Source organism: Amphiura filiformis, chromosome 9 (assembly GCF_039555335.1).
Source record: "Amphiura filiformis chromosome 9, Afil_fr2py, whole genome shotgun sequence".
In the NCBI taxonomy this organism is placed as follows: Eukaryota; Metazoa; Echinodermata; class Ophiuroidea; order Amphilepidida; family Amphiuridae; genus Amphiura; species Amphiura filiformis.
This window is the reverse complement of record NC_092636.1, coordinates 4,926,344-4,992,725: the sequence shown is the minus strand read 5'-3', so window position 1 is coordinate 4,992,725 and position 66,382 is coordinate 4,926,344. Positions and strand designations below refer to the sequence as shown.

Here is a 66,382-nt window from a genome sequence, read left to right as displayed (position 1 = left end):
TAGAAAACATCATGTCAAAAAATGAATTTCCTCACAATGCTTCATTTATCCAAAATGTTTGAATTTTTAATATATGGTGTGTGGCAAAGCAAAAAACATGCAAAATAATGTTCCAAAAAACATTGCCTACCACGCGTTATAGATGATGATGATTCAGTACGCAAAATAAATGTGAGGATTCATTACGCAAAATCCCGGGGCCGGTAAAACGGCTATAATTTGCCGCACGCTTAGAAAAAAAAATCGGCATTAGGCCCAATGCAAAGATATATTAACAAAAAATGTTAAAATGAAGAAGCTGACCAAAATTTAAAACGGCACTTATATAGCAGAGATTATTGGGAACATGAAGAAAAGAAAATAAGAAACAAAACAAAACAAAAACACAAAACAAAAACAAAAAAACAATGATGATTCAGTAGGCCTACGGCAAATACTTTTTGTCTCATATAAACCTGCCGTGATTGCTATTTTCGGTAGATAGTCAAAATAATAATCATTAAAAAAATTAATAAACATAAAGAAAAAATAGAGGCATCAATTATTTTCTTTGTAGGCCCTATATGCTATCTACAGAAGATAGCAAGTAAAGCAAAAAACATGCTAAATAATAATGTTACATAAAACATTGCCTAACACGCGATGATGATTCAGTACGCAAAATGTGAGGATTCGGTGCGCAAAATCCCAGGGCCGGTAAAACGGCTATAATTTGCCGCGCGCCTAGAAAAAAAATCGGCATTAGGCTGAATGTAAAGCTATAAAGAAATGTTTAAATGAAGAAGCTGACCAAAATTTAAAACGGCACTTATATAGCAGAGATTATTGGAAACATGAAGAAAAGAAAATAAGAAACAAAACAAAAAAGCAAAACAAAAACAAAACAAAAGCAAAAAACAATAATGATTCAGTACGCAAAAAATTACTTTTTGTCTCATATATAAACCCGCCGTGATTGTTATCTTCGGTAGACAGTCAAAATGATAATCATTAAAAAAATCATTAAACATAAAGGAAAAAATAGAGGTATGAATTTTTTTCTTTGTAGGCCCTAAATCCTATCTACAGAAGATAGCAAGCAAACCAAAAAACATGCAAAATAATGTTCCAAAAAACATTGCCTACCACGCGTTCTAGATGATGATGATTCAGTACGCAAAATGGGAGGATTCAGTGCGCAAAATCCCGGGGCCGGTAAAACGGCTATAATTTGCCGCGGCATTAGGCCGAATGTAAAGCTATAAACATGATAAAGAAATGTTAAAATGAAGAAGCTGACAAAAATTTAAAACGGCAGTTATATAGCAGAGATTATTGGGAACATGAAGAAAAGAAAATAAGAAACAAAACAAAAAAGTAAAACAAAAACAAAACAAAAACAAAAACAAAGCAAAACAAAAAACAAAAAAACGATGATGATTCAGTACGCAAAAAATTACTTTTTGTCTCATAATAAACCCGCCGTAATTGCAATGGGAGGATTCAGTACGCAAAATCCCGGGGCCGGTATAATCGGTAAAACGGCTATAATTTGCCGCGCGCCTAGAAAAAAAAATCGGCATTAGGCCGAATGTAAAGCTATAAAGAAATGTTAAAATGAAGAAGCTGACCAAAATTTAAAACGGCACTTATATAGCAGAGATTATTGGGAACATGAAGAAAAGAAATAAGAAAATAAGAAAAAAAAAGCAAAACAAAAACAAAGCAAAACAAAAAACAATGATGATTCAGTACGCAAAAAATTACTTTTTGTCTCATATAAACCCGCCGTGATTGCTATCTTCGGTATAGGCCCCCTAGAGTCAAAATGATAATCATTACAAAAATCATTAAACATAAAGAAAAAATAGAGGAATGAATTATTTTCTGAGAAGGCCCTAAATGCTATCTACAGAAGATAGCAAGTAAAGCAAAAAACAAAACAAAAACAAAACAAAAACAAAACAAAAACAAAAAAAAAAAAAAACAATGATGATTCAGTACGCAAAAAATTACTTTTTGGTCTCATATAAACCTGCCGTGATTGCTATCTTCGGTAGACAGTCAAAATGATAATCATTAAAAAAAAAATTAAACATAAAGAAAAAAATAGAGGCATCAATTATTTTCTTTGTAGGCCCTAAATGCTATCTACAGAAGATAGCAAGTAAAGCAAAAAACATGCTAAATAATAATGTTCCAAAAATCATTGCCTAACACGCGTTCTAGATGACGATGATTCAGTACGCAAAATGTGAGGATTCAGTGCGCAAAAAACCCGGGCCCGGTAAAACGGCTATAATTTGCCGCGCGCCTAGAAAAAAAATCGGCATTAGGCCGAATGCAAAGCTATAAAGAAATGTTGAAATATAGAATCTGGCCAAAATTTAGAACGGCACTTATATAGCAGAGATTATTGGGAACATGAAGAAAAAAAAATAAGAAGCAAAACAAAAAAGTAAAACAAAAACAAAATAAAAACAAAATTAAAAACAATGATGATTCAGTACGCAAAAAAATTGCTTTTTGTTTCATATAAACCCGCCGCCGTGATTGCTATCTCCGGTAGACAGTCAAAATGATAATCATTAAAAAAATCATTAAACATAAAGAACAAAATAGAGGTATGATTTTTTTCTTTGTAGGCCCTAAATACTATCTACAGAAGAAAGCAAGCAAAGCAAAAAACATGCAAAATAATGTTCCAAAAAACATTGCCTACCACGCGTTCTAGATGATGATGATTCAGTACGCAAAATGTGAGGATTCAGTATACGCAAAATCCCGCGGGGCCGGTAAAACGGCTATAATTTGCCGCGCGCCTAGAAAAAAACATCGGCATTAGGCCGAATGTAAAACTATAAAGAAATGTTAAAATGAAGAAGCTGACCAAATTTTTAAAACGCCACTTATATAGCAGAGATTATTGGGAACATGAAGAAAAGAAAATAACTTACAAAACAAAAAATTTAAAAAAACAAATTAAAAAAAACAAAAACAAAAAAAACAAAAACAAAAAAAACAAAAAAAAAAACAAATCAAAAACGAATGTAAAACTATAAAGAAATGTTAAAATGAAGAAGCTGACCAAATTTTTAAAACGCCACTTATATAGCAGAGATTATTGGGAACATGAAGAAAAGAAAATAAGAAACAAAACAAAAAAGTAAAACAAAAAACAAAACAAAAACAAAAACAAAACAAAACAAAACAAAACAAAACAAAACAAAACAAAACAAAACAAAAAAAACAAATAAAACAAAACAACAACAAAAACAAAAAAACAAAAACAAAAAAAAAAAACATTGATGATTCAGTACGCAAAAAACAACTTTTGTCTCATATAAACCTGCCGTGATTGCTATCTTCGGTAGACAGTCAAAATGATAATCATTAAAAAAATTATTAAACATAAAGAAAAAATGGAGGCATAAATTATTTTCTTTGTAGGCCCTAAATGCTATCTACAGAAGATAGCAAGTAAAGCAAAAAACATGCAAAATAATAATGTTACAAAAAACATTGCCTAACACGCGTTCTAGATGATGATGTTTCAGTACGCAAAATGTGAGGATTCAGTGCGCAAAATCCCGGGGCCGGAAAAATTGCTATCTTCGGTAGACAGGCAAAATGTTAATCATTAAAAAAAATCATTAAACATTAAGAAAAAAATTAATAGAGGTATGAATTTTTTTCTTTGTAGGCCCTAAATCCTATCTACAGAAGATAGCAAGCAAAGCAAAGAACATGCAAAATAACAATGTTCCAAAAACATTGCCTACCACGCGTTCTAGATGATGATGATTCAGTACGCAAAATGTGAGGATTCAGTGCGCAAAATCCCGGGCCGGTAAAATGGCTATAATTTGCCGCGCGTCTAGAAAAAAAAATTTGCATGAGGCCGAATGCAAAGCTAAAGAAATGTTAAAATGAAGAAGCTGACCAAAATTCAAAACGGCAATTATATAGCAGAGATTTTTGGGAACATGAAGAAAAGAAAATAAGAAACAATACAAAAAAGCAAAACAAAAACAAAACAAAACAAAACAAAAAACAATGATGATTCACTACGCAAAAATTACCTTTTGTCTCATATAAACATACCGTGATTGATATTTTCGGTAGACAGTCAAAATGATAATCATTACAAAAATCATTAAACATAAAGAAAAAATCGAGGTATGAATTATTTTCTTTGTAGACCCTAAATGCTATCTACAGAAGATAGCAAGCAAAGCATAAAACATGCAAAATAATAATGTTCCAAAAAACATTGCCTAACACGCGTTCTAGGCCTAGATGATGATGATGATTCAGTACGCAAAATGTGAGAATTCAGTACGTAAAATCCCGGGGCCGGTAAAACGGCTATAATTTGCCGCGCGCCTAGAAAAAAAATCGGCATTAGGCCGAATGCAAAGCTATAAAGAAATGTTAAAATGAAGAAGCTGACCAAAATTTAAAACGGCACTATAGCAGAGATTATTGGAAACATGAAGAAAAGAAAATAAGAAACAAAACAAAAAAGCAAATCAAAAACAAAACAAAAACAAAACAAAAAACAATGAGTGTGGAGACAGTGAGTGGTTCACTATTGGCCAAGGCGTTCGTCAAGGTCAAGGATGCATTCTGTCACTGTACCTTTTCAACATTATATGCAGAGTACATCATGAGGAGAGCATTTGTTGGTGTTACAGGTGTCAGTCGGAGGACGAAAGATAAACAACCTCAGATATGCTGACGACACCACCCTTATTGCAAAGTCATCAGATGAGCTTCAGGACCTCATAGACAGAGTAAAAGCAAACATGAGGAATTTGGGCTGCATCTCAATGTCAAGAAAACAAAGACAATGATCTGTGGAGGAGATGCAAATCAGCAAGTGAAGTTGAATGGAGAAGTTGTGGAACAAGTTGACCCTTCCACTTTCTGGGATCACATATAGACAATGCAGGGGACAGTTCACAGGAAATCTGGTTTTCCCGATTGCCTTGTATGGCTGTGAAACGTGGGCGATTGGAATGACAGATACGAAAAAGATCTTGGCTTTTGAAATGTGGTGCTGGCGGAAGATGCTGAGAATATCGTGGAAAGAACATAAGACCAATGAATTTGTAAGAAACCAAATTGGAGAGCATGCTTCCATGTGCCAAAAAAATAGATCGTTTCAAACTGGCGTATTTTGGCCACATTTCTAGAAGAGATGGTGACAACATTGAGAAGAAAATTATGCAAGGTCACGTAGAAGGCAGTCGTAGAAGAGGTAGACAGAAGCTTAGATGGACTGATGGAATTAAACAATTAACATGATTAACAGGCCTTTCTCTCGTCGCAGCCCAACGTCTGGCTCAAGACAGAAGCTGCTGGAATACCATCATCAACAGGGTCACAAAGGGTCAGTCATGACCCATAGCACCAGGACGACGACGGTTCTCGTAAAATTACGGGAAATTTAATACAGACGTCCGATAATTTACGGTCCTTTTTTACAGTGAAGTCTTTGATTTTGTGACTGTAAATATTGTCAAATTGCATGTTTTGACCCATTTCTCTCAAAGTGCAAAACTATTAAAATTTTACTTTTATTGTGCGTTAGAACTATCTAAGGAATGAAATTTCTGAAAATTGAGAGTAGATCTAGTTTTATTTCCTCACATCCCGTCACATTCAAGTCCCCCCCTGGAGTTCGGCAGGGTTTTGACGACTCTGGCGTGCCATAGGAGAGGAAGGGCCAAGTTGGTCATGGGCCAGACTGGTCATGGGCCAGACTGGTCATGGGCCAGACTGGTCATGGGCCAGACTGGTCATGGGCCAGACTGGTCATGGGCCAGACTGGTCATGGGCCAGACTGGTCATGGGCCAGACTGGTCATGGGCCAGACTGGTCATGGGCCGAGTATATAATTATGCATAGACTTTTATTGTGTCCTCAATAATTAGCAGCTATGTACCCACCTGTATGGGCATGTATTGCACCACCGGCACACGTTTCAATTCAGCGAATGGTAGGCCAACGTAATCTGCTGGTTGCCGAGTGCCGTGTCAAAGATCCAATGCAACAGCTTCGCCTCACTTCTACATAACATGGCAAACCGTGAACAGAGAATAAAAGCATTTTTAAAAATTTTTCAAAACGTCAGTAAAATCATAGATCATCGAAATATGTTTCGATTGTCTATGGTAAAATTGAAAAAACATTGAAGAAAAATATTGAAAAAACAGGGTAATTCAATGAGAGAATATACGAAATTTGGGCAAATGGGGTTTTTTTTTTTCAAAAGGGTGTCTTTTGGTGACAGTAAAACAAAACGGGGGTCATTGAGGTAAGAGGGAGTTCCGTAAAACAAAAAAGGGGGTCATAATTTGGGTGAGAGGGTGATGAAAAATGGGGGTCAATGTGGACCACACATCCCCGTCAACCATTTTTAGCAGGCCTATGTGCTCCCCTCCGCGTATCTTATTATGTTATAGGCCTATATGCTCAGTGGCGTATAACTACTCCCTATTCAGAAAAATACAGCACTAATTTTTTGGAATTAAAAAATATCCTGTTTTGCCAAATGAAACATAGCTAAATCCTAATCTTTTCGTTAGTCCTAACTGGCAATAAAAGCATTATTTTAATATTTTTGAAATTTGAGGTAAAATGGTCCAAAAACATGCAATTTTGCATGTTTTCTTACAATTTCAGTGACAAAATTATTGTAAGACTTGGCACAAGTCTTAAGCATTCAAAATCTTGAGTATAGGCTAAGAGTTAGATCATAATTTTAATATTATATGTTATTTTTGCTAATTGGTTATGAAAAAGATTGAAAATGTGTTTTCCAAAAATTAGAATGCATAACTTGAAATTGGTCTTTGTTCAAGTCTTTGGGCCTGATTGTCACAGAGTACAAAAAAGGCCGAAAACACCCTAAAATGCATGTTTTGGCCCTTATTTCCAAAAAATATTAAAATTTGACTTTTATTGCCAGTTAGGACTACCTTAAGGATTGGGATTATTAGCTGTTTCATTTGGCAAAACTGTATATTTTTTAATCCAAACAAATTAGTTCTGTATTTTTTGGAATGGGGATAGGCTTGGTAGCGCCCGGGCAAGAAACAAAATTGGTGCCCCTACCCCCCCCACCCAAGAATATCTTAGACGCGGGCAGTGGCGTAGCTAGGAGTTGTGGCGCCCAGGGCTAAGGATACATAATGCCCCCCCCCCCGCCCATTCTTGAAAAAATTAATTTTGGTTACTAGAAGTTGAATCGCTTTGAATTGATTTTGTGTTGAGAAGCGCGCGAAAATTTTGACTTTCATCGCTTGGAGGGGCTAGTCTTATGCCCCCCTCTGGAGTGTTAAGGGGTGTGGCGACTATAGGAGAGGAAGAGTTAAGAGCCAAGTTGGTCATGGGCCAAACTGGTCATGGGCCAAACTGGTCATGGACCGAGTTTTATTGCGTCCTCAATTTAATATTAACCTTTGCACCATTCATTGCACCACAGGCACACATTTCAATGCAGCGAATGGTAGGCCTATAATAATCTGCTGGTTGCCGGTTGCTACTTCCGCGTCCATATGTCAAAGATCCAGTGCAACAGTACAGTGGTGCAACAGCTTCGCCTCACTTCTACATAACATGGCAAACCGTGAACAGAGAATAAAGGCTGTACGGGATAAAATTGGTCTCATTCCTGACTTTCCCAAACCAGGAATATTATTCAGGTAAAACATCATAGGCCTATCTATCCCGATCCGCTATCCCCCGTGATAGTGGAACTATAGGGTCTTTCGGTGAGAGCCTATCTCTAAGTAAAACACCAAACAAAAAAGGGGGGGGGATTTTCTAACAAAAGGGGGTCTTCGTGAGACTGGGAAACATTTTAGGTCAAAATAAATTACAAACGTTGATACAAACTTAAGGCTTCAGTAAAACAAAAAGGATCATAATTTGGGTGAGAGGGCGATGAATGGGGGTTTTGTGAAGCACACATCCCGTCAACCATTTTTAATGTGTGCCCCCGCGCGTCAAAAATGGATTCCTAAACCTGAGTGATGCTGTTTGCCCAAAATTCGACACTTTCCAGTGGTTTTATTAAGTTGTGGCACTCTCAAATGAATCATCCAGGTCATCAGAGTGGGACAACCGCATCCCTGATTAATCCATATCATAGGCGTAGATCGGGGGGGGGGATTTTGCCAGGGGGTAGTCCATACAATCATCCCCAGGCCCGTAGCGTAGTGTGGGGTGTTGATTTTGAAAAAGTGGACTTTTTTCCAAGGGGGGAAATTCTGAGAAAAGTGGACTTCCTTCCCCTTTTTTGACCAAAAAAAGCTTAAAAAATCAAAATTGTTGGCTCGCTATGCTCGCATATTCTTAAAATTTTGGACTTTTTGTATACTATTGCAAATTTGGGGGGTGCCTACGGGCCTGCCCCCGGTCCCCAATGTTGATGGCTGTAGGTGTGAAGTTCTCAAATTAACCCCATATTTGCCTATTTTAGCCCACAAAGTGCAAATTTTTGCTGTGGCCAAATGGGACTGGGTTCACTATACTTCAAGAAAGTTTTTCCAACCTCAGATGTCAAAAAGAATTCTATGCCACTGATCCATATGGCCGAGTCTCACAGAGTCAAAGTGTCACAAATTGTGGACCAGTGTAACATTAAGTTCGGAGGCGGGGTGGGGTCCGTAATGTGTAAAAATGGATGAGGCCGGCCTGAAATTAAAGGATCATTAAATGATTTGCTCATCCGGACGACGCCGCGGCGCCGGTCCTAAAAATCATTAAAATTCAGATTTTGGTACCTTTATCATTGTCATAGATGGACTAGGGTGACCGAGCCATCAGTCAAAATTACATGTTTTGGCCCATTTTGCCTAACATTGCAAAACTACTGATATTGAAATTTGACATTGATTGCCTGCTCATATGGCATCAAGGACAGGTAAAAATTCATCTTGCAAGATGCATGTTAAAGAATTGAAGTTACTGTTACCAACCAATGTGCAAAGCACAAGCCAACGTAGATGACAGCAAAATAAAAAATGAGGTTTTTGGGCGAGACAGAATTGAAAAAATGGGGGTCAATGTGGCCACACATCCCGTCCTGATATGCATCATTATTATAGTCATGTACACATGTACACCAAAAATATTTGAAATTTGGGCCATAATCGGGCTTTTTTATGATTTTTTTTTGAAAAATCAGCATTTTTTGACCATTTTTGGTGAAAATTTCTCAAAGTTGGTCGAAATTTTAAAAAAAATGAAAAAACGGGTCCTAGATATTTTGATCTAGTTTTTAAAAATTAATAAAAAAACAAATTTGGCCCAAGAATTTTTTTGTTACGGTGCACAAAAAAGAAGTGGGCCAAAAACCGTTATTTTTGGGATTTGGGGCCGAAAATGGCATTTTGGCCCAAATTTGACCTCACAGATGAATTATATCAAGTCTTTGCCATTCTAAGTGTGTATACTTTTATATACTTTAAACCAACAATTTTGAAGTTATGAGGCCCGAAAGTTTCCATAATTGCAGGGTTCAGACCAACCTTAAAGTGGCATTTTGTGATCTACAGATCCCCCACTTTTCACAAAAAAAGTTGAGATTTTTTGTACCACTGAAATCCTCTGGTTTCATGTTTGTGTACAGAAAAGTTCGTGCAAATTAATTGGTTTAGCAAAAATATCGTCAAATTTGTATGGCCTATGAGACAGTGTAAATACATATAATCATGCATACTATAGCGAATTTAAAATCAGAACTCAACAGAAATTTTTGCAATAAGTATTTTTCGTGGATATATCTGCTGAAAATGTGATAAAGAGAGGATGCTAGGATCACGAAATACTCCTTTAAAGATGTTTCATTTATTATCCAGGGACATTTTCCCACTCTTCAAAGATCCAGCACTATTGAATGACCTGATCCTTCTACTCGTAGAACACATTAAAGAAAGGCATGAGAAGGTGGATGTCATAGTGGGTAAGTACAGTTATATAAAGTTATAGGACTCCAGAGAGATTGCCATTAGGCGGAGGCGCCATATTTAGCGTTAGCTTTGGAAATCTAATTATTTTCTTTATTTTTCACCGGGGTGGAAATAATCTAATTATTTTCTTTATTTTTCACCGGGGTGGAAATAAAGAAAATAATTAAACATTAAATACAGCTCCTCCCCCTAATGCTACTGAGCAGTAAGAGACAAATACCAGTGGCGTAGGTTTCTTTTTGACATGGGGGGGAATTCTTGAAGTATAGTGAAATTAGCACCATTTGGTGACTTGAAATATGGTGCAAAAATGGAATAAATTTGCGCGAAGGACAAAAAATTTGAAACTGTGAAGACTCTCATTCATCTGGGTATGTTGAAATTAAGATTTAATTTAAATCTGGTCAACCAGACATACCTATTTTGACAGACGAACCGACGTTGCGACTGAAACCTTCAGCTGGGTTGTGATGCAAATGACCTTGAGTACCGGACACTTCCGGTATTGATGACAATCAACGAAAAAAAATTGCACTTTTGGGGCTAAAAAAAAGGAGGTTAATTTGGTCAGAAATCCACATACAGCCGTCAACATTGAGGGGGATGATTGTATGGACCACCCCCTGGCAAAATATTAGGGGATTTATCCTCCCAGGGGCGTAGCCAGCTTTCTTGGTCAGGGGGGCAAAATAAAATTTTGGGGGCACAGACGAAAAAGATTGCAGGTGCATCATACAATACATAGAGACTGTATGTCTTCGAGGTTCCCGAAAAAGGCCTTATTGTGATGATGTGCGCGCGTAGCGCGAAAAAAAATGGTATTTTACACTATTTTCGCCCATTATCCGGCTAAAAAGGGCTTTATTGTTACAATGTGCTTGTGGCAGTAGCGCTGGAAAAATTTTGTATTTTACACTATTTTGGCCCTGAATTTTGCTAGAAAAGGGCTCCTTGCCCTTTTCTTTTCCTTTGCCCTCCTGATTTTCTCTTTCATTTTTTGTCAGAGGGGCACTTTTTCTTTCATTTTTTTTTGTCAGGGGGCACTCTGCCCCCTGCCCCCTGCTGGCTACGCTACTGCTCCCCCATCCCCCGGATCTACACCTATGACAAATACTACACACACTTTTGCACCCACCTGGCAATCTCTATTTGATAAATAATGATCATAAATATCAAATGACTGTTCTTATCCAGGACTTGAAGCCAGAGGATTTCTATTTGGACCAATGATAGCACAACACCTGAATGCAGCATTTGTTCCTATACGAAAGAAAGGCAAACTTCCTGGAGAATGTGTGAAAGTAGAGTACACTTTAGATTATGGAACTGTGAGTATTTATTCATGGCAGATTTCAAATACTAGTAACCTTTATCAAAGTTTTCATAGTAAAAATTCCAAGAAAAAACTCACGTTTTCCATACAGTTTCGGCAATCCTATCTGTTGCCTTTCTCAATGGTATATGCCAATAGATCCCTTGTTGGATGGTATGACGTCATCGGAAGATGATGACGCCCTCAGGATCAGTCATTGGATCCGGAGAAAATCACGACCAAGCATGAAAGAGAGCCTAATGAACGGCGACGAGGGGGCCTTCCAACTGAGTCACGTCTATGACCAATTGATCCTGAGGGCGTCATCATCTTCCGATGACGTCATACCACATCCAACAAGGGATCTATTGGCATATACCATTGAGAAAGGCAACAGATAGGATTGCCGAAACTGTATGGAAAACGTGAGTTTTTTCTTGGAATTTTTACTATGAAAACTTTGATATCTGATAACTGTATTCCTGATGAATCTCTTCAATATACTAGTAACATTTTTTTTTTAAAGCAGTGAATTGTATGCAGTGCACTGTGCACAGGGAGTCAGGTGGTGGCACCAGAACATTTTCGGGGGGCATTTGGGGGGGAAAATATTGAATTGGGGTGGGGGCAAAATCAACAAATTTTGTGCAAAATTGCTGCAAAATGTGGAAATTTTCATAATTTTGGGTTTTTACTGGAGGACACAGGGGGAAAGAGTTCTGACTGTGGGAATTTATTTAAAAGTGGACTTTCTGTGAAAATTTTGGGTGATCTTGGACCAATTTTAGAGGGATTTGGGGTGGGTATTTTGGGCAGATTTGAGGGTATTTTTTTGGACCTTGGGAGATGGGCATCTTCCTTCCTAGCCCCCTCCCCTCTGGCTACAAGCCTGGGCGATAAAGTAAAAATTTCCAAAAATGTGGATTTGTTTGGACTCAAAGTGGAATGTTTCCTTATTTCTACTTGACTGGGGTTGGGATAAGGCGTACCAGTTCCCATATGTCCCCTTCTTTGGTACCATCACTGGTTCTCCCTATTTCACCCCCTGGGATTATACCCCAGTAATAATCTCCAATAATTATTCACATGTATACATTCTGTGCATTTGTAGGATGTGTTTGAAGCCCAGAAGAATGCAGTTCAACCTGGGGAAAAAGTCATTATTGTAGACGACCTTATTGCAACAGGTGGTTAGTATCCTATGTATTGTAATGTTGGTGTGTGCAGGGCGGGGTGTGTGAGTGGATAAGACCTGTAAAATGTCATTAGGTTTCACTGCTTGAACATAATTGATCATGTCTCACCTCCTTTTTCAACCAAATTGACAGTAATAACTCTTATAGTAAGAAATCAACATTTAACCACTAATTGCCTCAGGCAAAACTCACTTCCTGGGAATTAAATACCACATAAGGTTATTTTTATGTAACTCATTGACCCATGTGTGTCATATTCTGCCTCTAGCTATAATGACATCCTTGTGATCTGGTCAATTCATTGACAAATACTAACCTCGGGAAGGAATTCAATTTTTGATCAATTCTCTTCAGGAAGTGAAACGTAATGTGGACTTTTCCCCATTGCATTCCAATGGAGTAAGCCCATTCTCTTTCTGTTTTCTAAATTTAAGTTTTGTTCAGCTTTCTCAAAAAAGCAGTAAAAATCAGAAAAAATCCTGTGATATTTTCATCTTGTGTCTCCAGTGCAATTAATATTGCACCGTCAACACGATGGCTCATGGCTCAATTTCTACTCCCAGTCTATGAATTTTGCCTGTTTTCCGTATCACAGAGAACTTGAGATTTTACCATGGACAACACAATCCGCTGACATCCACACCCTTTTTTTAGCATCATTTGAGGTAAAATTAGTAAAGAGGGTGGATTTTCACGAAAGTTTGACTTTATTCATCCTAGAGTGATAAAACTTGGTGCAATTTATTTTCAGTATGTATCAATTTGAAGGTCATTTCAAGGGAAGTCATCAGAGGTAAAATTACTAAAGATCAAAAGATGGCTGGATTTCCACAAAAGTTAGATTAATTACCAATTTATCTGTCATATTGTGTTGAAATTTGGAGAGAATAAATAACAATGTTTGAAAAGTTGAAGGATATTTCAAGGTCATAAGGGGTCATCTATGGTCAATTCTTAGTCAGTGGGAGTGGTCTAGTTCGTAGACACATTTTTGATTGGACAATCGCAAGATTTCGGTGCCGTTTATCAGGCCGTAGACGCGACCCCACGCCATCATGCGCCTTGATAATGCCTTACACGCTTGTAGAGGTGCGCGTATGTATTGCGCTGTAATGCGTAGGCTAGTGCGGAATACGCGACGCGCTAGCAGTACGCGCAACAGAATATGTGAAGTTGTAAACAAGTTTCGTTCATTTTATAATGAGGGGAGTTTTCATGACGGTAACTTAGTTTTTGCTTTAAAAAATTGTTTACAGTTATTAAAATAATATTTAACTGACTAAGAATGAGAATAAGCGATAGGAATTTTTATTTTGCCTATCCTCTACCTATGATAGATGACAGGCAGGTCCAATATTTTTTATCGTAGTGGATACCGGCTGTGCCGGCATCCACTACTCAAAATATTGGACCTGCCTGTCGTCTATCACACGGTAGAGGATAGGCAAAATAAAAATTCCTATCGTTTATTCTCTAAATAAGCAGACTGTTGGATTTTCATGAAACTTTGTGACTATGAACAGTATAAAAGGCAAATTTTGTCAAGGTCATTTCAAGGGTATCTGAGGTCAAATAAGTATAGATTGATGGATTTTCATGAAATTGAAAGCCATTATTTGACTAAATCATATTCTTGTATTTTCTTGACATTCGGTGGACATATCAATCTTTGGCTACACCGAGACACCCAGGGGTACTTTAATTAGAACCACCAGTGGTCACATGACTAACAATAAATAAACCAGTGGCTCCAAAGGCTTCTGCACCCAAGCCACATGCTACCACAAATAGTCGTATATATACTTTGTTTCTTTTTGTTATGGCATTTGCCAAGAAGGATTTAAAATGAACTTTGATCACATTTCTATATTTTATTTCTTATCACCAAATAGGTACAATGGATGCAGCATGTCAATTAATCTCAGGAATGGGTGGCGACATCCTGGAGTGCCTTGCAGTTATTGCAGGAGTAGAAAAACTCAAGAAACCATTTTTTGCCTTAATACGATTTTAAAGCGAATAGGTTATTTCTATTATTAAATTTATTATGAAATTATCAATGGACGACAGAGGACCACGTTTTAGTAATAAGGGGCTATCATTTTCTTCGGAAGGGGGTCCCAAATTTTCCAAAAGTCGGCATCAATAAAACTGTGCGGTCTTGCCTCCCTATTTCGGCAACAAAAATTTCATGATCCCCAACACTGATACACCTTACCCGCTAAACAGGCTAAAATTGTTTTGAAATCAGTCTTTTTGAATAAAATAAACACACTATCTGTGGTCATCTTGTGACTCCCTTCATTTTGGTAATCATTAATTTTATGACCCCCTATTTTTCTCTCCAAAAATTTATGAAACCCCCTCCCCCCCACTGCATTTGGGACCCTTCCTTCCGAAGAAAATGATCGCCCCGTAATTACCACAGTGAGTGTTATAATAGCCTTGAATCAATTTCAACAAAGTAGGCCAGCGACCCGCAGGCCATTTAAAAAAGGGTTGCGAACAAAACCCTTACGGAAAAAAAAAAATTATGAAGCCAGCATTATAAACATAAACATAAAAATTTAACAACCACACCTATAAATTGCGTTTTCTAAAGCTGCATCATGTATGTGAATTCAAAATTTTCTCATGCTATTCGTAATTTAGCAGTAAGGACCTTTTGCACATGTTGAAGTAATTTCAGGTAAGCTGGATGACTCAAAAAAACTTTGGCCTCACCCATCCTCCACCCCTGGATATTTTTGCTAGTGTATACCACTATAATAGTTTGCAGGTCACAACAACAAAATTTATGTTATCTAAATATAATAACAATGCTTAACCGGACGTTGCACACAGCGATGAATGGGCTCAGGCTATGCTTCCGATCTCTTTTGGTATTCTTGTCTCAGGGTATACTAATATTATGTAGAATGTAATCATTATCTGATAGTGATAACATCACAATTTTGGGTTTGAGTTTTTTTAAAATTTATTAGGCAGGTTTAAGGGATGGGGTATGAACGTTTGGACAGTATTTATTGTGGGACATAAGAGCACATCGGACATATCGAATTGCATTCTGAATACGAAGAATGTCCTTCTGATATCAAATAATTTGGATTTTTGAAATTGCAATGTAATACACATTTTATGGCAAATTATTAAAATTTATATTTTGATATTTAACAGTACTCAAGTAAACTTTATAAATCTGATGATTTATACTTAAAGTGTATGTAGGTGGATGATCACTTTGAAAATTTTGACCTTTCAGATTGAAGATATGGATTTTTTCCCAAAACACCAAAAAAAATTAGGTCTTTTTGAGAAAAAAATCCATATCTTCAATATGAAAGGTCAAAATTTTCAATTGATCGTCGGCTTTTCCTCATGTCATAAGATTTATAAAATTTACTTCGAGGACTGTTATATCAAAAATGTGAAAAATATCAAATTTTAATAATTTGTCATAAATTTCAAAAAATGAAAGTTATTTGATATCAGAAAGACATTCTTTGTATTCAGAATGCAATTCGATATGTCTGATGTGCTCTAATGTCCCACAATAAATACTGTCCAAACGTTCATTCCAGATCCCTATACACATCACTCTCCTAAGGAAGAGTTAAGGAAAGCTACAAGGAGAGTAATTTAGATTGAACATTATGTTTTGTTCTCTAATTTTGGTGAGTTATATATTCCTCTCCATACAACATCTACAGATGATCTATTGCTCTTCAGTCTAAGGAGAACCATTGGAAGCAATGACCCTCACTCTCCTTAAAAACAAACTCTGCAATCCAGTCCATTTACAACAACAAACTAACATATTGCACCATATTTATCAGCAATTCCATACAAAATTGACAAGATAAACTGTACTGTAAACGTTTGTCACACTCTGTTATTCCATATCACAGGTGCCAATGTCACAAGTTTGTTCCACATCAATGACGTAGAAAAACATAGATCGCTGAGCTTGAGCTGGTACGTTGCCGTTTCATTGACAATCACACACTGAGTAAGCCATTACGAAATGAAGGGACCTAATAAAATCAGCATCAAATGCAATTAAAATGGGAACTGAATTAATCTAGCATGTATGGTTCAATAAAATTAAATAAAGTACATGTTTTAGCATATTCAACTTTACTGTGTATAATTGTTTAATCAAATAAATGCTGAATGATAAAGGGAAGCACGCTCCTAAATCTAGTTCATTCGCCCGTTGCTATGCAGCGAATGGCGACTGAAGGCGAAATTTGGAAAAGTGGTAGAGTTGTTTAGCGTGGCAACCAGTGTTCGAATTTAGGAAAAATAAATGGTTGTCCCACGGACAACCAGATTACAATTTCTGGTTGTCCGTCTAAGTTTTTGGTTGTCCGTAGGCCTACAAATGTGACTTTTGGCTAGATTTATGGTTGTCCGGCGGACAACCGAATCAGTATTTTTGGTTGTCCGGTCGACCCTGATTTGGTAAAACGATCTAACTTGAAATTGGGACATTTTGAGATAAATCCATATCATGGGTATTGTGAGGGCGCTCTTTCCATTGGTGACATCCTAAAATCACCAACATGCCACCAAATAATGAGATTTTTATATTTTTTAAGACATTAGATTTGTTTAATAATTTATTTTATTCAAAAAGAAAAACGTCAAGTGTTCAAACTTTAAAGCTCTTTTTCTCGAAAGAGCAATTTTAATTTCAAGTTAGATCATTTTACCAAATCAGGGCCGCGGTGACTTTTTTAGTTGTCCCGGGCAACCAAAATTTCGAACGCTGGTGGCAACACTGATGAAATATCAGATTCAGGCGTGCTTGCCATTATTATTCAGCAATTTTTTGATAAAAACGATGGTATACTGGGAAATTTAATGTGTTCTAAATGAATGATTTGTTCAACTTTGTGTATCTATACACAAAATAGTAGATCTCTTGGCTATTTGGTATGATTAATGCTGCTTTTATAACAGTGTGTTATTTCATAGTGGGCAATTCAGGGTTTGATTTATAACGAACCGGCAACAAGCAGTCTTGAGCAGACGACTCATCTTTTCGGGGAGCAGGGCGCTCTATCCATTTCTACCTTGTTGTTCCACATCCAACTGAAGCGTGATCCATTAAGACATTCCATTTGAAATCCATACACCCACTACAGAAGACTTGACCTTAATCTTTCACACAGGGAGTATGTCTTTCAAATTGAGCCGGGAAATTGAGTTACCTGAATGAGCGACTCCATTTGAAGTCTACACCCCCTGTGTGAAAGATTAAAGTCATGTCTTCCATAGGGGGTGTATGGATTTCAACTGGAATAGCCTACGATTCCTTCATGCAGTCGTATCCCTCTTCCTCACATTGCCGCCAAATTTCCTTTTCTTCTTAAATCCTTCATTACTGTCCGCACTAGAATTCCCAGATAAAGAAGTCACTGTCTTCTCTTTAAATTTCAACTTTTCCCTTGGTTCATACTGGGCTGCTCGAGGCACGTATTCTTGATACACCCGCCTGTTTTCTGGTAGTTCAAGATCTACAGGTTCTCTGTGGGAAAAGAGGTGAACAAAATTGTAACTTAGAAATGATAAAAGTAGGCATCATATGTGACGTGTCATGTCAAAAGGAGACACTTTTGGGCAGGTTATCAATTTTGAGGTTTTTACATGACGTAAATAAAGAGATATTTTGCTCCACAGTGCCGTTTTCCCAAATGAAGTCGGACATTCCTAAGCAAAGATATTGAGTTCTTAAGTTATGGTATTATAAAATTGGAAATTGAGATATCGGCCTTTAAAAATATTATTGACAATGTTGAGAGTAAGAATTACCTTGAAAAATGTCTCAAAAAATACAAGATGCCAGTTATATTCCGGTCTGAAACTATCAGACAATATTGTAAACATATAATAACATCACTAATTTGTAACAAACCCAAATTGTAAAAAAATCACCCCCGGGCAGATATTTGGCTATTTCTCCATTGACGATCCTGCCCAAAAGTGTCTCCTTTTGACATGACACGTCACATATGCTATAGGAAAATATGTTGATTCTTTTTCATCGTAGAACTTTTCCACAGAGTACACGTAGAGTATACAGGGTAGGACGTAGACACCCACACGTGTTATTGCACAAATGTGAGTGGTCAGTTCTGAAAAAGTTGCAGCTGCACCATCCACCTCGTGTTGCTACCCACCAAGTAGATGTTGTATCGCGAGTTCCATGATGAACACGTAATTAGCAAATTTTTCTATAGCAAAATAGAGTCAGAGATGTAGTTGTACTATTGGGATGTGCCTGCACAATCTGGGCTATTCCAGTTGAAATCCTTCACCCCCTATGGAAGACATGACCTTAATCTCTCCCACACAGGGCATTTGAATTTCAAATGGGATTACCCGAATGGGTAATTCCATTTGAAATCTTCACTCCCTGTGTGGGAGATTAAGGTCATGTCTTCCATAGGGGGTGTGTGGATTTCAACTGGAATAGCCCATTGTGTTATTTTTGACATCCAAACCTGCAAACCATTCTTCCTATTACTAGCCAGAGTACAGAAATCAAATGAAGAAACACTGAGAGAGAGCAAATAATCATTCATGCTCATCATTAAAAAAAAACACTTGGACCTACACCTCTTTTATCCCAACATAAAAATATTTTTCAAACATTAACTGATTTTGCACACTCTAAATGACCAGACTGCTTGCATGTATAATTCCATAGACAGGAGACATTAAAGAGTGGTTCTGCTGATTTGTATCATGTACCTACCCTTCTTGTCACCTCTCATTGTGATACTCTTTGCTTATATAATTTTATTTTTTTAAATTTTTATCTTAAATGAAACAAAATGGCGTGTTGATGTTTTGTAAATATGGACTGAAGTGTAAATAATGTAAATATGGACTGGGGTGTACATATGGAATGTGATGTAATGTAAGTCATTATTTCATTCATGTTAATGCTGAGCATTGAGCAAAGCTAGCCTAGGCTTTGTTTATTACAATTGAATTTGTAATAATATTTAGTATCTTTGTGGTGTAATCCAGCAAAATCAGTCTGAAGTCAGACATATTCAATTTTCAGATTCTTATAGGATTGTAAACAGCATTTGCAAAGCTACATTTTGCATAAAACCCCATTGAATATAGACAACCAGTTCAAAAGATATGAGCAGTTTAAAAATTTCCAAAACAATAGGAAACAAAAGGAAATACTTCCATTGTTTGGCTTTATGTCAAAATCAAATATTTCTGACTTCAGACTGGTTTTGCTTGATCACATCACATTTGTGATAACATCTGTGCATCAGTTTTTTTCATTAGCCCAATCAGTATACTTAATTTCTCTAGTATAATCGGTATATTTTTGCTATATTTTATATTGTTAGTGACTTTGTCCATGTTCAAAAATAAATAATTGTTACTGAATAACCAAAATGAAATCATAGCGTACTCATATTCAACTGTCTCCCATGATCCATATGCAGCGTTTGATTTCCTCTTTTCTGGTCTCCTATCTGCAAATTCTTCTGATTTATCTTCCTCCGATGTCTTGCTTTCTTTGTCTTCCTCTTTGTCTTCATCGTCTGTGCTTGCCTCTGATTTCTGAAGGGGAAAAATAAAGAGGAAAACAATATGTGTACAATGATGTTAAAACAATGAAAATCAAACTAAGATACTTAGCTATTCCATTTGAAAAACAACCTCCCCCTGGAAGAATTTTGGAATTCCAACAAGATTCAACAGTTTTAGGTACTGCAGATCAAATAATTTTCATTCGTAGAAAGTGGAATAATGTGTGAAATGTATTATAATTCCAAACAATATTTTCTAATATCAGGCCAAATTGTGTCAAATTGCCCTGGGTTTGTTCAATTTTTCAACGCTTTCAACAGAAATTTAACATAAATCTACAAACATGTCCAGCTGGATGGAACAAAAGGGGCAAATGGAATTGAGTCAACAAGGGGGTGTGTGGATTTTAAATAGAATAGCCCAATTGGGCAACAGTCTCGCTATTGGGCTATTCCAGTTGAAATCCATACACCTCCTATAGAAGACATGACCTTAATCTCCCACACAGGGGGTGAAAATTTCAAATGAAATCAACCATTCAGGTAAACCCATTTGAAATTCACACTCCCTGTGTGGGAGATTAAGATCATGTCTTTCATAAGGGGTGTATGGATTTCAACTGGCATAGCCAAGTATAATCCACAGTTCAACCCCAGAACTTTTTAATAATCCTACTTACAGTTTCTGTATTTGCCGTGTTTGTATCTTGCTGATCCGAATATGAACTTACGCCATCAAAGTCTGGTGGTTTTTCCCACTTTGACTCTGAAAAAAAGGTTGTGAAATGCTCCACTATTATTATTATGTATTCCAAATTAAAATAAAGTGAAGAAACATGATACTATTTCAAAGTGAATCTTTGTTTATATTATTTTGATCACACTTGTTGACATCGAGTATTACTTCTTGAGAGAAATGTAAAAATAATGTGCACCAGCTGAGATGTTGATGGAGGGGAGTGTATTGGACACACGGTTGTTTGATGTGATCATTTATTAGTTTTTCAAACAAAACATCATGTACAACCCAATTTTAGGCTCAAACAGCAAATAGCGATATCATGCTAATGTATACAGATGATTTTGAGTCATTCGCAACTTTAATTTCCTCTCTTTTACAAAATTTTTCACCTATACAGCATTTTCAAAAGCTTTTTTGGATATAAAATGTGTCTATTTCTGACAAAATTGGTGGCGCCATTTATTTACTGGAAATTACTCTGTCAAGCTCTTAACACAAATAATTCCTTTTATTTTTTGATGAAATATGTTTATAAAATTTCCTTGTTGCTTGTTTCACCTATTCCATCTGCTTTAATGGCAGTATTGACCACTTACCCCTTGTAAATTAAGAAATATGATTTAGGATAAATAGCACCACCTATAGTTTGCATTTAGTTAAGGGGTACTACACTTGTGGTAAATTTAGACTATTTTTGCATTTTTCTCAAAAATAATAACACACTGGTAATAAAGTTATGTATATTATTGGGGCAAGGAATCCAATTACTACACTGAAATTTCAGTGACTCAAGACAAGTGGTTCAGCATATATGATAGAAAACAAGGTACATCCTATCGGTACCTTATTTCTTATCATAAATAACAAACCGCTTGTCTTGGGTCATTGAAATTCCAGTGTAGTAATTGATTCCTTGCCCCTATAATATACATAACTTTTGTTACCACTGTGTTATTAGTTTTTGAGAAAATGCAAAAATAGACAACAAATTTATCGAGGGGTGTAGTACCCCCTTAATAAGGAAGCCAATTCTATATACATCAAACAACTGTGATATATATCGACAATCATCAACATTCAGCACAAGTACATTCTTTAAGTTGTCCAATTTCTCAAGCAACTCCCTTTAAGTAATACAGAGGTCTTTTAATTTTTTTAATAAAAAATACATTCAAAATGTTTGAAAAAAGAAGCAACTATAAGTGCATCCACCTCCAATGTGTTGAAAAGTTGAAAGTGTTGCACATAGTACATGCAAAGTGCATGTGAATGCAATATCAACATGCACATATTTGGGGGGGCTTGGGGGGCATGAGCCCCCTGGGTAAAAGCAGGGGGCGGCCAAAACGAAGGGGCGGCGGAAGAAGGGGCAGCAAAATGAAGGGGCGGCAGAAGAAGAAGGGGCGGCAAAAAGAATTAGTAATTAAAGAAAAAAGGGCGGAAAAACTTGAAAACGTATAAAAAATTGTACTATACATCAAAATTTGTTTCTTTTAGGGCGCTAGCGCCTATAATCCTTTTTTTTTTTTTTTTCCTCTTCACTTTTTCAAACCACCAAAAAAAATTAGGTCAACCTTTTCGGGCTGTTGAGGCAAAATTGTATTTTCTTCAGCCCCCCGGGGTAGGAGCGGCCACGGTACGCCACAGATCAATACACTCTGCATATTTCTCTAACAGCTTTTCTGATTTTCTCTCATCATGAGTTCAAGATTGGACCTGTCACTTGTCATAACAGACTGATTTTTGTTTGTTTGTTACATCCTTATTCCTGAAATTAAAACTAGCGATCACTAGGCTATTCCAGTTGAAATCCATACCCCCTATGGAACACATAACCTTAATCTCCCACACAGGGGGTGTAGATTTCAAATGGAGTCACCCATTCTGGTAACTACATTTGAAATTCACACTCTCTGTGTTGAAATATTAATGACATGTCTTCCATAGGGGTGTATGGATTTCAACTGAATACAAAAAGTAAAACTATCTTTTTTCTCCCCCATCTGTGTTTAAAAAAACTATAGTTGGGCAGGGAAAACACTTTTTTACAGACAAAAAAGATGAGTGGACTAGCAGGTTTTTAGGGTGGGCCAGGATTCAATTCAAGCCAATTTTGAATAAAAATTATGGCATGCCAACATTTTTAAGACTCTACAGCCTTTTACCTTGTGTTACGCTATTCCAATAATACACATGTCCCTCAGGTGTTGTCCCCTCATACCACACTGGACCTTGCTCTTGCTGCTCTGTACTACTCCCTGAAGCTGCATTATGGTCGGTTTCACTTTGCTCTGCTTTCTTTGCATCTATTGAGAAAGAGAGAAAAAAATTATAAATCCAAAGTACGATCAGTTTCTATCTATCTGCTTCAGCTTGGCTGTACTGGTAGAATCTATATTATACAACCTATTCCCTCTTCATACAGGATTCTCCAGCCATCTTGTTGCAAGGCTGCGTGGTAGGCTATAATAGGCATGGAGCTTTACTGGATAACATTATGTGATGTAATCAAGCTAAATGAGTCTGATTGCGATCAAAATCAATTTCAGTTTCATTACATGGCCCATTCCCAGAAACTCATCATAATTAGACTTGCAGTTCTAGTGATATGGTCATTTTAGTGTTGCTCAGAACAATAACATACAATTTAACAAAGGAAGTTGAATACTATTCTTCCCAACATTGAACTATACATATAACAAATTCAGATACATGTCAAATAACCTGCTTCTTTTCATTGTCTTGTGAAATTAGCACACTCTGCTCATAACACCATCTATATGACATTTAACATCATAATTATGGCCCTGGTCAAATATAGTCCAATAATATTCTAAATATGTCTCCCTGGGACCTAAAACCTTAAAAATCAAGCACCTGATTGAAGTTCAGCATTTGTTTGACACCTTCAGACAACAGCTTAGTTTTTTTCACTCACCGGCTTCAGCCTGTGCTGCAGCTTTAGCCTGTACAGCTTTATATTTGGCAGACAAAACTGGATCATTGTCAATATCCTGTTGGAACTTCTTCAGTGCATCCTGTAATTATATAGATAGAAAAAATGTGACAAAAAATGTTTCTATTTGGTGAAACATTACAAGACCTCAAGTCCAATACTCAGTGGCACAAGTATGCAATACTGTATATTGTGCATACTATAAGCAACAAACTCAAAAAAAAGAAAGATTGCAGCTAATTTACCATCTGAAATCTACAGATATGGAGAATATTTTTTGAAGTTTTGGAATGATTTTAGATTCACTTTATCTGGAGGAAAAAACATTAAACTCAACCAACAGAGCCACTACAAGTCTGGCATATTTCATTACATAAAGTTTTAAAACATACTGTATAGTGGAATATTTTTGCTGGGTTAATTTTTTGTCATGCGGCTGTCTGTTCAACCGTGAAAAGCGCGAAAAATTAAACCCCTGCAACATTAAACCTCCTCTATTTACAGGTTCAACTTTTCAACTTCTGCTTTGCAAATTGATTTAATTTCAGATGGTACTACACCTCCTGATAAATTTTGTGACTAATTTTGCATTTTGCAAAAATAACTACACACTGGTAACAAAAGTTATATAAACATCTCAAAAAAAGTAACTAACCCCCCTTAAATAATGGCCATTATACAGAAACGGGTGTTGGAAGCAGAATTTATTTCTGCACATTTTGACACCTTGCTTGTAGCAATTGTCTAAATATTGAAGTACATTTAAAGCTGCAGTAAATTTTATTGACTTGTATTCAGTATAATGGAAGGAAATCTGTGTAATGTTATCTGAATGTTTTTGTATTGTTGTAATTGCAACTTTTAAATCTGGACCCTACTACATTAAATTGACCAGTGTTTTATTGTTTTCTGGGCTATCGTATCAAATGAAGTGTCAAAATGCGCAAAAATAAATTCTGCTTCCAACAAATTTTACAGATTTGTAATAAAATAGTCTGTTTTGGAATAATGGCCATTGAGATATTTATTATAGGGGCAAGGAATCCAATTACTTCACTGAAATTTCAGTGATTCAAGACAAGTGGTTCATTATGTTAAGAAATGAGGTACATTCTAGAGGTACCTCTTTTCTTATCATAATCATCCTTAATCATAACATACCACTTGTCTTGAGTCACTGAAATTCCAGTGTAGTAACTGAATTCTTTGCCCCTATAATATACATAACGTTTGTTTAATACCAGTGTGTTATTATTGTTTGAGAAAAATGCAAAAATAGTCACAAATTTATCAAGGGGTGTAGTACCACCTTAATAGACTGATATCTGTGATTCTGCATATGAAAAACCAAACTTGGTAAACTTCCAATCGGTAATTGTGAGGCCTAGGGTTCAATTCCTGCTGAGTCCTGGTTTATTCACTCTCTCAATTCACTGTGATGATATTAGATTGCCTGTGCCCCATAAAGTCAACTAGAATTATGTGGTTCTGGTTGGTAACTAAGGTGTGTAAAAAACAAAGGTTTGTGAATATAAATAATATGCAAATAAGTTCATTAATATTCATAAATATTCAAATAACATGACACAAAACTATACAGCACATCAGGCTACCACATACTATCACAATGCCAAGTTTGAATTTGATTAATTATTATGTTTTAGCTGCAGAGTGGATTAATGAAAATGTAGGCAAAATATGCAAATGAGCTCATTAATATTCATAAATATTCAAATAACATGACACAACTATTACAGCACATCAGGTTTGACTGTTTTCCTGCCAAGCAACATATAATCACCTCTTCCATTTTCTTGAGTGTTTCAGCGAGTGCCTCCTGCTGTTTATATTTCTCCTGGCCTTGCTTTCGTAGCTCTGCAATCTTTTTTTTTTTTTTTTTCTTTATGTCGTTTTCCTCTCTCATGAAAGTCTATACTCTGAAAGAAAGAAAAAGAAAAATGTTTCCATGCTTTAAAGTCAAATCAAAACTTTTAAATTAGAGCTTTATTTCCTGCTGAAGCTAAACCAATCAATGAAATGTGTACCATTATACTGGGGATGTGCTGCAAATAAGGGTAGCATTTTCGGCCTTGTGGTATATAATTGGTCCCTTTTTCTTGCAAATTTTGGTATAAGGATGGGTCCTTTTTTTTCAAAATTTTCTCAATTTTTTTTGGAAAATAGCCCAATTTTGCCTCCTTGTAGCTAAAAATAGTTGGGAAAAGTTGTAAAAATTAAGACAATTTGTGTTAAATTTGGCTGAAAATTTTGGTATATCGATGGTCCATATTTCTTGAAAAATGGGTATTGATGGGTCCACTTTCAAGTTCTCAGCAGCACACCCCTACCCAAACCAAACTCGAGTACCCCCAGACCAATTTAAATGTATGTCACAGTCCCTGGGGGCCCCTGTCCCCACCAAGTAAGTGACCACATAACAGGTTATAAGTGATTCAAATCTGGGTCCTGATGAGGCTGCTTTAGTTGCCGAAAAACAGGATGTCCCTCACAGTCACATTCATACTTGAGACTATGTGGGCAAACGCAGTCAAGTGTAATTATGCAAACTGCAAGTCCCAGCAGGCGATATACCAAGTCTTGGCCCTGAGTCTGCCCTATTTAAATATTGAGAAATAGCATGCCCCTCATATATCCCTCAAAATGTTAGTATCCTTACAGTGTTAGTGAAAGGAAATTTGATACAATTTGATGTAGGAAGTATTGATTTGGGTACTAGGTCCCAACGTAACAGTATTTCCCCCTTCTGTATTTGGGCCTCATACAATAGTCCAAAGTATTAATTAATTTAGTCAAATTCCTTTCAACTCTGTAAAACCGATATCTTGACTTAGAGATGGAATTTGCCCTACTTTAATTAAAAGAAAATTAATTAATTAATTTCCTGATCCTGGAACCTCTGTATTCCAAAGGGAGAGTCCTAGCCAGGGTTCAAGCGTTTTAATGTGTCATTGCGCCCTGGACGCAAAAAAAATTTTAAAACGGGTAAATATGGACGCACTGAATTTCTAAATCCAAGAGGTTAGGGAGTCCAAAAAATCTCAACTGGACGCATCCAAATCGCAGCCTGATTTACTGTGTAGAAATAAAAATCCTCCCCATTTAACAATGTTAACTGTTTATTTACATAAATGTGTCATTAATTTTCAAAACCGGCCACAAAAAGTCGTTGTTTTTCGGAAAATCCAAGGCTGGGCGCCGGTCAATTTTCAGTTCATATTGTTGCCGGTCATTATTTTAGCCTTCCAAAACTTTCAGAAAGTCCGGCATTCTAGGCCCCAAATTGCATAATATTCACATCATTTTTCAAACAACTGAAGCCCTAAAATGGTGAAATATGGACTAATTTACAATAATTAATAACACAGTAATACTGATTTGTGAAGTAGAATTTACAGTAACTTCAGCCCTGTTGGCCGTATCGCGAACTTTATGAGATCGAGTCCACCATCTTGGATTTTATGTAAATACAAATATACTGCCCTCTATCAGGCAGTATAGGCAGCAGGCGGTAGGCATCGAATATATATAGATAATATAAATTGAAATAAAATAATTAAATTAAATTAAATTAAATTAAATTAAATTAAATAATTTAATTTAATTTAATTTAAATCAAAAACTCACTTTTTTGGTACTTTCAATTTTTTTTTCTTTCAATTTTTAAAGATTTTGGAGTTTTGGACCCTTTGTTTTTAGGTTTGGACGCCCTGTTTTCAGACTAAAGGTGGGGTTAAGGGGTCCAAATAGCTTCCACTGGACCCCCTGTTTTAACCAGGCACCGCTAACCCTGGTCCTAGCCACTAGGGTACAGAGGGATGTGTTGCCAAGGCTGCATTTTTTGTAATCTATTTTACACCCTATTATTATGAGCTAGGATATGAGTATTCAATAGACCAGGGTGGCTATGTTGCATGAATTATAAATTCAATATTAATCTAATTTGGATTCTTGAGACTAACATATGAAGCTGCTAGTGCTACCCCCTTTATTCCTCAAGTCTTTCGTACGCATGGGATGGTAACCTGACCTGACCATGAACTCAATCTATTTCATTCTCCCCAAGACCATCCCACTTCTTACAGGTTTGTTATCTGCTATCCAGCAATCGCAGAAATCGCAGTGTTTACGTGGTTGAGATTTCCAATAGTCCGCCATGGTTGATCATTGATATTTTGATGTCCTGTAAATGGAATATATATTCAAATGAGAACAAAATGATACAGGTTAAAAAAACCATTTAACAAACTGAAACTGGCTATTCATACAACCGTTACAATTGTGAATAAGATTACAGTACTTTTCCAGGCCTTGTCTTTTGAGGCGAGTGAGAGTGATCACTCGCCATCACTCACCTAAAATGAAGCTGAGGAGGACTTTTTATCACTCGCCTACATTTGGTGTAATATTAATACAAGTGATTAAAATCACTCGCCTACAGCTCAGCCTGGCAAGTTTTGAGGAAAGTGATTTGTCACTCGCCAGCATTTTCAAAACACAAGGCCCGCTTTTCTACACAATGCATTGTAAAGTCAGGTATTGAAAGGTCAGGTTGTAATTGACCCTAAAGTTGCAAATATCTGCCATATAGGTGACCCCGGAGTGACGTCACAAGCCGTTGACAACAAATCCGATTCAGAAGTCAAATTTGTAGTTTTCTGTGGTTTGTCCCTTTTCAAATCGGCCAAAATACTACCATTTCTATAACTTCTCGACATGGGGCCTCCAGCCAACAACAAAAATAAAGACTCTCCTCTACATGTCCATGTGTTCAGCTTCACATAAAATGCAATTTTCACCAAGTATTTTACCGAAATCGGCCGAGAAATTTGCTCGATTCGAGGTCAAAACAGAATGTAAACAACTGAATGAGCTCTGCTACAAGTCTTCACCTAGTCGCTCAGCTGCACGATCAATTGTGGGTTGAAAAGCGTAAGTGTAGCCGACTGTAGCGTCATGTAAAATAAGTACCCGGATGACCGGGGTGACCTATAGAAGCATTACGCCCACTGCGTTCATGCCATTCTATATCAATACACAGTGACAGTGATATGAGTTAAATTATATTTTCCGCCTTATAAGCCGAACAAAGGAGTATTTAGTGATCCTAGCATCCTCTTTTTATGACTTTTTCAGTAGATCTCCATGAAAAAGGCCTATTCCCAAAATTTCAGTTGATTCCGATTTTGCGTAACTTGCGAGTTATGCATGATTAATTGATTATGTGTATTACACTGCTCCATACCATATTATAGACAATGTGTTGTAATTTCGTTCTGGTATACCAGAACGAAATTCAAATTTCATGATATCTTTGCTAAATGAATTAATCTGCAAGAATTTTTTTGTACATAAACATTATGTAGTCAGAGGTTTCCAGTGGTCAATATAAAAATCTCAACTATTTTTGAGAAAAGTGGGGATGATGCTGTGTGGATCACGAAATGCCTTAAAGTACAGGGCATGCTAGCAGCTGGCATGGGCCAGCCTAATGGCTGGAAAACTTCACCCTATAAAGACCAAACTATTCTACTAGAATCTTCAATCTAGATATCAAAGAAAGTCTAACATTCTACAAGTACAAATCTACAATCTACGTGTGGACATGGTGGAAGACATTTGATATACATTGAAGAACGGCATGAAATCAAATTGAACATGAGTCATGATGATGTTGAAATTGAAAGGCTAATAAAAGTCTTTATTTTAACCAACAACTGTAGGGCTATGTTTATAGCAAGTTTGGATAGGTCACTTTCTGCTGCTTAATTCTGATCCCAAGAATACAAACTACAGTAAGCTTACCAAAATAATCGCGATCACCAAACCTGTTTACAAATTGTGCGGCTGCTAAACCTTTAACTTTTGCCGGTTTTCGTATATGGAACCACTAAGCACAGAAAGGGTGGCTAAATTCAATAAACCGGGAACCTAATATACACTCAATTAACCAGCTGATACCGATTTTGTCTAAAAGGCAACTTTTCATTGGTTATTTTATCTGAGCAAATTAATCAACTTAAGAAAAAATGCATTTTATTTTTGTTTTAAATGTTGTTCATTTTACTTTTCTTGATTTATTATTAGAAAAAGTAACACATTCTGTCTCTTATTATGCTGTCAAATTAAATATATTAATTTTCTTGGCAAAAAGCATGGACGATGTACAACCAATGGTGGCCTTTCTTCTTTGCATAATTTCCCTTTGCACCTGCGCACATCAATAATGATGTTGATATTTACTTCACCCACTGGCCGTCGAAGTGTGAGGAAATTTTCACCATGTAGTGGCAACTTTAGTTGCAGTTTTTGGCACTGATTAGCCTTGTTGAACTAAGACAAGCTGAGGAAAAAATGGTGAGTATTATAACCCATCAAATAACCCGTTTTAGGGATCGATTCTTGCTTTGAACAGTATTTAAATTTTGCCGAAACATGATGGACCCGAACTTGAAAAGTTTGCACGATCGCTCTCAATTACCATCACAATGACGTTGCACGTACGCTAAGATTTCACGATTTTACCCATTTAAAGTGGGATTTCCCCTCTGTAAATTGCATCATTTGCAAAAGCATGAATATAATCATTTAAGTAACTCTTTTTAATGGAAGAGTATAACGTGGCACCCGATTCTAACTTTTAAAGTCCAATGTCTGTGCATGCAGTATTTTTTTCTTGAGTCATCTCAGCTTGCATGCTTGAAGATCAAGTTGAATCAATGTCTCAGACTTCATGACTTGAGACTTTTATGAAAAAAAATCTGAACAATTGATTTATTTTAAGAGATTTTAATCCAGCCAAAAAAAAAGAATTATCAATCAACTTCAACAACAGTCTCTTTGATTGAGAGCAGTTAAACTTTGGAATAATCTTCCTGTTAGATTGAGTCAAGTTGAAAAACACTTTGAAAATGTAGACACAGCTGCTGGAATGCCCGGTGTCACGGTCATTGTCATGAGTCTATGTAGGTATACCAGGCAAACTTTAGTCATGGAAGAAAGAGATAAGAAGGAACCACAACGAACGCATTCACTTTGTCCACTCCCTTTACCGACATTTAGTTGACATTGTTATTCATGAGGATTTACTTTGATCAATACCCGCGTTAAATAGGTGATTGGTATTGTATTCCATGTATTTGCATGTCTTCTGGAGCGTGTGTGAAGGATGATTTGAACTAATGACCTTCCGTGCAAGCACCCTATAGGATTTTCTCTGGTGACGTGATGGCCTACATCTTTTTCTTCCATTTTGCCCAATTTTTCCGAACTTTGATGATTTTTTTCTCAGAGTTGGCAGTCTTTGGCACTAAAACGAGTTAGTTAGTTACGATTATACACATATAAACTATTAAATTAAACAGGTTTTATGTACCGGACTCAACCGGAACATTGTGCATTATTTAAGAACATTTTACATCTATTTTTCATCGAAAAAAGTCACCAAAATCTTACGTTATTTGCTAAAGATGAAACTCAGCAAAAAAACGGCCGATTTTGATTACCTTTTCGATGTTTTATAGGCCATTTTCTACACAACACGATCAAGAAAACAGGTTGACTGTAGATCCCAAAACAAAGCTACTATACATGTTCAGAGCATCAGTGAAATTCCATAATCTTACTTCTGGGTAGCGTTTGTTTGTTCGTGGATGGGTTTGTTATACATTTTTCCAGTAATGATTTCGCCAAGCATCGATCGCGGTAAATGGATTATACATGAAAGGAAGTACCATTGATAGCTTTTCTTTTCATGCGTCAATAGATAAGCGGATTAAAACTTGGCCGATCGAAGTCGTTGTGGTTCCTTCTCATCTCTTTCTTCCATGCTTTAGTTAAGGGGGTACTACACCCCTGCCAAAAATTTTGCTTATTTTTGCATTTTTCTCATAAATTATAGCGCACTGGTGACAAGTAAGATGTATATTATATGGGCAAGGTCTACAACTACTGCACTGGAAATTTTATCTCAACACAGGCAACAGTTACAGTCAAAAATGAGGGAAAACCAATATTTGATCAATAAATCAATAACTACTTGCCTTGAGTTGCTGAATTTTCAGTGCAGTAGTAGTCCTTGCCCCTTTAATATACATATCTTACTTGTCACCAATATGCTATAATTTTTGAGAAAAATGCAAAAATAGGCACAAAATTGGCCAGGGGTGTAGTACCCCCTTAACACATTTGCTAGTCAGCGAAATTCGCCAAGACCTGGGACCAAACACAATACATATTTACATAGAAATTTCAATTTTTTTCAAGAACAGGTCGGTCAAGGAAACCTACATAAATATGTTTTCTATACTTCACTTGACCCAAATATGTGATTTTTTATTATGGTGATGAGACACTCACACATGGAATTTTAGAGGGATTTTGATAGCAGTTCCATTAAAAAAAGCTGCTATCATCATGAGACTAAGATCTAGAAACACCCCCGTAATGCTGTTTTGGGAAATTTTGCTAGCAGAATGTTTTTGATGAAAGTCGATCTTTGAAAAGATGTAACTTTGCCACGGAAAGTGCTATATGACAAAAAAAGGTTTTCAGTTTTGGCTTTCTACAAGGGTTTTAATTTGATATATAAAATGATGCAGTTTGATGGCAAATTTAAATTCACCTGGCATACCTAGTCTATGTCATGTGTCCCGCTATGTGTACGCATGATCGTTCCCAATTTCGAGAAAAAGGGGCTATTTTTAAACTATGTTCGACTAGTGATGTGGTCGACATGCCTTATGTCGACATAATGTCGACGTCGGCACGTATGCCGACATGTCGACATCAAAAAATCATGTCGACAAAAAAATTTTTTTTTTTTTTTTTTTTTTTTAGTTTTCAAAAAATAATTTTGGCCAGAAAAGCAAGTTATAGGCCCAAACTGACTTGTTATTCAAGGTTGGAAACCAGAGAAATACTGCTACTAAAAAAAAAAAAAAAATGCCAATTTTTTTACAAAGTTGATGAACTTGTACATTTTGATTACCTTTGCTTCTATTGAACAGTCAGGGACACATTGAATTAGTATGCATTGCTAGCTGTTCAATAGAAACAAAAGTAATTAAAATGTACAACTTTTTACAACTTTGTAAAAAAAAATTGGCATTTTTTTTTTTTTTTTTGAGTAGCAGTATTTCTCTGGTTTCCAACCTTTAATAACAAGTCAGTTTGGGCCTATAACTTGCTTTTCTGACCAAAAATATTTTTTGAAAATTTAAATTTTTTTTTTTTTTTTTTTTTTAGAATTTTTTTTATGTCGACACACTGTCGACGTCGGTATACGAATTATATCGACATGTCGACAATAAAAAAACGGTGCCGACCACATCACTATGTTCGACATTGTTCAATTGTTAAATTAAAAAATAGGGTTGTTTTGACGACTGTGTACTTGAAATTAAAAAATAGCGTATATTTTTGTGAATCTGAGAATGTTGAAATCCCAAGAAATCTTACCATTTCTTGCTCAATTTACTCCCGGATTTCAAGTTTTGTAAACTTTTGTGCCTTCCTAATATTCAGCAACTCACTCAGTTTGTTTCTGGGTTTGTTTCAACCGATTACATCCCTAGGGACTTCCCAGTTTGGCCGCTGTGTTCTTTGGTGTGTGTTCTTGAAATGTTAAAAAAGGGTGCTTTTGTAAAAGTGTACTTGAAATGCAAAAAATAGGGGTAATTTTCAAGGCTAATTTGTACCCGTTTTTGTGTAAAATAGGGGTAACAAATGCTGAAAATGTTCTTGAAACCGCGCAAAATAGGGGGGTATTTTTGACTTTGGGAATGATCATGCGTTACGCCTTTGCATAGGCAGTGACAACATACCGGGCTGGAATGAAAGCAAAGTGTGATGTGAATTTGGAATTGCCTTTCATGCTTGTCTGACTTGGTACTGTCCAACACTCACAATAATGATGCAAAAGAATGTCAACTGGATATGTTTTGGTAGCCCCAGGTTCTTGCCGCACATGTACATGTATGTGAAACTTTATCAGCAGTTTTATTAGTGTGGCAATTACATTTAGTGTAAGTCCTAAACAATGTTAACCAGGATGTTAACTTCTACACTGTATTACTAGCCATAAGGCCAAGTTAATTTAATAATATGTATCGTCCCCTCCTCACCGAGTTTTGGAGATTTTCAGATATTTTTTTTTTCTTATTTGCTCCCTTACATTGTTTCTGAAATTGTTGTGAAGCAAAAACATACTTTTACAGAAGTTCTTGGTTATACATCATAAATGCATTGCAAACACTTTCTTCAAGCTAGGGGGTAAGGTTTTGGGGAATTAACATAAAATATTTGGGGCCTGACCGTTTTTTATGATATTAACGTTGACAAAGCCTTTGCAATTACAATTTTACATGGAAATGAAAGGTCAATTTGTAACAAATTAAATAATAATACGGGCCTCCCTCACCAATAAGCAATTAGTTTTTAACCAATGAGGTGGAGCGTTTTAGCTGCGTTGGACTTGTCTCTGTTATGTTAGTGTTTTTAGTACAAACCTAATTTAACAATACAAAATATTGATATAGGCCTAGTGTTATAAAATAGTCCAAAAACAAATCAGCAGTTAATGAAGAAGTGATTTCCGATATACTGTCAGTAGCAATTAGAAAAATTTATTATTTTTAAGATTTTTGTTTATTAATACACATGTCTAGGGAAATTGAAATTACAAACTAGAAACAACAGTAAATTTTACTTCGTGAACTGACAGTTGAATCATCCCCGATCAATGGAAAAATGGGAGCAATTTTAGTGATGAAATATCGACACAATTGCACTTGAAATGCGAAGTACTACTGAGAATTATGTTGGGAACGTGTATAGTAACAAATTGGTAGGTCATGTTATGTGGAAAGTGGTATTTGAGGGTATGCTTATTGAAGCAGTCAGTGGCCTATTGTATTAAGTATACTGTGTTATTTACATGTTTATTTACAAACTACGGTACATTCAGATATGAAAGGACACTAGCTACGAATGCGAGGGCATCCGTGAGCAAATTCGTAGCTAGTGTTTCTCGAGCAAGACTGATGTGAAGTTTATTACCCAGGTAATTCATAGCCATCACAATTCAACTCCTTAAAAGGGCATTTCGTGATCCACAGCCTCATCCCCCCACTTTTCTCAAAAAAAGTTGAGATTTTTATATCACTGGAAACCTCTGGCTACATAATGTTTATGTACAAAACTTTTCTTGCAGATTAATTCGTTTAGCAAAGATATCGTGAAATTTGAACGCATTGTCTATGGAGCAGTGTAATACACATAATCATGCATAACTCGCGAACGCAAAATCGGTTTTAACTGTAATTTTGGGAATAGTTTTTTTTCGTGGATATCTAATGAAAAATGGCATAAATAGAGGATGCTAGGATCACGAAATACTCCTTTAATTTACAAAATAACAAAATTTTATTCACTGCAAATTCTCTGTGGATCAGATAATGCAGAATTGGATTCCGACGCACTTACAGTGTCGCACAGACAGGTTGTAAATTTATGGCCATCCATTTAGGCCTATGTAATTACGCTCCATTGAACAAGTATGTACACATAACTAATCTGTACATGTATGTATGTCAGGTTGTTATATAGTACAGCAGTGGATGTCCTCAAATTAGTTTCAGATTTCATTAAGGGGGTACTACACCCCTGCCCAATTTTATGCCTATTTTTGCATTTTTCTCAACAATTTATAGCGCATTGGTGACAAGTAAGATGTGTATATTATAGGGGCAAGGACTACAACTACTGCAATGGACATTTTATTTCAGCACAGACAACAATTGTGGAGTTACAGTCAAAAATGAGGGAAAACCAATATTTGATCAATAAATCAATAACTACTTGCTTTGAGTTGCTGAATTTTCAGTGCATTAGTTGTAGTCCTTGCCCCTATAATGTACATATCTTACTTGTCACCAATGCGCTATAATATTTGAGAAAAATGTAAAAATAGGCACAAAATTGGCCATGGGTGTAGTACCCCCTTAACTATAACTTGCTGATGATGGCATTATCAATGATCTTATGAGCAACACCAGCCTTTCCTTGCTGTATATTTTCTTATAAGACTGAAGGATTGTACCTGTACATGAAGAGGCGGTCCTTGACGAGACAAGATTTTCTCTTCATCTCTCATCTCACGGTCTGACTCACTTCCTCCTCATGTCCAATCTCTTTGGCTGCCAGATTTCTAGGCTTTGTTATGCATCAATTTGTTTCTTTGTACAATGTATAGAGTGATTACAAACCAAGGAAGATTTTTTCCTGGTATTTATTGGAATATTTTGTTCTAGTATCTGTTTTCATCTTTTCCTCATCTCAACATGTCCCATTGCACTGCTGAACTTCAAAATGTTTGCAGATAGTACATGTAGTCATCACAGGCTAAATTTTGTGTTTGATTTTGTTCACTCTTGAGTCTTGCATCCCCCATTGAGCTGTCCAAACTTAACTGGAGTGGCATAGATTTCTTTTTGACATGGGGGGGATGGAGTTGGAAAAAATTCTTGAAGTATAGTCAATCCAGCACCTTTTGGCGACAGAATAAGTTTATGGTACCATTGCGCGCGAAGCGTGCAAAAAATTTTGCTATTTTGAAGCTAAACTGATCAAATATGGTGTAAAAGTAGAAGATATGCGCGCAAAGTGCACAAAAATTTGTACTTTTGGGGCTAAAATGGGCAAATATGAGGTAAATTTGGTCAGAAACCCATTATCAGGCATTCACATTGGGGGGGATGATTGTCAGGACCATCCCCCTGGCAAAGTCACACTCTACAATACATTTAGTCCTAGTAATCTGGTATGACTGTTTCATGAAGATAGTCATCAGGACTCCTCATAGTTATTTCATACAACTAGACAATTAAAATTTACCTTGAATGCAGCTGTATCGAAAATTGACTGTTTTCAATTGATGGTTTTCTTTATTGATGCTATTGTTGCAATGACAAGCTGTATACAACTGATGTTTTCTGCTGCTTAGCAAAGTTGTCAGATCTTTAAAAAAGTGGTGCAAATTGCTTCTCATCTCTGTTTATGGTTTTGCCCCGCTTCTTTATGGTGCGCCAGTTCCGTAATCCATCTTCTGTATCTGTTTCTCCCGTTGCCTATGATCCTAGCCTCCTCACAGTCAATAACATTAAATATTGATTTCTACGGGAATTCTACCGCATCATCCACGTGATCTGGGACAAAAGCCTAGTTTAAACCTGCATTTAGCTTGTGAACACACAGCACAAAAGTGTTCCAATTATGAAGTCGTCTCATTGGCTCTGTTAGAGAAACATATATGTAGGCTTAGAGACAAAACGCAATCTCGCATTTCACGCCGTGAATCTCGCTTTTTAGTGCTTTTCTCGCTTTTAAAACTTTCATTTCTACCACGAAAATCTATTTCTGTGGCGCATGGTTGCAGAATTCGACAACCATTACAACTGACATGACTGATAAGCTTTAAGTTTGACCCGATTTTCCAGCCTGATTTTGCAAAAACGATCCATTTTCTGGCAAATCCAAGCAACATTACAAGTGATATTCTTTATTTACTACACAAATCATTCAGTATATTGACCTTTTAAGCTGATTTATGAGGAAATATTTGTGTATTTTTGGTCACTCGCCGGCGTCAGTTATGCTCAAGCAATGCAATGGTTAAATTCAGAAATAGAGGGCAGTATTTTATTTATTTTATTGATTAATTGATTTTTTGATTTTTGCCAATTTGGGGCATAAATCTTGCTTTTTCTCGCATTTTGCTGTTGCCATCTCGCATTTTTGGTCAAAAAATTGTGTTTTTTCTCTAAGCCTACATATATGCATTTCAGTTGAAGTAATTTTGGAGCCTTTCTTGCTCCATTCATCTTGCTTTTAAAAGTTCATACATACATGTAGTTTGATGGTAGGCCTATATAATAGAAAGACGAATTTAAATATTTATGCATAAAATGTTAATAATCATTCTCATTTTGTTTGTTTTTCTGGTTTCTTCCATACAGGATCCCAGGTCAAGTGAGCCGGGTAAGCTTTCTCCCATACATAAGTAATAAAAAAAATACCTGAAGTTCTTGACCAATTTGTTAGTCTATTTTAAGTCTATTGGGTAAATTCTTGGAAATAGATTTAAAGGTGTGTGCATACATGTATGTTAGAATTAGAAAACAACCAAAGGTCATCCAAGGTCAAAGTTCATCATTGAGATCAAACTGAAATTAGCTTTGATTTTACTAACCTAGTGGAAGTATTCATGAGGATGAAGAGAATAGTTGATGACTGAAATTTTAGATATATGTTCACTTGTAACAACTTGCACAAGTCAAAGTCATTTTTATATTGCACAAGCAGTGTTGTAACAATGCTTTAGTGCAAAGGACAGGCTAAAGATAGTCTCAAGGGTTAGATGTTTCAGCTCAAACGTCACATTTCCAGTTGTGAATACTCAATTCAGACGAGGGCACAGCAACACCTGTGCTCCTATGAACAGAACCTTTTTTTGCGCCAAACCTGTAAAGTCTTATAATTTTGATGTTTCAGACTGGGACTCCATGGATGAGGATGAAGGGTTGGCTCCAAGGTTGTTTGGGCGGCAGAAATCACTGGTAGATGAAGGCATGAAAGGCGTTGCTGACCCTCTGCTGAGCCAGGAGCCGGCTAGTGTGCTCCCATCATATGCCAGCCTTATGGATACAGATGTGGTGAGTATAGTGTCTCTCTTTCTTGGATGATAAAGTTGCATGAGTTACATGTATTACAGTATACACCAGGCACAAAAAGAAACTCGTCAGTTATATTCATCCTTGCTGTTCAATAACTGGATAATTTTGGAATATTCTGAAATATACATTTTGTTAATTGGACTTTGCTTTCTCATTTTGACACCCTGTTAGTGAAAAGCGAACAAGAATTGACCAAGATATGCGCCTCCAAAGCCTCAAACCCCAAAATCAAAAGTTGCATTTTCAACGATTTTCAATGGGAACGCATCGTTGTATTGGACACAAGCACCACGGTCCAATCAATAAAGCACACAGTGTAACAGGCACAATTGAATCGTTAAAATTGCAACTTTTCATTTTGAGGTTTGAGAGTTTGATCAATTCTTTCTCAATGTTCACTAACAGGGTGTCAAATGAGAAAGAAAGGTCCAATTAACAAAATGTATATTTCAGAATAATCCAAAATTATCAAGTTATTGAACAGCAAGGATGAATATAACTGACGAGTTTCTTTTTTGTGCCTGGTGTATTTTAATTGCACCCAAGGCCAAGAAAAATGTGTTTGCCCTCCACGACCAACCAAAAAAAAACACAAACATCTCGGCGCTTTTTTTTTTTATTTGTTTTTCTTTTCTTTTTTGACACTTTTGTACATTTTTTGACACTTTTGTACATTTTTAGTTCCGACGACCTTACAATCAACTTAAAATACATCAAGTGCAAGGCTGCAAATAAATTGACTACGGGCCTTGTTTTGCTCCCATTACTTGCCCATTGAGATGATAACTCTGAGAATTATGACGTACAAATTGCATCCTTTTCTTTTCTTTTTTCAGGGCCAAGATTTCTCGGAAGACAAACTCATGAATTCGGGCAACTTGTACAGTCTGTACCTGCTGAATTCCGACTCAACGGTGGACGACTTTAGCTTAACAAATGGTTTTGCATCACCTCTGATACCAGAAGACCAAGGAGTACGGATCAAAAAGGAAATATCGGATGACGAGGAGGAGATCGATGTGGAGAATGACACTTGCAAGAATGAGGCAGCAGCCGTATCTCCTAGGAAGAGAAAAGCTTCATCAGTTTCCAGTCCACCGCAGGAAAATGGACAGAAGCCATCTGATGCCTTATTTGAAGGGATGCCCTTTTACGAGCTTCAAGGCAAAGAATTTGGTGAGTTCTGCTGGGATACAAGTCTAATTTAAAATTATACTTCAACACTACTTGATTATTACTTACCGGGAGCACTTTTTAGGAACTTCTTGTCGTCAGCAGATGTTGTTAGCTGTGATGTTTCCTTGGAAACGACTAGAGACCAACCGTTTCCTTGGAAACGACTAGAGACCAACCTTATCAGATGACGTCACACTAGGTGATGTCATCGAAGTTGAAAAATTCCTTCCCCTGTCTTGCTGGGCTAACAACATCAGGATGTCAGAGCTAAGTTCAGCTAACAGCATCAGCTGATGACGAGGAAGTTCCTTGGTAAGCGAAACAAACAAGTAGTGTTGAAGTATAATTTTAAATTACTATCATTTTATTACCACAATCTTTGCAATTCTATATATTCATTCTGTTTTTTTCTAGTTCATTATTTTCAAGTAGCAGTGAAACAAACAAAACATAATTTAATAATTTTTCTCCTTTATCCATGTCCAGGTCCTTGCGCTTACTGTAACATGTGGCGTACAATCCGCTACATGTCTTACTGCGGTCGCTACCCATTCTGTAGTGTAAACTGCACCAAAAAGTTTACGGTGTACAAACGTGAGCAAGGCGAGCTGCTGGAGAAGGTCCATGAAGATGACAAGCCAGTCATGAAACTGAAGGTAAGGAAGCAAGCATTTAAAGCCACATTCAGAGAGATTTTCAAGAGAATTGTTTAATGAAGACCCGATCACCCCAAGTTCTGAATACAACCGATCGCCAATAGTTTCTTTTTGAATCAGCTGATCCTGATTCCGATCTGTACTACACAAAAACTAACCATGATAACATGTCCTACAATCTCTCAGGCGGCGAGTGGCATGATGGTCGGAGAGAGCCGGCAAAACCGCTCAGCTGTATGGCATTTTCCGTACACTCAGTTAGTTTTGTTGGGTTCATTATCGAACCCCAACAGTTTTAGCTTGTATTTATATTATTTATTTACATAGGCCTGTTTGTTTCTGATATTTTAAGCGTTTTAAAATTTCAAAATAATCCCATTCAATTACACGGTTGACAACGGAAATGTACTGAATTTAGAGAATGCACTGCGTTCACCACCTGCAATCTCTGAGAAATTAATTATGATGCCCTCTATAGTCGGCAATAATATTTTATCAAGTTTTATTCACCCGGATGAGCACCATTTTTAAATGGAAATAGTGATCGTTCTCAGTGATTTGTTAATGGCTAAAACATGGAAACCACCTACTTAGGCCAAGAAAAAAAAATTGTTTGCTTGCCCTCAATTGAATTTTAACAATTGGGTCGGTCGGTCGGAATTTCTTTCTTTTTTTTTCTTTTTTTTTTTAATTACTAGCAAACTCTACTGTTTGTATTAATTAAGGCTCAAAATATGACAAATCAGACAATTTTGGTGTCAAAATGAATCAACTAACATTACAAAACAACTAAAATGTTGAACACAAGCTCTAAAATACTTTTTTCTTTTCTTCAGAATGCAAAAATTTGAAAAGAAAACAAAAACTTCTTCAGGAATTTCCAAAATAGGGTCGGTATTCTTTTGTACAGTAAATAGAAAAAAAACTTCTTTCTGATTTCCAAAATTAGGGTCGGTCGGTTGAGGGCAAGCAAACATTTTTTTTTGGCCTTAGCTGTGATAAACACCTCAGAAATCAACTTTTGCGGTAAAAGCTGGTGTGCAGGTTTGAAGCATAAACACTGCTTTGTATCAAAATAATTAACTGGTTTACTAAATTGGTAAATGAGAGGGTTTTTATCAATTCCAATTCACAACCGATAAGCTTAAAATCGGGCAGATTGGGCAGCTACTGATTGTTCTGTTCTCCACTAGAATTGTGTGCAAACTGCTCCGTGAATTGGAGCAATAAGTACACATTGTAGAATTGCAAACATAGTGGTAATAAAATGATAGTAATTTAAAATACCTTGGTGCGATTATATCAGATGAGGGGTCAAAACCTGAAGTGCTTTCCAGGATTGCTCAAACAACCAGTGCCATGGCAAAATTAAAGCCATTATGGAATGACAAGAACATCTCACTGGGATCAAAAATCAAACTAATGCGCACCCTCGCCATATCCATCTTCCTGTAGTACCCCCTTAAAACTTGTGTGAAATGTTCACCTGTTTTCTGATCATTTCCTTTGTTTCAGGTACCCACTTTATTTGAGGAGCACAAACCTCGACCTCTATTTCCCCCAACTCATAAGCTGTCAGAAAATGGCAGCAAATCACCTTGCAACGGTATCCATGGTAACGTCAAAGCAGATTCATCACTGAACTTTGATTGGCCGTCATATATAGAGGAACAGGATACAGAAGCTGCATCAGTGAAGTGCTTTCATCATGTGAGTAACAAATGTTTATGTTATGAGAAACACTTTCTTTTAAACCTTGAACTCATGATACTTTACGTAGTTTATTAGTTGAATATGTTTAAAGCCACCATTATATGATTTCGATCAAAATTTAATTTTGTATTTTATAGTTTTGCATAGCAATAGATACAGCCCAGTGGTTAATCCATTTCTTTTGTTAATGCGCATATTGTATTGTGGGAAGGAATTGTGGTTCAAATTGACTTCTGAAATACACCCAGGATCCATGCATGGCTTAGATTTATGACTTGGTAAAAGGAGTGGGAATCAATCTCAAAATAGTGTTAACTTTTCAGATATAACCGATTCATCGAACTCTCAACATTTTGTCCATGCTATTTGCTACACTGTTATGGCAGTGTATTTGCAGTCCTCAACATTCGCTCACCTTTTATGATGCCATACTAATTAGTATGAATATTGAGGGGCATAGCAGTTAGCAAATAAAAATTATATCAGTTGAATGCGTACATGTTTTGCATGAATAAGTAAAAGTTTATAGATGGGTTGACCTCAATGTTTATCAAAAGGCAAGGGACTGGTATATCGATATGCTTGAGTGAACCTCATGTAACCACTACACTGTTCAATAACCTTATTGTGATGTAGCGGGAGGTTTAAAAACACGAGCCCTGAACAAAGTATGATGCGCGCACATACTGCCAGGCAAAAAATAATGGAAATTGTGATGATGCGTACGTATACTGCCAACTGTCAACTCATCTATAGGAAGCATTAATTCACTAAACAATGCTATTGTCTTTGATCAGGCTGCATTATCAAAGGAGTGGAAAGCTAATTTGATTGGTGCGTTAGTTGAGGTTCAGAACAGAGAACCAGGTGACCCAAAGGATAGTTTCTGGGTTGCAAGAATCATCAAAGTTGCAGGTAAGTACACTGAAATATTTAGGCCAAATAATAAAAAGAATTCTTGTCCGCTCCGCTTCCTTATTCTGATATTGTCTTTTGATTTTTCCTTTGTTTATTTCGGGAAAATTTTTTTGTCAAAATGTTTCAGAAGTTAACATATTGGAAATAGAAGTAAAAAAAAAAAAAAGCGCAGTGATTTATAGTGCGCTACGCACAGGCACAACGCCTAGACGTTGATCCACAAGCCTCAGCACACTTTACAGATCAAGCAGTAATGTGCATCTTTTTGCTTTATATTGCTTGTAAGTTGTTGCTCACATTTGATTTTGTTGAGTATCCCCTGTACACAGACTTTCAACAATTCATGCAGGTCAGTTGTCAATCTATTTAATTTTGTATTTATTTTTGTGTTTTCGTATATGAATTTATGCTATGTAACAGGAAAGGAAAGCACTCTGTGTTTGGACCTACAAGTCTATTTTTCTTTCCTGAATTACCATTTTCTTACTTATATGTTGTATTATTACTATTATATGTTTGTATTTTGGTAATTCAAATAAATATTATTATTTTTATAAGCATTCTGAACATGGTTTGTGCTAATCGACCCCTTAAAACCATGAAATAAAATATTTTACAAGGGCCTCCTCCACTTCAAGTTACACAACTGATGATAATAAAAAGGTGTGATTTCACATCAATTGTCTAAAATGGGCCTAGGCTCATCCTTTCTCTTTTCAAAATCAAAAAACCCCTATGAGGAACTAGTTTGTTTTTTACTTAGCCTTATCACAAATGTCAAAATGACTAGTATGTAGAAGAGAACTGGTGAATGATAAATACAAATATATAAATAGAGAGGGCGGCCTATCTGCTGTGTCCTAGCAGGACATCAGTCAATATGAGACATTAAATATTAAATGCGAGGATCCAGAGGATACATGCCTGAGAAAATATATAATAATGGGCCTGATTAATATAGATAAAAATAATTAAAACTCACATTATAGGTGAGGGTATTTTTGGAAGACTTCTATTATGATGTTTGTATATATTTTGAGGTCATAAAGATATGTTCAATTGCCTGTTCATTTATTTACTTGCTATTTCTACAGGGTACAAAGCTAAGCTGAGATTTGAGGGTTACGGGATGGATAATAATCATGATTTCTGGGCACACTTATGCAAGACAGAATGCTATGCCATCAATGGGGCTGTCAAGGCTGGTATGAAACTCAAACCTCCTAAGGGTAAGTACACCATGAGCTAGCTATTGCACCCTATTATATTAGTTGAAAGGTATGAGACAGGGTTCGAAATTTTGGTTGTCCGGTTGCCCGGGACAACTAAAAAAGTCGCCGGACAACCAAAAATACTGATTCGGTTGTCCGCCGGACAACCATAAATCTAGCAAAAAGTCTCATTTGTAGGCCTACGGACAACCAACAACTTAGACGTACAACCAGAAATTGTAATCTGGTTGTCAGTGGGACAACCATTTATTTTTCCTAAATTCGATCACTGGTATGAGACATCAATCCACCAGACTTGGGAGTCCACAATCCAAGCCTGGTTGACAAAATATGGTTAAGGCCAATTTTCGTTGGCCTGTCAAAAAAAAGTGGGAAAGTTGTAACACAGTATGTATCTACCACATTGCAAGAAATCTAAATCCCAATGATCCAATCATTCAGTGGGACTTTGCCCATATTCTTCAAAATGTAAACAATACCTGCACCTAGAGGTCCCCTGAATCAATTTGCATTGTGGGATATGGTGCAGTCAATCCCATGTCTAGCCATTAATCTGCCCTCATAAAATTAATACTGCTGGATTAAAAGGGCATTTTGTGATCCACAGCCTCATCCCCAACTTTTCTCCAAAAAAAGTTGAGATTTTTATACCACTGGAAACCTGTGGCTACATAATGTTTATGTACAAAAAAAATTTGAATTATGACATTCTGGTGTACCAGAACGAAATTACAGCAGTGGCCTGTGAGCAGTGTAATACACATAATCATGCATAGCTCACAAACGCAAAATCGTAATCAACTGAAATTTTGGGAATAAGCTTTTCTCCTGGATATCTACTGAAAATGTCATAAAAGAGGATGCTAGGATCACAAAGTATTCCTTTAAATGGACATTAAAATGGTAAATTTCCCGATATTTGTCCTCCCCCCTTAATGAAAATAATAAGTTGACAATATTGAATGTGCAAAGGTTGTGTAAATTCTCTAAATGCTGTATCATTGCTAATTATCATTTTGTATGGTAATTTTATTGTGTCAGGTGTGATGGAGAGACTTGGTGATAAGTGGCTGGAACACTTGGCAAGGATATCACACTCTGGAAGCCCAACATACTCCACACCTACAGATAAGGTAGGTCACACAATAATGAACAATTCTCATCTTTCTCTCACACAAAGTATATGTTTACATCTCTTCCAACAGGGTTTTATGTATTGGGACAACTGCCCCCTCCCTAATCTGGCATGATTGGGTTGCGTTGTCCTTGCACCCGATATTTGTCCCTGAAAAGTGATAAAAAAAAAGTATTGCATATTTTGTGCAAGTCTTCCTTCCCCTGGTCTTGCTGGGCTAACAACATCAGGATGTCGGAGTTCCTTGGTAAGCGAAACAAACAAGTAGTGTTGAAGTATGATCTACTCCTGAAAGTTTTCATATCAAAAATTGTTAACATGATAATTATATGATGTTCAGAGCACTGCTGTGCCTGACCCCCCCACTAATGCTGAGTTGTACTCTGTTGGTAATGCACTTGGGTTACCGGCCAGGAAACAGGTGACTTGGGTAACCAGCTGCTGCATAGTAAACATCTTTTTCAAACCTAAACTGCATAACGATTGAGTTTCATTACTTGATAATGTAACACACACTTATTTCTATCACTGTTGTTTAAATATCATAATTGAATACCTGAGTGGAAGAAGGGCCCAACTCCATCAAAACTGTTTTTGAGATGTTAAGAAAAAACTTAATATTTGGAAAAGTTTTATAGACAGAATGTTTTCGTCTTCAGGGGATCTTTAATACATGAACATACAATATTACATACATTTGAAATTATATATGATGTTTCCATGGCAACGGTACGGGTCTTAATACGAGCTGGAGTTGGGCCCTTCTTCCACTAATATACTGCAAGTGCCAGTTCCGTGTTACAAATAGCTACAGAAATTAGGTAATTATCACCATTATGCACAAGTAGAACTTATTTAATATGTTAGCAAGAAAGTTTATTGTAGTGAAAAGCAGATTTCATGGATGAACAAAATTCCGCTTTAACCCTATATTTGTGGAAGAAGGGCCCAACTCCATGGAGTTGGGCCTTTCTTCCATGAAAACCATGATTATATGTACGTGGAAGACTATTTAGAGAGTGGATTTTGGCTCATCTTTCACACACAAGGAAGAACAGTCTGCTGGCAATAAAATGCTGGGTCTAACTCATTTTTGTAAAAAATTGGAGTTGGGCCCTTCTTCCACTCAGGTATTCAATTGTTTCCACTGCCCTTGATAAACATGAATGATGTTTGATTCCATTTGAGATTTACATCCCCTGTTTGGGAAACTTATGTTACATCTTCCATAGTGGGTGAGTGGATTTCACCTCTTGCCTATTTGCACATCATATCTACTCAGTCAGTATTTAACACAGCACCATATCTTGCTTTCACAGTTAAAAGAAAGCTTCAACATGTCCTTCAAGAAAGACATGAAGCTGGAAGTTGTATACAAACGACAGGTATCCAGCACCTGCGTGGCAACCGTGAAGAACGTCGTCGGGGACCGAATCCATGTGCAATATGATAACTGTAAGGACCCCAGCAAAGACTTCTGGTTCCATCGGATGTCGCCTCTTATACATCCTGTTGGATGGTCGCAAAGAGTGGGCCATCCACTTGTGGCCACTGCTGGTAAGTAGATCTATATGTGATTGATATTATTGAATAATGATAACTGAACTGTACACAAGAAGTGTTATCCAGTATAGCTTTGTAGGGTTGAGGTCTCTATAGTCTGCCTTGTCTCAAGTTGATTGTAGCGCCATGTTGGATTTTTCTGTAGCAGATATTTGCAACAGATGTAATAATTCATGTCTTTTAAATGTTTTGTATATTACAGCATACAAAAGTGAAGCCTTGGACAAAGGCAGGCAGAGAAGGGGAGGTCCTCATGATGCGCCGTGGGACATCTTTCACTTTGTAAGTATGCTCAGTTCTTTACCAATTTCATAGACAAGCATTAAAGCAAAGTGGGTTACTACAGTTCAACCTCCCTTACGGTTTTATATGGATCTCTCCGGCCAAATGATCTTCAATGGCAAACATGTTTTCAATGCTGTGACAACTTATTTTCATGTTCTGAAACATTGGAAGGACATGTAGTTGTTGTGTACAGCTCTGTTTGAATGAAATTCCATCTTTTTTGTGTTGTCGCTCCATACTAATCACTTGTTGTCCCAATGTCAGCATTGGGCATTCTAGATTATAGATATGTACATACTATGGCACAGAGTCATAGATTTTATATCCTGGTTTGAAATAATTATCTTTGCAATTTGAAATGGTCGTCAATTAATCTCAAGTTTTGTTACCCCCCTTCAAATTTTCAGCCCCAACCTGTGAAACAAGACCAGTCTTTCCGTGTCGGTATGAAACTGGAAGTTATCGACCCCCTCAAACTGAGTCACATCTGCATTGGCACTGTGATGCGTGTGCTAGACGAAGGCTACCTGATGATTGGCGTTGATGGTTGCCTTGCCGATCAGAACAGCTGGTTTTGTTACCATAGCAACTCATCCTCTTTGTTACCTGTTGGGTTTTGCGAGTATCACCATATCGACCTGGTTCCTCCAAAAGGTAATGTAAATATGACTCCTTATCTGTACTTATAGCCCCATAGGAACTCTCGGCAGAATTTTCAGCCTCTAAGAACTGTTTTGATTTATTATCAGAGATAGCTGTATCATGTATTGAACCAATCAGAAAGTATAGTAAGAATAGTCAGTTACAGTCAGTCCACTCTGAAGTACAAAGTACCGACGCAGACGCACACGTTGTGCCGACTTTGAAGACACGCATACCTGCAGCAGAGACACAGCACTACGCATTGTTAACGCGCTGTATACGCGCGCGTTGTCACTTTGTACTTCAGAGTGGACAAACTGTAGTGACATTGTAAGAAAGGTTGACACACACATAACATAAACAACATTGCATTCTGTCCACAGATTTCCAGGGTCATTTTGACTGGGATGACTACCTTCGGAACACCACCTCAGTCGCTGCTCCTGTGGAGCTTTTTCACCAGGTAAGTGTCATGGATGGTCATTAATAATACGGGTACTCCCACATTTTGTCAGCCATATGCTAAGGCAGGCCTTCTCAACTGGCGGCGCGCGCGCCACTTGTGGCGCTCGGAGTCAGTCGAAGTGGCGCATGAAGTGGCGCACGGTAATTTTAATAATTTTTTCACATAAATCTTGAACAAAAAAGAGGTGAAAATACCCAATCTGGGCCTTTAAAAAACCTTAAAATCCATGAGCTTCCGGAGGCGCTGCCCCTGGAACCCCGATAAAGCACCACTGCACCTTAACCGCTATGCATACGCGCTACCTCGCAGAGTCCTCCCGTGACATGTTGGCACTTCATGATCACTAAAATTTTCCAGTTGGCACTTCAAATAAACTAGTTGAGAAGGCCTGTGCTAAGGTATTATATTTTATGAAAAAATATAATGATAGGACCATGTGTATTTGCAGGTTAATAAATACATTTCACTTGTTGGGAGTGACATTTTACAAAATAATGCATGCGTACTGAGACGTTGAAGCGTCGGGAAGGCATTAGACATATCAAGCATTCTCAAGCAACAAGTGATCTGCATTTATTAACCCATTTCAGAAAAAAATCCTGTGTTTTTTGCTATATTTATTACAAAATTGTCAGTAAAAATGTTGGAAATGCAAACAAATATAAATGCATCAGAAAAATGAATGCGTCTGAAAACACTGCACATAGTGTGCACCTGTGCATTATACACAATCAACACACTCCTGGCATTTTTCTAATCTTTCTTCTGCTTGGTTCTCACCATCTAAGAGTGTATGGAATTTATACATGGAACAGGGCAGATGAGTCATGAACCATGAGAGTGCATTGCCCTATGATTCTATTGCCCCCAGCATACTTTCCTGCCGCTGCAGCAAGCGGCAGGGCATTTCAACCAATGACAAGCCTTGACTGTGTCCGTTTGTCTGCAATGCGCGTGCGCCACGCCGCTCAGCGGCAAGCGGCAGGGTAGTATGAAACCAGCTTATGAAGACAAATATTGGTTCCATGAACTCAGCATAGCTTGTACATAGAAAAGTATGTCACAGCCAGTGATTGAGTCATCTGAAATTTTGTGTTATGTACTCAGTTGATCAGAAACCATATTGAGTGATTACGGGAGACCCCCCATTTTGAACTTTATGAAGACTATTCTGACTGTACGGTTGTATTTTTTCCTCTCACAGAAAACTACCAACCCTGGGTTCAAAGCGGGTCAAAAGCTAGAGGCTGTAGACTTGATAGAATCAGGTCTGATTTGTGCTGCTACTATAGTGAAGATGGCAGGTCCTTTATTAAGAGTGCATTTTGATGGCTGGGATTCATCGTACGACCAGTGGATTGATTGTCAGTCACCAGATATCTACCCAGTAGGATGGTGTGAGATGGTCGGATATCCGTTGCAACCACCAAGAATGAATTGTGAGTTGCTATTCTCTAAAGTGATGGAATAATTCTGGTATACCCATCGTACTATACATTTGACAGGATAAAGCACACTGTAACACATAAGATGCGGAGGGTATTACGCAGTTGTGCCAAAATTTCAAGTAAAATAGTACAAGTTAGCAGGGGCACGATGGAGCCGGCAGTGCACTTGGGCAAGGCACTTTACCTCAATTGCCTCTCTCAACACAGGAGTGAAATGGGGAGCTGTTATGAATGTTGTCCATTGAGTGCTGCCCAAAGGTATGAGCATGCCTTGGGCATTGTATGGCAGGTGAACAGTTTTCATACAGTGAATTTGAAATTAGTGCAAACACACAACAACACAACCCTATTACAAAATTAGCATTTTTTCAAACTTGCTTTTCTCTGAAGTGCACTTTTGCTTACGATATGTCACCTTGTGATGAACCTGATAATATGAGAACGGTAATCACGATTTAGCCCCCTCCATATTAAATCTAGTTCCTTTAGTTTTGTTTATAGGACGTCTTCAATCTTTTGGGTAGTTCCCTTAAAATGTATAGTTACAGCGTGTTGCAGCACAAATTGATTAATTATTACATTCTTTGTTAACATTGCAGCCATGTTGGATTACACTGCACCTGTGCCTGTGTTCAAGCATAATGGAAAGAAGATCAAGATATCGCCAGGATTAAGGCCTGATAACAAAAAGAGTAAGTGTTATCTTCAAAAGGGAATGTATTGGCTATTGATACTCTTTAATAAAGTTTTATAACATGGTTTTTGATTTAATCCACAAATTTGAGGCACAATTTTGGACCCCATTGGAAATAAGTTGGCATATTTAGCCAACTTTATGGGTTATCCTGGCTCATTGACTTGGTTGTGTGTTTCTTGTGATGATGATTGATTGCATATTTGTTATTTTCTGTATTGTTGTCAATTTTGCCAAATAAATAATAAATAAATAAATAAATAAGTGTACTTATTTTCAAACGACTGTATAGATTATGTTGTACACGTTGCACACTTATGTCAAGTTGTGCTTGTATATTGTTAATTTAAAATTTGCTTAGAGTAGATATATGTGACAAAACCAGGAACAAGCCGCATTTTTGACATTTCATGATTTGAATAAAAATGCAAGCACAAGATAATAAGCTTTAAGATGATACCAAAATTATATAAATAGCATCAATACTTTTCAAGATATGGATAATTTTGTAAATGATTCCTTGATATTTTTGTCAAATTGCTATTCTGAGTAATGGGTCAATTAGTTTCCTGCCTTACACCGGATTGAATAGGGATAAATATAATAGTAGAATTTTCTTATTTCTAGTCCAATAAACAGTACTCACTGTGGACGTTTCAGTTTTGTGGATGTTCAATAAGGGATTATAATAGTTCAACTATTATTTATTGATTAAATGAACCTCTTTTTAATAAGTACTTTCAAGGATTTGAAAGTCCACTTTGTCCCACAGTCAAATACTGTGAATTTAAGAATTCCAAAATTTGATTATGGGAATGTCATCTTTAAAGGCCTATAACTCAAAAACATGTCTGGCGACTTTTTCCAGGTTTTGTTGGAGCTGCCAACTGTCCCTCATTTTGAGGGACTGTCCTTCATTTGGGGTTTTCCAAAGTGAAAATGAGGGACAGTCCTTACTTTTTGAAAATTTCAGTGATGGCAAATTTAAATGTAAGAACAGCAGAAAATGATGCAAATTTCACTTTAAAATTTTGCTGTAGCATTCTCTTTAGTCTATTGTGATAAATTTAGACCTGCAAAACCTTCCCAGAATTCTGAAAGTATTGCACACCTCAAGTCTTTGAATTTGTCGGTACCTGGTTTGTGTACATGTACAAGGTTTTGGCCTCAATGTCCCTCATTCTGACTTTGGTAGGTTGGCAGGTCTGCAAATTGCCAAATACGCAAGATTTTCATCAAATGCCAATTAGCACTAAAAATATCCTAGCTACAACCCTGAGTGCCATATTCCATATCCTCTGACTTGTTGGTAAACTTTGGAGCAACAATGCCGTACGTGAAGTATATGTGTGTCATGGGATGTTGCATGCAGAACGTTAAGCATGCGTGCGGGTGTGAGAAGTACATGGGTAATATGGAAAATTTGACTTGCGAATATTTCATGAATATTAATGATTTTTTCTAACATATTCTAAATTTGATCACTTTCTTTTAGGGCGGTCTTTGAGCATATCATTTGCGAACTTCGCCGTATCCAAACCACCATCAGAAGCAGCCAACCTTGATTCAATCTATTCATTTTCTGATGATGAAGGTGTGTCAGGCTACCAAGAGCTCCTAAAACCACCAGTAAAAACACCTCAAGTCAACAAGAAAGAGAAGAAGGAAAAGAAAGAGAAGAAATCCTCAAAACATCACAAGAATCATCACCATCATCATCATCATCATCACCACCACCACAAGCATAACGGCAAGCCCGAGAGTATGATAGAAATGAAGATAACCTCGGAATCGGAGTTGAAACATCTTCTAACTACCATTAATGTTAATCCCTCATCGTTGACGCCTCAAGCATCTCCAGTATCTCTTAAAAGCGAAGTTGCCACACCGCCTCCTAAAAAACATAAAAAGTCCAAATCATCCAAAAAGAATAAAGGGTCTCTCTCCAAAAGCGAGGCTAGCATACTGGACAGCATATTTGCTGCAATGAATAAAGAAGCTGAACGTTATGCAAAATTACACGCTGCCAAATCTCAAAATAATGTTGCACAGTCGGAATCTGCGGATCAAAATAGCGTGCAAACGGACAATGCAAAGTTACCTCCAATTGTTACAATATCATCTGCAACCTTGAATGTCCAATCGCCATTTATAAACTCTTTTAAACCGGTCTTAGAAAGTCCAGTGTCACCTCACATAAGGCAGCTATCACCATCTTCAGTTACCCATTCACATCTGCTTCAGAAATCAAATCCTCAAGATATTACTGTTACAATACCACAAGAATCTACACCGAAATCCGAGTTGACTCCGCCTACCCTTAATAAGATGCAAGATGTGCCTTTGCCACAGGCAGCTGATACTACATCTGGATATACACTCAATGAAATGCCCCCTTTGATACCAGCTGGTGAGCCGGAACCAGATCCCATTCCGGATACCAATAAATTGCAAGATGCCTTTCTCCTACAGCTTGCCCAGTCTCTGAAGGCAACCAAATCAAAATCGGAGAAGAATTCCAAACCGAAACCAAAGAAAACATTGATCAAGGATAAAGAATCAAGCAAGAAGAGCTCAAAGAAAGAGGGCAAGTGCAAAAAAGAAGGAGGGGGGAAACCTAAGGAGAAGAAGAAGCTTTTGTTTCCTCCGAGGCCAAAAACTAGTCATTTAGCAGAACTTTTAAAGAGACCCGGTTCGCTTGATTTATCCAAGATAGATCCAAATAACATGGTCAATGGATTCTATGTTGCTGGGGCAAGTTCCAGCAGTGTTGGGCTGGAAAGTCCAAGAACAGAGACTGTAGTGCACAGCGTGTTACAGAGTCCTACATCGGTAGCGCAATCTGCTGCAGGATCTGCAGCAACAGGATCATTACTGACAACTGCTGCTGCTGTCAGTGAAACTAGAAATGAAAGTAACAAATCATTGTTAGTATCACAAACATTTGGAGAAACTCAGAAATCAGTGCAAAAACCATTTGAACAAAAAGTATTAAGTAGTATAAAGGTTGAGAGGCATGCGGTGTCTCAGTCTGGTCTCAAGCCTGAAAATAGAGACAATGGACTAATCAGCCCAGGAGTGGTGAATCAGGCAGCGATGCAAAGTTTTGAATTCATGGACGATGATATTCTTCAGAATTGCATCGATCCCAATTTATTACATAAACCCAGTAATCGAGTTGAGCAAAGATCACGCAGCATGGATATGGGGATGTTTCGTAGAGGAGCAAAACCAGTTGAACAAACACCTGTCACTGAGGATGTGTACCAATTCTTGCCCAACTCTGAAACGGATTCAGTGGAAGGAGCCGTAGCAACAGCAAGTTCAAAGAAAACAACTACGAGTAAAGCCAAGGCAAAGCCTAAACCAAAGCCAAAACCGAAGAAGAAGAAAGCTGCTAATCCAAATACCAAGCCAGTGCCGAGGGGTCGTAGCAATAGTCTTCCATCGTCTAACGTACCGATGGAGGCCCAGAAATTTCTGGCGAATGGAATGAGTCTGGAAATGATGCAAGAGATGCTTTCTCCTGGGAACAAAGCAAATAATGATACGCTTCTAGAGCTTGAACGCACTCAGCAGCACATAGTCTCTAGTATTTTGCACGACCATGCCCATCAGGTAGCACCACCAGAGCAACTTTATCAACGGCAAAGAGCTGCTGCGATAATGCAAGAAAAATTTCGAGAGCTCCAGCAGCTCCAGATGCGAATGCAGATGGCACAGAATGCACAGGCCGCTCAAAGACCTCCAATGCCTCCATTAGTCGAGCTCAGACGACCACCTACTCACATGAGATTCCCTGGACCACAGCATGCAATGGTGAATTCAGCCCAACAACAGCAACAGCTGCAGCAACAACAATTACAGCAACAGCAGTTGCAGCAACAACAATTGCAGCAACAACAATTGCAGCAACAGCAGTTGCAACAGCAGCAGCAACAACAGCAGCAGCTTCGTATCCCTGGAATGCCTTCATCTTCCGCTGCTACTATGATGCAGTCTCATGCAGTTGACCGGAGGTTAACAAGTCCTCGCCATGGACAGCCAATGATGTCTCCGAATCCTCAAGCATCTTTACCATCACTGAGTCCACAACAGTCCCCAAATCCACAGATGCACTCAATGATACCAGCAAGCCCAAAGTCAATGATGGCACCAAGTCCTAAAGGGATGATTCCACCACCAAGTCCAAAATCAAAGCTGCCACCATCTAGTCCAAAGTCGGTACCAAGTCCGAAGTCAATGCTGCCTAGTAGTCCATCCTCAGTGCCACTTCCAAGCCCTTCAATGCCCCCACCTAGTCCTCAATCAGTGCATTCAAGTAGCAACTCTATGATGGTTCCTAGTCCACAATCAATGATGGTACCAAGTCCGCAGGCTCCAGTGGGTCCCACACTTCAAGCAAGACTTCAACAGACTTCACCAACTCCAGGGCCAACCAGTCCGATCATGATGATGCAAGGAAGGTCTCATGCAGCAGCAGGCATGCTACCAAACCAGCTTATGATGGCAGCTCAAGCTAGAATGCAGTCTAACCAAATGCTTCAATCACATAACATGCCAACCAGTCCGCATGCAATGATGCCACAGGTTTCTCCTCAGCCTATGCCGAGTCCACGGGGCATGCTAAGCCCACCGATAAGATATCCAGCAACATCGCAGTCTCAGATGCCTTTTGGATCGATGCCACCTGATCGAATCCATTTGCATACCAAGTCCTCTGCCGAGTCCGCAATCTTCCCCTACAGGGGTACCAGCTCAAAGACTCCCACCGCTGCACTCACTGTTGCACCCATCAGCGCATCAAATGCCACTATCTCCTCACGGAATGCCTACTTCGCTTCCATCTCCCGTCTCCAATCCTGCATCTTCACCCGTTCAATCTCCTCACCCAAGTCCAAACGGCATCCATCCTCAGAATCCAGTCTTTCAAAGAGGAATTCCAGGAGCTCAAAATCAAGTTCCACCCTCCTATCAGCAGCATCCGCTGTCCCCTGGACATCATCGTCAAACACCAGAAAAACATCAAATGCATCCAGGACAACAGCAGCACATGTTGCAGGGACAATTCCAAGGCAATGTGCCAATCCATCACATGGCACAGCCGGGTGGCTTTCCAGTTCGCATGGGCTTCCACAGTCCTCCACCGGGATATGTCTCACCAACAGCTGGCAGTGTTCCAAGAAGACATACCCCTGTCTGCAAGACGGACGACCTGTCCACAGAACTACAGACAGCCAGTCAGCATTCTCCAAGCAAGTCATCAGTAGGCATCATGAACCCATGGCATTGGAGCATCTCTGACGTGATACGGTTTATTGCTGATGCAGGAGAAGCGGGATGTGCAGAACCATTTAGAAGACAGGTAAATGACCTTTCTCTTCTTGTTGTGTCTTTATTGAGATACCGTAAACCATAATATTTTTGCAATATTGATTTTTTGCGACTTAAACTGTTCAGATCTGTTTGGCGGTTTCTTCTACTTGTTATTACAAACAGTTACACATTAAAACGTATAGGTAAAAATAATTTTGTGAAAATTTTTTCATTTGCAGTTCTGCAATTAACTGCGAAATTAAAACCCTTTCAAAAAATTCCCGCTATTCGTCATAGAAGTAGTGATGTAACAGGATTAATTACCATAGCGATAGGTGAAAACAATTTTTAAATGTATTGCCCTGCACTAGAAGTAGGATGCACTCGTCACCTGTCATGTAAGCTCTTTTCGAAGACACTAATCGTACAAGAGTGAGCAGCGATCAAATTCGACAGTATCGCATCGCAAAATGCGATGCAATTTCCATCAACTGCTATGCACTTTTCCAAAATGCATAGCTAAAAGTGCTATACTGCTATGCAAACATGTGTTTTGCATAGCACAAACTGCGATGCAAAAAAATGGACTAAATTCGAACCCTGAGAGTGAGTGAAACATATGTGACTCTGCATAATGTGAATTTGCCAAAGAATTACGATGCAGGTCTTTATGCCTATTCTTTGATAATCAATGGTGCGATGCAGCCTTACAGCATACATCTAGTGCAGGGCAATACATTCAAAATTGTTTTCACCTATCGCTATGGTAATTAATCCTATTACATCACTACTTCTACAGCGAATACAGTAGTGTGAGTATTTTGGAGTAAGGATACCCAGTAACCCAGTAAATAGTTACCTTGATGTAGATTTATAAACACTTTGTGCAACTTGTCATGTGACAAACGACAAGGAATGTTTTGCAAAGCAGTCAATAGTTCCTACTCATCACTTGTGTTTTATATCTGATATTGGTCATTCTAGTTGAATTCATTACACCCCTATGGAAGACATGGCCTTAATCTTCCTCACAGGGAGTGTGAATTTCAAATGGGTTACCTGAATGGGTGACTTCCATTTGAAATCGTACACATACTGTGTGGGAGATTAAGGTCATGTTTTCCTTAGGGGTGTATGAATGTCAACAGGAATCGCCCATTGGATGTTAATAATGTGCGTTTGTTGGCATGTGGGTAACTTGTAAACACCATCAATCAAGTGCACACATGATAAATCTCTGTGTAACAGTGGACACATAAGAACTGCGGACATCAGTACATTTGAACAAGTGTGTGATATGCATCACCTATGTTTCAGATGGACATTGTGTTTTTGAAAAGACCATACATACCAGTGACATACAAATACACAAAAAGAATATAGTCCCCTCTTGAAAACTAGTGCATTCCATATGTACTTGGCTCGATTAGCATTTTGTGCAAATTTTATAACAAACTTGAATGGGGCTCTTTTTTAAATGGACTTATTCCTTTTCATTTTTAATGTAAAGTCTATGGAGATGAAAATTAGAGAAGGTTGGAAAGGGTTCTATAGCCTCATTTTAGGCACTTGAAGGCTCATAAAAATTGCAATGCTCATGCAATTGTGTAACAATGCTACTTGAGCATAATTGAATACTTCTGAAGAGGGGCTGTAGCCAAAACAAAAAATGTTGTATACCTTAGTGGTTATGAAACATAGGTGGCATGCGTGCACATGTGTCTACTTTCGGTTTTTCCTGTCTTGGTTTTGATACCATTAATGATTGAATGCTTATTTCAATTTCATTTCCACAGAAAATCGATGGACCCAAGTTCATGTCATTATCCAAAGACCAGCTAGCCAACCTCACTGGTATGAAAGTAGCACCCTCACTCAAAATCTACCAGCAAATAGTACGTCTACGATCAATGTTCCCACGAAGCGAGCAAGCTAACAACCAACAATAAGAAGATACAAGGTAGTATTTACGAAGCAGTAGGAGATTGTCTATGAAGTTGTACCATAGCATACTAGTTTTTTGATGAGAAACGACTAAAAGGTACATTCTACAAAGTGTGTTGGTTTTTAAGAGACTTGACTTTGGGGAATAGTTGGAATTATTATGAAATATTAAGTGTGCTAAAATGGTCTTGCAGGAATTCACTTTGATAGATGATATATCAAGCAACTAGTGAGAACACTAAATAGGAGTTAGGAAAATCCTTCACAGTTTTGTGTCAGGTTTGATTAAAACTGAACACTCCAGGGTGAACATGCTCAAATCAAGAGTTTTTTATTATTTGGATAGTATGTATAGCATGTACTATCGGTGTTGTTTGCCAAAATATTTTAATTATTTCAACGAAATATTGCACACATCAACAAAATCCGCCCAAAATGTCACTTGTCAGACATCAATTATATAGGGCATTTTGAGACAAAAAGTTGTCTTCAATTGTATTATTTTCTGTGAATTTGATAGCTTTTCGCAATATAAATGTAATCGCTTAACTTCAAGTCAAGTTCAAGTCAAGTTCAAGTCTTTGCCTATAATTGTTGCAGCAGCTTTATATATTGTCAATGTACATTCTTATTGGTCTATTGCAATGTATCAGGAGTATATTGGATTAGTTCTGTTCTGTATTGGGATGAATGCAAGTGCCCTTCAGTCCAGCCGCCAGCCACCTTAATCTTGCTTTGCATTGTACATTTTGATTTTGTTGGATGCGTTTCTCGATATCACCCAATTTGACAAATTAATTTACTGGCTCTATATCAGCATATTGAGATACTGGGCTGCCAAACTTCATACAGAGGTCAAAATTCTCCTCAAATGTTTTGAAATGCTCAAAGTATTTATTTGGTTGGAAGGATTCAGAAGCATAACATCAGAAGTCATATTTGAGATGGGGGTCTCAAAGTGCACAGACTTTGCAGAATGGTCTAATGCTATCCCATATAATGATTTTTTTGTACCGTATTTAACAGCAAAGTAAGTCAATGTGCAGTGAATCCTGTAGAATCAAAAACAAACGTAAAGTGCCAAAACTAGCTGTTAACGAGACAGAATAATGTAAATGTTGAACCAAAAAGGCTGATTTAGGAGTATGTAGTAGATATACCATATGAAGAAGTGGGAGTGTGATTGCAGAAACTCTAAGGATATTGAAATGTAAAGAACTGAGTAACAGCTGATCTATATATATATCTATATATTTTTATACATAAATACAGGAGAGACTGCGATTTTAGATGCCAATTTGTACATAAACACCAGTTAAAATTAAATCATTTCAAAATCACTCTGTTGCGACTGATTTTAAACTGGTTTAACTGGCTGGCATACTTTCAGAAGTTAGCATTGGCATGTATAAAATCGGGATATCTCAACTATGTACAGAATAGCTGACATTGTACAGAATAGAAAGAGTATCTAGAAATAAGATAATTATAAGGACACTGCTGAATTGAATGCGCTGCTAATCTGGTATCAAGAATACACTTGGGCAGGAAAAGCCTGTGTCATTGGCCCCTGAACATGTTTAAAGCAAAATCTACTATGTAACCTGTTTGGCAGTTTTGTTTTAAACATGTTCAGGGGCCAAAAGCACATACGAGGTTTTCCGTGCCCAACGACTAGCAGTGCTGTCTACAATAGGCTATTCCAGTTGAAATCCCTACACCCTCGTTATGGGAGATTAAGGTCATGTCTTCCGTAGGGGGTATATGGATTTCAACTGGAATAGCCCAATTAGCAGTTGTCCTAGAACTGCACCTGAATGTTACATATCCTCACTGGGCGGGGAAAACCTCATATGTACTTTTGGCCCTTGAACATGGATAAACCCTTGTAGGTGTAGACTTTATATTGAAGGGGTTGCTTCATCCATGTTCAAGGGCCAAAAGTATATGCAGGAAACACCTCATATTTACTTTTGGCCCTTGAAAATGGATAAAGCCTTGTAGGTGTAGACTTTATATTGAATGGTTTGCTTCATCCATGTTCAAGGGCAAAAAGTATATATGAGGTTTTTCCCGCCAGTGACGATATATATCAAGTTGTTTGTGGGTTGAGGTAGCGTATTCATTTTCAGGGATCCACTAGCAATTTTGGCGTGTATGTGCAAGAAAATTACCTCAGCAAAAAAATTTAGACCCAGGGATTTTGTGAGGTAGGACTTTAGGGAAATGAATACAAACTGCTGTATTGAAGAGCTTAGGAAAAGTCTTTCGTGTTAAAGAGCCAATAAGAATAGTCATATGCGTGACCCCACGGGTATTTAAGTTCATTTACTGCAGTAAGGAGTGGCTTCAAAATTCAACCTCCAGATTGACCACAGGCACCCAGGCAGAACTGGCAATCATCAGTTCTGCCTTGAAATCATCAGTTCTGCCTTGATGCTGGTGGTCAAGGTGCTAGCAGCCAGGGTGGGGTTGGTCGACAGGCAGCTGGGTTTTGGAGCCATCCCTAATATGTTATTTTCCATTGATCGTGTTGCTCTATTCATGATCTTTGATGTTGTTTATGAAACATGCCACACAGACGTTATTTGTAGTGTAACTCCCATATCAGAAAATTTGTATTTTTAAGGGCATTAAAACAAAATTTGAAAATGGGAAGATACAGAAATGGGTCAAAAATGTGGAGTTGACATTGATTTAGGTTTAGATTTGATTTGACTTGAAACTTAGCTATGGCTCTAGTGCAGTTCATACATATTGTAGGAATGATAATCTAAAATTTACTACTACATTTGGGACATTCACAGGCATTAGCTGATGGTGTTGTATTGAATAATGCACATCAAAATATTTCTATCAAATGCATCATTAAGAAGAAGAAAACTGCCAAAAAATAATTATCACTTATGATTTATATAGCAAATTCCGATAGCTTGGCAAGACCATGCTTAGGCCAGTCATTTCCATGTTACGCATATACTATGTTATGTCTCAATAATCAGTTTGGAATTGTTGACATAAATCATGCTTATTGTGAAAAAATGATCAAATTTGTGCAGTATAACACTGTTTAAAATGTGCACGAATCAGGTTTGTAATTATAATTATTATAATTTGTGTAAGAAATACACACTCTTGTGATATGTATATGTTGTATCGTTAATGTATTCCAATTTGAAAGGATTATTGGCACGGTCTGATTTTGTGTAACAGTAATTAAGCCAACGCTGATCGATTACGATCAAATGTGCAAGGATGTTGTCGAGAATTATTTTGTGTATTGTCATGACATAATGCTGTACGTGTACAAAAATGTAAAAATGTAAAATCATATGTTTAAAGTAACATCGGCGAAGTGGTTAGAAGTCAATGAATGATGATGTTGAATAGGCTGAAATAGATTATGATTTTGATTTATGGGTATTATTTTATCTAAGTTTGCATACTGTACTGTACTTGATTTATGAAAGGAAATATTATTTTGAAAGGGAATATTCTCTATCGTGTGATTTATATATTTTGTACCTCTTTGTATGTTTACATTTTAGAAAACTTGTGAAGTTTAAAAAGATGGAGGAACAACTTTATGGGTTTTTTATGGAAGAAATCCATATTAAGTAACTTTGGTTCAAATTGATTCTTTTGCTGTATATTTGAAATTGCAATCAGTATGAAAAGTGATATTGCCATTGGGCTATTCCATTTAAAATCCACACTACCCCTGTGGAAGATTTAGCTGAAGTCGTCCACAGAGCGAGTACAAGTTTTGAATACAATAGACAATTGGGTATTTGCCCTCTGTGGAAGATATTCCAGTTGAAATCCATACATCCCCTATGGAAGACATAACTTTAATCTTCCACAAAAGAGGTGTAGATCTCATATGGAGTCACCAGTTAGGTATACCCCATTTTAAATTTACACTCACTGTATGAGAGATTACAGAATGGTCGACTGCAGATGATGTCACAATGAGGTTAGCATTTATTCCGTATTGAAAAGCGTGTTCCGACGGATCTGCACTCGACCGGTCTCTTGGGTCATGTCTTCCATACATTGTAGGGGGTGTATGGATTTCAACTGGAATAGCCTATAGCTCATACAATTCACATGAATGATGCTCTAAATCCATACTACGCCCTATTTGTACCTGTCTGTACTGAAAAGAGTTTAAAAAGAACTCGGTAGATAATATTGTTAACCTCCTGAGCGATCTAACATTGCCTCTAATTGGTCAATTACATGATATCTTCATTTTAATCACCAATCAGAATGGAGCTTTGCAAATAATTCATCCCAATGTTTTGTGTGGTGAAATTATTCTATAACAATGTTGCTGATTGGTCCAATTGATAATGAAAACTTCCTTTTGACCAATAGACAGGTAGTTCTCACAGAGTTAATCATAAGCTGAAGCATTGCCGGATGACCGGTTCAAAATCGGAATTTGAAATTGACCAAATGGGAATTTGAATAGGAATTAATAATGCTGCATGTTTAAAATTGTTTTGTAATGGATTAAATTATAATAATTATTACTGCAATCCATTTTTCATAAGTTGGCAAAATGCATCTTTGTACTGCAAAATAAATGCATGCCGCAATGTTTTATACAGTCATTTTACAAAATATGTCAAAAACTTGCCATAGAGTAAAAGTTACCAGTAAATGTACTCATGATAATTGTAATCACCAGTTTAATACATCATCTCAGTTGATGGTAAATATGGCTGCAAACTTGAAAGCTGCCATTCCTAATTGTTGACTGGGTTTAATTGGCTAAACTAAGTTGACTACAAATGTTACTATTGGTCAACTATCTAATAGTGTCTTGTAAAAGAATAATTAAGTACTGAACATTCGCCTACATGTAAATTTGCACCACACGTTCCTTGTCTGTGCGAATGTGATTATTTTACTGAAAATGAGATATTTCTGTAATATGTAATTCCTATATTGCTACAGCACAGTGTTCCGTCTTCTACAGCAGTGAATGTTGTTCAGTCTTCAGTCGCCACACCTGATTTTTTTGCTCCACTTATGTATACTTTCATATCAATTTTTACCTCTTCTAGTCACAGTAGTCATGATATGGCAGTCGACAAGTGATTTCAAAAACTTGCAATCATAATTGTTAATGTAGCTGCATATTCTTTTTGCTGGTTTGAATCAAATCTTCATTTGCTACTGATGCTTACTTTTCCAAAATTATCATTAATTCTATTCAATATCAAAGAAAAATGGGACTTTCATTTAATAGCCTGACACTTCACAAAAACTTTGACCTGTCTTCAGAATTTTCTGTTGGCTAAACAAATAGAATATCAGTTACTAATCAATGTAGGACTAGAGTTACAGTTTTGAAGCTTTTCAAAATTTAATAGTTTTGAAACTTATTGGTTCTGCCATTAATAATGGTGGTAATTCTTTCACAAATGTATTTATTTCGATTTATATAGAATATCTTGATGATTATGAAATATATGATTAATAATGATAATCATTTCTGCGATGAATGATTTTTTAAGTTTACTGCTGCATTTTGTGTGTGTATTATATGTAGTGCAAGTTAGCTGTATGCGTTTAACCATGTGTGACATCTGATCCAATCAGACCAGATTTGGCAAAAATATTAGCAAAAAACAAAAATATAAGAAAATCGACATATAAAAAGTTAGTAACTTTGCAACCAAGTATGCCAACTACTTGGGGGATACCAACATCAGTAAGCTTTAGGTACTGAACAAGTTAGTAATGGTAATAAATCAATTTTCAAAATGTCCTACTTTGTTCTGAGTGGATGTCCTACTTTGTTCTGAGTGGATCAGATTGGGTCACATACTGTAATGTCGGAGTTCCTTTTAAAAATGGTAGCATTCCACTTGTATGCTTTTTCTGATTTTTTTTCATGTATTTGTGCGCATATAATTTATACATATATACATATGTTTTGTTTAAATTAATTATTTTATCCTAATTGTTGAACAGATAGGTTGTATTTAAATTTATCAAATTTTTACAAATCTTACCTCTGTCTGGATTGGCAGAGTTTATTAATTAAATTGGTGGGAAAAAATGATATTTTTTTAGAGAGCAAGCTTTGTTTGTCCAGACATAGTCCAATATATGGTGTCATATTCACTAGGAATAGGAACGTTAAACGCATGTACCGTTAAACGCACGCATGATCCGTTAAACGTTTAGCAATTGTGGTAAACGTGTAACATGCAAGTCATTTCAATGCTAATCAACAGTTGAATGTAACAAAATCTGAAGACAACCTTAATAATTGACATGAAACTTGCTCAAAACATTCATTATCTAACACTAATATACGTTGAAATAAAGCATAGTTTCTGACATGTTTGAGCCGTTGACTTTGCAAATTTTACCTTATGTACGGCACCATTGATACTAACATATTCTGTTAGAAATTCCGGTTTTGTAAGGTGCACCGCACCTATTCATGAAATCTTGCTGCCAGACGGGGCTGGATCAATGCGTGTTAATATGTTAAACGCACGCATCACCAATGCGTTAAACGTTTAGGAAAATAAATGGAATAACCCATGCCTAATATTCACCATGTTTGACAATTTTACATAGAAGACAGTTTGCAGTCCAGAAGAGTGCCTAATATGGAACAGGAGTGAAGTTTGGAATTAAATCAAAATGAAATATTAAATATTATGGAACAGGAGTATTGCATAATAATACCCTGCTGGAACCGTGCGACTGCTCAGTGCCAGAACTGGGAAAGTGCAACAGCTGCTCTGTGAACATCGGCAATTTGCACACAGTATATTGTACTCATCTACACATGGCAGCTATTGCACTTACCCACTTCTTGCACTGAGTTGGATGGCTGCATTGGGTTATCTCCCCATGTGATCAGTTCGGGTGGACAAGTAAACCCAATATGGTGTCAGCCAAGGTATGCACATGTGTCCAATACATACTTATACTTTTACTTTACAGTGCAGTGAGTGATTACTTTCTGGTTTGTTTGATTTTGGATTTTGGATGGACATGGTCAAAATGTGGAATTTGGCACATATTGTTTGGATACTTTTTCAAAATACCCGTTATCTATACTAGTGGTGTACTGTAAGTATATAGTGCATATTTTTACGCAGCACCGTTGGTTGGCTGTTCATATGATATGTGCCTATTCGGCATCAAAATTAAAATTAAAATCCAAGCCAGTTGACAGCACTTGCATACCCTTGTTTAAAGGGAATGTTGAGGAACCGTATGGAAATCCTGTATAGCATGTAGCATACATCAGTTTATAAAATGCATTTCACTGCCTTGCCTTGCGTTGAAGAAAAGACACAGTACAATTGTGTAATATTAAGAGACCTCAGGTTCAGAGAGGCTGTCTTTGTGTTACCAGTGTATAGAAATCCATCAAAAGTTTATAATTTATGCAAGCACTGTGGCATATAAAACCGGCCAGTATCTTTGCGCTGAATTTGAATCAATGCAATTTACTGCAGCACTTTTCACTTTTACGCTTATATTGACATCAAAATACTCAATCAATTGTGACAAATGAGGTGTCAAAATTACCGTAACTAACTTGTCTTTTTCCTGATGTTTTCAAATATCAAATACGAATAATAGTTTTCAAGTTATAGGCGTATTTATAACGAATGGGGTACTTTTTGTGAGGTATTTGTTTCAGCAGCACATAATATTACATGGTAGAGAAGAGGTTATAAACATCTCAAAAAAAGTAACTAACCCCCCTTAAATAATGGCCATTATTCAAAAACGGGCTATTGTATTACAAATCTGTAAAATGAGTTGGAAGCAGTTAAAAATTAAAACCCAAGCCAGTTGACAGCACTTTCATACCCTTGGTTAAAGGGAATGTTGAGGAACCGTCATATGGAAATCCTGTACAGCATGTAGCATACGTCAGATTATAAAATGCATTTCACTGCCTTGCCTTGCGTTGAAGAAAAGACACCGTACAATTGTGTAATATTATGAGACCTCAGGTTCAGAGAGGCTGTCTTTGTGTCACCAGTGTATAGAAATCCATCAAAAGTTTATAACTTATGCAAGCATTGTGGCATATAAAACCTGCCATTATCTTTGCGCTGAATTTGAATCAATGCAATTTACTGCAGCACTTTTCACTTTTACGCTTATATTGACATCAAAATACTCAATCAATTGTGACAAATGAGGTGTCAAAATTTCCGTAACTAACTTGTCTTTTTCCTGATGTTTTCAAATATCAAATACGAATAATAGTTTTCAAGTTATAGGCGTATTTATAACGAATGGGGTACTTTTTGTGAGGTATTTGTTTCAGCAGCACATAATATTACATGGTAGAGAAGAGGTTATAAACATCTCAAAAAAAGTAACTAACCCCCCTTAAATAATGGCCATTATTCAAAAACGGGCTATTGTATTACAAATCTGTAAAATGCGTTGGAAGCAGAATTTATTTCTGTGCATTTTGACACCTCATTTGATACGATAGCCCAGAAAACAATAAAACACCGGTCAATTTAATGCAGCGATGTCTAGATTTGAAAGTTGCACTTACATACAAATTTTTACAATACAAAAACACTCGGATATCATTACACAGATTTCCTTCCATTACACTGAATACGAAATCAATACAATTTACTGCAACTTTCAAATCTTGGGTTACATTGATTTAAATGTACGCTGTGACGTTAATA

General features: G+C 37.1%; 3 protein-coding genes across 3 annotated transcripts; 2 read left to right on the top strand and 1 right to left on the bottom strand.

Annotated features, from left to right (window-relative positions):
• Positions 1 to 7,480: 7,480 nt before the first annotated feature.
• Positions 7,481 to 14,764, top strand: LOC140160540 (adenine phosphoribosyltransferase-like). The gene is made up of 5 exons (XM_072183780.1): positions 7,481 to 7,691; positions 9,852 to 9,955; positions 11,157 to 11,290; positions 12,386 to 12,464; positions 14,363 to 14,764. Exons 1-5 carry the CDS (start codon positions 7,606 to 7,608, stop codon positions 14,482 to 14,484), a joined length of 525 nt encoding a protein of 174 aa, XP_072039881.1. The 5' UTR covers positions 7,481 to 7,605; the 3' UTR covers positions 14,485 to 14,764.
• A 2,354-nt stretch (positions 14,765 to 17,118) lies between these two features.
• LOC140160539 (WW domain-binding protein 4-like) lies at positions 17,119 to 29,661 on the bottom strand. Its single transcript, XM_072183779.1, is given in 9 exon segments — positions 17,119 to 18,003; positions 19,918 to 20,069; positions 20,719 to 20,804; positions 22,946 to 23,086; positions 23,719 to 23,818; positions 25,538 to 25,633; positions 25,635 to 25,673; positions 27,838 to 27,937; positions 29,560 to 29,661. Coding segments are annotated over 8 exon segments (900 nt in total). The 5' UTR covers positions 27,913 to 27,937; positions 29,560 to 29,661; the 3' UTR covers positions 17,119 to 17,792.
• Positions 29,662 to 30,007: 346 nt separating this feature from the next.
• On the top strand, positions 30,008 to 59,760 carry LOC140160469 (uncharacterized). The gene is made up of 18 exons (XM_072183705.1): positions 30,008 to 30,111; positions 37,770 to 37,791; positions 38,305 to 38,465; positions 39,323 to 39,662; positions 40,149 to 40,318; positions 41,834 to 42,028; positions 42,829 to 42,946; positions 44,044 to 44,178; positions 45,223 to 45,314; positions 46,636 to 46,873; positions 47,082 to 47,161; positions 47,572 to 47,818; positions 48,190 to 48,269; positions 49,477 to 49,711; positions 50,320 to 50,412; positions 51,910 to 55,099; positions 55,131 to 55,779; positions 57,527 to 59,760. The coding sequence occupies exons 1-18, from the start codon at positions 30,109 to 30,111 to the stop codon at positions 57,677 to 57,679; spliced, it is 6,201 nt and encodes a 2,066-aa protein (XP_072039806.1). The 5' UTR covers positions 30,008 to 30,108; the 3' UTR covers positions 57,680 to 59,760.
• The last annotated feature ends 6,622 nt before the right edge of the window (positions 59,761 to 66,382 follow it).

What these genes read in the sequence shown, in the direction of transcription:
- LOC140160469 (XM_072183705.1), top strand. An exon ending in TCCCAGGTCAAGTGAGCCGG is followed by an intron (nt 37,792 to 38,304) that starts GTAAGCTTTCTC and finishes TTGATGTTTCAG; the next exon opens with ACTGGGACTCCATGGATGAG. An exon ending in GAAACTCAAACCTCCTAAGG is followed by an intron (nt 44,179 to 45,222) that starts GTAAGTACACCA and finishes TTATTGTGTCAG; the next exon opens with GTGTGATGGAGAGACTTGGT.
- LOC140160540 (XM_072183780.1), top strand. Translation starts at nt 7,606, where the DNA reads ATGGCAAACCGTGAACAGAGAATAAAGGCTGTACGGGATAAAATTGGT. An exon ending in AAACCAGGAATATTATTCAG is followed by an intron (nt 7,692 to 9,851) that starts GTAAAACATCAT and finishes TTTATTATCCAG; the next exon opens with GGACATTTTCCCACTCTTCA. An exon ending in CGACCTTATTGCAACAGGTG is followed by an intron (nt 12,465 to 14,362) that starts GTTAGTATCCTA and finishes ATCACCAAATAG; the next exon opens with GTACAATGGATGCAGCATGT.